At 41.0% G+C, this 50867-nt stretch overlaps 3 protein-coding genes across 3 annotated transcripts; 1 reads left to right on the top strand and 2 right to left on the bottom strand.

The window, feature by feature from the left end:
* Positions 1–9806: 9806 nt before the first annotated feature.
* Positions 9807–11653, bottom strand: LOC146671351 (uncharacterized). Its single transcript, XM_085405337.1, has 2 exons — positions 10907–11653; positions 9807–10142 (listed from the first exon to the last, which is right to left on the bottom strand). Exons 1-2 carry the CDS (start codon positions 11651–11653, stop codon positions 9807–9809), a joined length of 1083 nt encoding a protein of 360 aa, XP_085261463.1.
* A 20451-nt stretch (positions 11654–32104) lies between these two features.
* Positions 32105–34463, top strand: LOC146671350 (uncharacterized). Its single transcript, XM_085403573.1, has 3 exons — positions 32105–32321; positions 32431–32712; positions 33208–34463. Exons 1-3 carry the CDS (start codon positions 32105–32107, stop codon positions 34236–34238), a joined length of 1530 nt encoding a protein of 509 aa, XP_085259699.1. The 3' UTR covers positions 34239–34463.
* A 241-nt stretch (positions 34464–34704) lies between these two features.
* LOC146671349 (uncharacterized) lies at positions 34705–37362 on the bottom strand. The gene is made up of 4 exons (XM_085403572.1): positions 37006–37362; positions 35766–36313; positions 35333–35516; positions 34705–35068 (listed from the first exon to the last, which is right to left on the bottom strand). The coding sequence occupies exons 1-4, from the start codon at positions 37237–37239 to the stop codon at positions 34754–34756; spliced, it is 1281 nt and encodes a 426-aa protein (XP_085259698.1). The 5' UTR covers positions 37240–37362; the 3' UTR covers positions 34705–34753.
* Positions 37363–50867: the final 13505 nt, after the last annotated feature.

Here is a 50867-nt window from a genome sequence, read left to right as displayed (position 1 = left end):
GATTCATGCCAGCAGGGTTAAGACCAGCCCAATCGGACCATCTCAGGCGTCGGATCAAGCAGATGACATCTCCGGCGAGCCAGCGCCCGGAACTAGAGCAAATAAACACACACGGGTAGATGACATCTCAGGCGAGCCAGCGCCCGGATCCAAAAGTTACATACACACACACAATCACTGATTAACACACAACGCCTGAAAGAACAACAACAAGGTACTCAAACATCCAGCAGGAACAGAAAGCCAAAAGTACCACATGATGTCTAACCTGATAAAGCCAGACTCATTCCATCCTGATAATGGAGAAAATGAAATGCCCATTGTCATCATACGACGCTTATTCAATGTCTCTCGAACCTGGGACCAGGCCAGAAGACGACTGAAGAACTGTCTTTCTTATATATTTAGGTTATTTATCACATCTATCGCAGTAACCTTAGGATTTCTCTTTGCTATTTTGTATTGTAAACTGCAACCATGTTCACATTTCTGCAGGTCATATTTTGCTGACTATACCTCATGCTCCATTTTGCAAGACACCTACTTAATGCACTCCTCACGCTCCCTAAAATCAGTATATAGCAACATAGACGCCACTAATAAACCATCTTATGCGCCCTCTAGAACAGGAGCTAACGCCTGGTATGAAAATGCCAGAACAGCCGCTCGTGATTTAGGAAACAGTAACTGTTATGTCTGTTCAAAGGCTAATCCAGAACAGGTAATAGTAGGATACCCCATATCCGGTTTCCCCCTCACTGAGGGACTAGAGAAAATCGGCGGAGATAATGCTCTCATTAAAGACACTTTACAGTTGACTCTGAGCCCTCTCGACTGCCTACTTAGACACACACACACACCAACTAACCCTGAGACTCCATTAGGCGAATTATTGAAGTTATCTAATGACACCGCAGGGACCTGCGCCCCAATGAAACGCCCTAAGAATAGGTTAAAGCCCTCACTGCCCTTAGGACAGATCCCTCTCCATTTTAATACTAGTATGATATGTCTGCGCAGACTAAAGTTAACTGGCCCAGACACACACATAGATTATACAAAGGATAACTATACGTTCTTCTCTGACTCCCCAGGTGCACGCTGTAATGAGACATGGCTAGCTGTCTCTGTAGCTGAAGTTTTATCATATCTGGAGGAACACACACACAGTTCAAGTTCGAGCAGAGACTCGATCATTGTTCCCCCAGACGGTGTATTAAATGACACTGACTGGGGGGAGTTAGTTAAATCACACATGGTCACGCGCCTAACTAGACCAATCCCACATGCTTATTGGATGTGCAATAATACCCTTAGATTAGCTTTACCTGTTAATTGGACCGGTACCTGTGGTCTAGTAACCGTTGATGTATGCTGTACTTTCATTCCCAATAATACCGCCCCTAACGGTTCATTCACACAAGCTATGAATAAACTTGAAGCATTGCAGATAGAACTAATTGCCGATACAGGCCACGGTCAGTGGCTACATAAGTGGCTACAGGACACGTTTGGAAGATGGAAGGAACTAATTGTAGCCTTTGTAACCGTTGCAGCATGTTTTTGATGATTATTGTCTGTTGTGTGATACCATGTATACGCTCTCAGAATTTTTGATATTAAGCTTGCTCGAAGGACCAGTTACAGTTATGATTTGTCTTTATATTATGTTATTACATTCTGTCTTTATACTATGTTATCATTTCATGATAAAAGGGGAGAACTGTTATGATATTTTGATACCACGGTTAGCATTTACAGAAGATTGTTTTATACAGGAAAACTGTTACTCAATATGGCCCATCTACTAGTTGTTTTTCTCTTTCTCTCTGACCCAAGAATTAAGGTGTAAGACTCACAAGCTGGTACCCCAAGGTCGAAAACACCACAGAGATGAGACCACTTCCTTACTCCCATCCTCCCTTTTTCTTTATCTCCTGGAAAAGGCTCGTTAAAGGCTAGGTGGTTCGTTTCAGAATTCACTAATGAAAGAACTCTGTATTCTATGTCTAGGAGTGTATTTTGCTGGGATGATCATAAATTATAGCTGAACTGATAAACTACACACAGGATACTTCTTTGCTCACAAGGCAGGAAGACGTTTCCTTATTTAGTCTGTACCGGTTTGAACTGGGAAAGCTGACACACGAACCTTTTTTTTCATCTATATAAACTGCTGTGTATCAAATAAACCTTTGAGTCGATTGGGAAGGCAACCTAAAGCAGTCTCTGTTTTCTTGTTCTCCCAAGCTGCTCCCGAGCTCGTACTAACACGCTGAATGGCATACCTGAGTGTTACTTTAAATAATTAGGAATCTTAGAAGGAAAGGACAAAACTCTGCTTATCGCTCACGCCACGGAGGAAACCCGGGACGGCAATTTCCTTCATAAACCAGTGTACAATATTAAAATATTGAAAAGGTAAAACACAGCAAAACATGCATAGTAAAAAACCCTAGATAACTTGTCCCTTTCCACCCCGTGACACGTGACACACACCTTGACTTTGGGAACAGATTGATGTGATTGCTGTGATTGATGCGATATTTGGCCACATTGCTATAACGACACCACTCGATTACTTCACACGCATGCTACCAATAATCCATAAATTGCTGCTTAAGGAACTAAGGACAATACATTTAAATGCAAGTTCTTTTTTCTAATGTGTTGTACAACTATCAAATTCATTTTTTTATGTTACATAGTAATATGGTCCTTACCGATTGTGAAACTAAATTAATTCGTTTCATAGATCTAATCCATACTGCTCCTTTAAGGCAGCAAACTCGCTATATTCTATTCATTATACCAATTAATAACACCAGTGGTAAACAAAAACACTACTTTAAAACAACTCAGTGCAAATAGGCATGGATGTTCATTTGCTTTCAACTCACAACAACAACTCAACTTCCAAACCAAAACACCAACACAAAGGAGTGTGAGTTTAGACAGCACCAGTTAGCTAATCACATAGAACTGTAATCTTTGACATTTGTTTACCAAGTGAACAGCTTTAACATTTAAGCAGCTGTAACTGTTAGTGCAAACACTGTGTATTTATAAGGAAAGAGCTTCAAGTCTCCAGATCTACTAGCTAACAAAAGACACATTACGCTTTCACCTGCTTCTCTGCTTCAACAGCAACAATGTTCCTCTTACGTCAGAGGCACAGCTACAGCAAGTGTAGAGCCAAGCAGCCTCACCAGCGTAACCAGTGTTGCTCTTTTAGCTTTGAATGTTTTAACTTAAATGCATTAACAACTTGTGTAATAATTCTAAAAAAAGGTTTCTAACTTTTATCTGTTTGTAACCCTGGGCTACACAACATCCATAAACAACATGTATCCATTCAATATCAATCCAACCAACAAACCTGCATTAACCCAACTATCCATAAAGCCAGCAACCATCCAGCCAACATGCATCAACCCAAAACTCCAACCAGACAGCATGCATCATAGTAAGACTAGGTGGACTGCTGTGGATTCATTTGAATCTTACTCTGCACAGCTGCAGAACACTGTTGATGTAGCTCTCGTCCTTTTCGACCTTATTCCTGAAAAGGCTGGTTTGTTTCTTGTCAGCAGGGTCGATGTCCTTGGGCCACCCCCCTCCACTTGGTTTACTCCACAGCTTCTTGTCTTGTGAAGTTTTGTGTTCACCTGAAAACAACAAGTAGCACCTGAGATTCACACAGACAGGCAATTCACACAGTGCACTGTTAATCAGGAGGTAGAGCAGGTCACTAATCAGAAGGTTGGTGGTTCAGTCCTTGGCTGCATCCCTTGGGCAAGATACTGAACCCTGAATTGCTTTCTGATGCATTCATCAGAGTGTGATAAAAAACACAGAAAAGTTGCTTTTATGAATGGGTGAATGAGGCATGTTCTGTATATAAGAACCACTCTCTTTACTCTGTATGTAATTTCAACCCTTTTGGCAATCCAGTTCAAGCTGTGTGTAGGTGATCAGTTACTGCAGGAGCGTCACACTCATTTTAGCTCATGGACTGCTTCTAGCTTGATTTATCCTAGCCCAATACTAATAAGATAATAATAATAATGAATACTGTATTGATCCCCGAGGGAAAATCCCTCTCTGCATTTAACCCATTCACTCAGAGAAGGAGTGGGAAGACACTGGGCACCCAAAGAGCAGTGCGTAGAGACAGCACCTTGCTCAGGGGTACCTCGGGGGAGCCGTTCAGTGGATTCGAACCCCCAACCTTCCAATCATAGGGCCACCACTGTACCTACTGAGCTATCCCTGCCCATAACTCTAGAGCATTCACATTTCTCTGTGTAAAGGCAGCTGATCTGTACGGAGCCCCTCTGATGACATGGTACAAAAAATAAATAAATTGTGGCCACGAAATACCATTTCAAGGCCACGAAATAGGTATAACGTGCCCACGAAACACTTGATGATATATATATATATATATCATCCCAGGGCACATTCACTAGAGCCTGCGTCAGCCATAGTACGGAGTCCTTGCTGTTGGTGATGTCCTTAAGGTGAGTGTATTATATTTTATATTTATTTCATATTGTTATCCCGCAATTCGGCAGTTATTTATTCAGACCTATATTGTTACTATGTTCTAAATTGTATCTGCTGACGTTTCAAATGTTGTATCCTCATGTTGCTACTACACGTTGTTTTGTTGTGCTAATATGTAGCCGTAAACTCATTTTTAACTGTAGGACGTTTCAAAGTAGAGCAAGGCTGAAGGCTACTAATAAACGAGGTATGTTCAACATAAAACCTTAGTTCTCTGTGTCACGAAGTTGTCTCTCTTTTACCCTGGCCACATCACCATACTAGCTGGTGCAACTAATCTGGTCTGGACAATAATAACAGTTTTAGACGGAAAGCATCTTAAAATTGCCTCTTTTTTTCGCTGAACATCTCCTTTGAAAGTAGCATCATGTGAGTCACACTTGTCAAGGTAATGCATGCTAAATGAGCCGTAGCTTTCAATGCATCACCGGATGAAGCCTTGCAGTTACAGTAGCTCACTGCAGGTATCACGTTGCCAAGGGAACTAATAAAGCATACAGTGATCAGAATGATTTTGTATTGATGCAGGTTGCCATTGCTAATACTGAACTACTTAAACTCCAAGTAGACAATCGCTCCATTCCTCATTACCATAGATAATATCTAAGTAATAAAACAATCATTATCAAATTCTGATTTGCCATATATAAAGTGATTTTATAGGTAGGCTATCATGTAAAAATCTGCTACATAAAATTTATAACCGAGTGTAAAAATACTAATTTCATTTTCATGTGGTTTGGAGGTCAGCTATGGATACTCGGCTGCGAGAATTTTTAACAGAGCGTAAAGTTGAAGAAGATGTGATCAAGAAACTTGAAGATGAGAATGTAAGCCACTGCAGCTGTTGCTGTGTGCGTGTGTCTGTGTGTTTGTTTTTGAACGGAGAGCCGCAATCCACAATTTACTATGCACATTCTAAAATAAATTATTGAATTTCATATTTTGGTTTAATCAATGACATTAATTAATGACATGATATGTTTAAAGAGTAATTTAAAAAGTAATTTTTGTTCATCTTATGTTGGACAAATGTGTACCACATTACCAAAAGTATCTGTTATCAAAAGTAGATAGCAAAAAACAACTCTAAAATATGCAGTTGTATGTATTCATTGTTTTTTTAATATTGACACTTTTATTAATTTGTTATTTATATTTTTCAGATTGATGAAACTCTCATTCCCTTAATGACAGACAGTGACCTGGCAAAGTACATCCCCAAAGTTGGCGATAGAGTCTCCACTGTGGCCTTCTGCAGACAAGCAACACGTCACCATCCAGGAAAGAATCTATACTCTCAAGGCTACGACAAAGACTGACAGGAGCTGAGGGAATGCCTCCTAAAAAGAAATTGTCTCAGTGGGCAGAAAATACAAATGCAAAACGAACAGTGAGACGAATTGAGGTTGGCTGGATGGATTTTGATGAGGAGAAGGGTGGGTTCAAACAGGTGACGTGTGTAAGTGGTGGTGGAACAATAATGGATTGGATTTATATAGTGCTTTTCAAGGCACCCAAAGTGCTTTACAATGCCACTATTCATTCACTCTCACATTCACACACACTGGTGGAGGCAGCTACAGTTGTAGCCACAGCTGCCCTGGGGCAGACTGACAGAAGCGAGGCTGCCATATCGCGCCATCGGCCCCTCTGGCCAACACCAGTAGGCAGTAGGGTAAAGTGTCTTGCCCAAGGACACAACGACCAGGACAGAGAGCCCAGGGATCGAACCGGCGACCTTCTGGTATCCCAGATACGCTTCCCAACCCCCTGAGCCATGGTCGCCCCAACAAGGCATTTATCTGTAGATAAAAATGAAACAGTGTCAAATATCAAACTTATGGCTGAAAATCAGTTTTTCCCCAATGGCACCTCAAAAAAAACCAAAAGTCTTTCACACTATTCAACTCATATTGAGAGCTCACAGATGCATGTGGATGCTTCCAGTACAGTTGATGAGTTGTATAAGCAAAGTAAGGTCAAAATTCTGCGACTTTATCTGTGTACCAGAAAGAAAACACAACAGCAGCCTCAAGACGTAGAGGCCGATCATGCAATAACCCAGCCCTCTGTGGTAGATCTCACTGACAATGAACCTAATCAGGCCGCTGATGATCTGTTGGTGGAAAACGTGAATTCAGAACCATCAAACTTTGTAATTAATGATGGAGCTTCCATAAGTGGATATTTGGAACTGAATGACACATTACCATGGGATGGTCTGCCAAATGTAGGTGAAAGTGAAGATTCTGATGCAGTTGTTATTATTAGTGGGGATAACAGGGTGGATATTAGTGTGGTTGAACTAAACCCTGAAACACTGTTTACAGAAAAAGAGTCTGATCCACCTCATCACACATTGTCTCTCTCACCGGGGCTGACAGGAGAGGCCAATATTCCTGACCAAGCACCCCCTGAACCACGATCTTGTCCCGTAATACTAACTGTTAGAAGAGGTCATTGTCTTACTGATTTGATCAGTGCCTTTGAGGACTCAAACATTATTTCATCTGAGGTCAATATCACAGATAGGACACAAAGTACTTATTCAGGCCCCAATGTTTGTAATCAAGTGCTGGCGTCCCGTTGTGGGTTCTGTAGCTGGTTTACTCCCACCAGAAGGACTGCATCATTTCATTGCAGAAAAAAAACCAACTGTAAAAACAGTGAAGGAGCTTCTAATCTTTCCAGAGGAGATGACAGCTGCCCAGTCAACAGTTTCTCGTTACCTGAAAAGGTACATTGGAGAAATTGATATCTTCAGCTTTTCCTGCGGTTCTGTACAGGATCCAATCTGTTCGATAAAGCCATACTAATTGAGTTCATAGAAACTACAGATTTCCTCTGCAGACCACAATCCCACACATGTGGATGTGTGCTAAAGCTGCCCCTTGGTTATCACAGCTAACCAGACTTTCGCAGTGAATTTAACAGCATTCTCGCAAGCTCTATGTGGGTGATGGATGTGGTGTAGGTCAGTGTTACCCAACCATGGTCCTCAAGGCACTCTGCCCTACACGTTTTAGGTTTTCCACCCTAACAGTTCATAGAAACACGGGTGTAGTTAACAGTAACATGAAGGAATGAATGTGAATGTTCAATAGACTGGGCCGTTAAGTTCTCTTAACGGTGTAGCCCGTTGTGCCTTTTTCATGTGCAGCCTTTTTTTTCATCTGGTCAGTAAGTGCTTTCTTAGTTTCTCCCGCTAATTAAAATAGTAAGCTAAAGGGAATGTTCAGGTTATTTGAAGTGGAGTTGCCTGTAGTAGACAGCACTTAGCACTCTGACTTTGCAGAAGCAGCAGTTAGATATTGGGGACAAAATAAGGCAACAAATTGCTTGGGGAATGAGACCACAAAACAACACCAGTTGAAAATACATATACATATTTAAATGATTTTAATTTTCAGTGCTTCACCTGGCAGGAATCCGTACACTAAACATAGAAGTGCATCTGTTCCTGCTGCACACATTGTTACTGTGTTTTTGGCTAGTGCCAAAATAAATGACTAATTTTAACATTCTAATACTTTTTTACTACAGGAAGAGTAACAAATATTTCCAATATAGCATACAGTAACAGTTCTACAAACTGGAAGATTGCTGAGTGCTGTCTACTGTATATACAAACATAAGTACAACACCATTACAAATACCATATTCCAACTGATTAAGCATGTTCTATATTAAAGTATTTCAGATGTTTGCAGAAATCTTAATAGAAACAAGAATGTGAACCTTTATGTTCCTAATGGGTTTAGAAGAAAAGTTGTCAATTACAGAGATTGGTTACATTGTGAAGAGGTTTGTATAACCTCTTCACAATGTAACTGTTATTTTAGCCTGTTATTATATGCAAAATACAACCTGTTTTTGAGTATGGTGTATTTTGAAAGACACCAGTAAACCATTCTCATTTGTACAAAACATTGTCCTCTCTGTTACATTCTATACATCTTTAAACATGAACATGTCTAATGACACCGCTGAAAGTTATTTAATTACTCATTCTATAATGTCATACACGTGCTGTGATTTTTAAGAAAAGAAGCCGTTCTTTATCAAACATGGGATTGCTTTAATCTATTCCACAATAACAAAAATATAGGCTCAAGAAACATTTGGAGCATTGGTGACACAACTATGATTCTACACTTTAGCCTACTTGGTCTTCTTGTCTAATTGATCACAACATTAGCTATATTGCCAGTCTATGTGGTTGTTATCCAAGGTGCTCTTGTTTTTGTTAGAAATGAACACATTTTTGCTACCAAAAACTATTATGAACAACTTTTGATGCTTTAACAGTTTGATAAGTTTAACTCAATCCCAAAAGGATTTATTTTTTTCTAACCTGTATCATATTTTAGTTTAATACTCCACGCTTTGTAGCTACTGTGAGATTATTCTGTTATCATATGTTATCTTATATCTGTAGTTAAAGTAGTTGAATTATGTTAACAGCTGTAGAACATATATGTATCCCTTAGTCTAGATTGTGTGCAAAGTATGTAGCTTAGTTTCCCTTATATTTTTAGGTTAAAAGAATGTGACCATTTTTGGATTTGTTAGACAGGTGTGGATTACCCTGTACCCTTGATCTGCTGTGAATGTGTTACACTGTTTCTTGACATTTCATACTGCTGAATCATGAAGAGAATGTTGTGTGCAGAGGACCTTGTGCCGATAATAGAAGAGACAGACCACATTCCATACCCCCACCTTTACAGAGAGCAGAAAGACAGGGAGCCGAGGTCATAACTTAGGCGCCGTAACAGAGAAAGAATGTGAATGTTTAGGCTTTTACGACTAGGTGGGGGCCACTAGAGGCTATAAGAAGCGGAGTAGCCCGTCACCATTTTGAGATTTGCTGTGATCCTCTTCATGCATGTCTCCCCATCATGATGGCTTATGCTCATAAAGTGTTGGATTGTATGGAAATAAAAGATTGTTGATTGAGCATTTATACACCGAGTATTGTCCTTCCTTCAGCCCAAAGATTCAAAGAATTGGGAGATTTTAACACTACCAAGAGCAAGCAACACTTCATGATGAGTTAATTTACTGACATGGATAAAATGAAAATTATGTTATACAGTCTTTTCTGATAATTTTGATACAAAGACAAGATAAGTACACACTGGAGAAAAATAATTACTTAATAATAAGTACATTAAGCTGTAGGAATACGTACTGAAGTACAAAATGTACTACATTTGTATGTTTGTGTCCATTTAAGTAGCCTCAAATAACTGTGAACGAACTGTATCCCTGAGATGAAAATATAAATCAAGGGCCTGGGACATGGTAGATGGGAATTCCAAGCTTGATTCCTCCATTATTATTGTGCACAAATCAAACACTTGCACATCACATGGGCCTGAACTAACAAAAGTGCAACTATTTTTACACAAGGTCAAATCTTCTGTCAGTGGAACGAGACAGTCTTCTGCACCCCAAAGGTGAGGGGCCATGTACATGACATCAGGTATCCCACAGGGCACGTTGTTATTCTTTGAGGGCCTTATACGGTGAGCATTCCAAACACTCCGGATGTCATTCAATACCTCCTGATGAAGAAACAAGAATTAGGTCAGAGCTGTAATACAAGGCATTTTTAAAATGGTCGACAATAAGTGTGGTGCATCCTTAAATGAATTGAAAAGCAGCAATGTTTGGATGCAGTTTAATGAAAACCAAAGGAAGAGGGAGTGATTGCAAAAAAAGAAAAGAAAGAACCACACCAGGCAAACCACTGAGTTGTGGGATCTGGGCTTTATACTAATACTAATACTAATCTTGGTCCGGATGCGCAAAGCTTTTCAACTTTATGCGCATAATACAGGTGACAAAATCAATATTTTTCAATCCCATGAGGGGATCCAATATCATCTGAGTCCTGAATGTACCAATGATAGAGCGCTGAAGAGTTACTGATGCGTGAAGCCTCTGACTGCTTTTGACAGACTGGCAGTGACAGATCGGTAGCTGCAGCATAACTGCTGATGCAGAATGAGCGCAGACAAGGATAATGTCCTCCGATCAGAAAAAAACAACATTTAAGTCGTGCTGACTTCTGATCAGTTCAATTGGCAAAGTGTTCCCTGATTTAAAAACTTTGGCTGGGTCGATGCTTCAGCCTCCATTACGCACATACAGAGTGCAGTTGACCTACTTCAACAACGTTAGGAATACATTGCATTTACCGTTCGGTAAAGGTAATGTCGTTTTAACTACGGTATGTAAACGATTATTTTGTTACCCTTACTGCTAAAACAGCGTAATTTAATGTAATTAATTACCACCACTGGTTATCATAATATGGGTCATTTACCTGAATGATTGACATGAAGCAGAACTGTGACAGAGCTTTGTCAATGAAATCCCCAAAGAAGAATCCTTCGTCCTTCAGTTCTCCTAGAAGCTTGATCCATGACTCGACTCCTTCTTTTCTCATCACTGCCCACCAGCTCTCAATTCTCTGGTTTGCCGTACTTGCTCCTGTGACATAGCTTCTGTCTCCTGCTCTATCATCCCCGTCATCTCTCTGTAAATAACGCTGGAGGTCTCTGACCAACACGTTCTCAGTGCCCATGTCAGTTCGTACGAGCCTGGGGAAACCCCCACGACTCTCCACTGCTTCCACAAAGTAAGCTCCGATAACCTTTGGGTCACTGTTAGTGTGTGCGGCCCGCAGCCAAATGATGTTGCGTGAGAAACCGTCGATGCATCCATTAATACATATCCCATATGGCTTTAGTTTGTCATAAGAGTCTATGTGCCACACAAAGTTAGGCCCCTGAGCAAAATATTGCCTCCTTCTGAGACGTGTGGTCTGGCGAACCTGGGAACCTAATGGGTCCAGTAAAGAGATGAGGATCCTGACGTCTTCTTTCCTGATCGCAGTGCCGTGTTGTTTGCACTTTGTAAACATCCACCGATAACCGTGATCCTTCCCAGGCCCTTGCAGTTGGTTCACAATAAAATCTATCCCGGCGTCCAGGTCGTACTTACGTCTGTAAAGCGACTTGGCTCTCAATATCCGGTTTAAATGTCTCTCCGTAATGATGGTTCCTTGCATTGCCAGGCTTTTCAAAATGCGTTTGTAGCTCATTCCCAGCCTAAAATAAAACTCAATCAGACTGTCTCTGTCCATGGTGTATAGGTTTAGCTTCTTTTAGCTTGGGGTAGGCCTCAGTTTATGTTTTAAATTAAAACGCTTGAAGACAAAGTGAACTCTGGACAAGCGTGCGGCCTACCTGAAGCCCAGGTGGGCTTGTTGATAATCACATTTTCACACTCATCTCGGGGCACATCCGTGGTGTTCTGGTGCCAGCCTGTCCCCTCTGTTTTTGTGGGGGTTTTCCCCACATACGAAAATGGCCGCTTCTGCCTGGAGGGAGTTTTTTATTTTTGCTTTGCAGCTGCACAGGATCTGTATAGAAGTTTTAAACACTTCTATTTTGGGCAAATTTATAATATTTTAGACGACAGAACATAAAACACTGTTTGCTTGCGTGCGTGTGTTTGTGTGTAAAAAGTGAGATGTTCAGAGGTCTTGCTTCATGGTATCGAACAGCCCACACAAAACAGGTTCTTTATGATTTAATTTAAGTGCTGATGTAAACCACAATGTTCAGCAAACATCTATCAGGTCATTGGACTGTATTTTTTTAAAGCTTAAGTATGCGCACATGGGATATATTAAAAACTGACAAGCCGTTTGAACACATGATGTGAAATCACTTAATCAACCTGCTGGATTTGCCAAAAGTTAAAATATTTATACTACTTTGGCACATTGCTCTTAACTTATTAAGGTGGCTATTAGTGAGGGTCATGATAATCAATTCAATTGAGCAGAAGTGACGTTCTTACTTCGATTCGTCCAAATTCATGTGAGTTCCAGTCTGTTCAGCCTGTTTCTGTGTAGCACCAAGCAGTAGACCTAAACCTGGATGTGCTTCTGGGTTCTGCCTCTAATGAAAACGGATGAGTGTAAAATGCAACCATTGTTTGTAGTTTGCTGCCACCTACTGAGTGAAAAAAGAACTGAAGTTGTAAAAAGTCAGTATTCCTAATGATAGGCTTCGTTTTTTTTCAGTTTCAGTTCACTATACAGCTCATCAAACTGTTTTCCCTTTACGTTTTGATATAATAGCTTTTTAGTACTACTGAGACACATACTGCCTTTTTCTTCCGTTAGAGTAATATTTTCTTGAGCTGTGTAACTGGATTTGTTCAAACATAGAGGTAGTTTGGATTCACTGACACAGGAGCCATACGCCCTTTCTGCAGTTTCTATGCTTCCTTAGCTCGTTTATGTCGCCATTGTTAATCCTGTCCTGTGCAAAGAAAAGCCCAAGCTACACTTGTCTGACTGACAGAAGGTTCAAGAGAAGGACATTTGCTCTCAACTCTTTCCCTGTTGAAATGTTATTCCAAGCAAGTTAGTTTCCTACAGGGTATGGAGGGTTAGTATGTGTTAATGATTTCAGTGTCATGCAGGGGAAAGTAGCATTCAGTGGAAGCTTCTCGGTGATTGTTTTAAATCCAAATATGACCCTTATTTGTGGCGCATGTTAGCATACAGTCAGCTCAGGAGTTAGTATCAGTCATGTGGTTGTCACGAGGTTGCGCACAGCATCACCGGCAAGAGGGCTTGGTTTGAGAGGTTTTTGGCATCTGTGATGTGATTTACAACCATCCACCCATGTACTGTAAGAAGCTGCACTCACAACCGTGGGCATCAGCAAGTTGGTGAAATTTAAACAAAACAAAACAGCATTACATCTGAAACTCTTATTGTACCCAAAATACAAATTTTAGTGATTACATGTGGCTTCATTAATTATGTTCAAAAGGATGAATACATAACGCAAGTAATAACTTTATAATCAGTCAGTGAATGAAGGAGCTCAAGAGTGCAAATATAGTTGCAATAAAGTGACAAATATGCCCTTTTATGTCAAACAAAGACCGAAATAAGTGGCATCAGTGTGAGGATGAAAATGAGCGATCCAACCTCACACTGCAGATATCAGGGCAACGCACAGTGGGGGGGCGGGGGAGGGGGGTTGCAGTCTGCGCGCACAAGAGGGCTAACAACGCTGTGAGTGACAGAATCCACCCAAACTGAGGAACAGCTTCTTCCCCAGAGCTGAAGCCTGCACTGTTTGCACTATAATATAATATAATATAATATGTTGCTATTTAATGTTTTTTGTTCGTGTTGCAGCTGCTCTGTGAGCCAAGCTTTCGTTGTCTAAATTCAATGGAAATATATCTCTGCACCACACGATGGCGATAGATTCTCACAGTCTGTGCTCTGCTTCCGCCACCAGTCATCTTTAAATCTTTTTTTTTATTCAATGAAACCTTTAACTCGCAGCATTACTTTAAAAAAATCATATTTAAATACAAAAAAAAAATAAATACATGAACGACAGTAGTAGAAAATTGATAAAATAACACCAAATAAATATATTTACAAATGATAGCAACATCAATGGAATAAAACCATGAACACCAGCAGAAGGAGAAAGAGGCCTGTATCTACATTATTACTCTGGCAGCTCTCAGGCTCCATACAGACAGGACACGTTGCAGCGTAATTGCAGACAGGTGCGTGGGCCTGAGCTCCGCCCAGGCAGAATGACGAGTGGAAGAAAGCAGCAACACAATAAACATATGTAACCTTGCGGAGCCGGCCGGGCAGACATCGAGACCGTGACAGAGTGCAAAACTTTTATACTTGACAACACACACAAAAACCCCCACACACAACAAAAATCTGAATTTTTGTGATTTGGATTTTTATTTAAAGGTGAAACCTTTTTTCTTTTCTTTTTTTTGCCAGATTAGACATTTTGATTAATTTCATTGAAGTATACTTTAGTTTTTTTGTTTTACTTTGATGCTATAATAGATGTTTTTAAAATTTAGTAATATTTAATACTATATTGCATCATGGCAAAACAACAGTCTCCTCAAGCTGCTTTATACTGTAAGGTGAAAACACTACAGAAAAAGCCAGAAAACCCCAACAATCCAAAGATCCCCTTTGAGCAAGCACTGGGCGACAGTGGGGAGGAAAAACTCCCTTTAGGAAGAAACCTCCGGCAGAACCAGGCTCAAGAAGGGGCGGCCATCTGCTGCGACCGGTTGGGGGTGATGGAAAGAGAATAGAGGGAGACAAGATGAAGTATACTTCTAATGGCCTATTCCAATTGGTGGTAATACATCATAAGAATTGAGGAAAGGTGGTGTTGATGGAGACTCTGGGGAAGGCCTTCGTCTGCCAGGGTGTTTTGGAGCCACTTGAATAAATTTAGTTTGCACTGGAGGTGGACGAGGTTTAATCTGTGGAAAGATCTGAGACGGAGTCGGAGTCTCCCCATAACATCTCCCCATCACGCCTCTATGGACCAACGGTGCGAGCTTTTGTCCTTTCTGTTTTTCTAATTTAAGCTGGAGTTGAACGTCTTTCACTCTAGATTTTAGATGACCCATCTCTTTTTCTTCATTGCCAGCCTTTCTGATCATCTGGTTCACTGGTCCAATGAGCTCCTGTTTTTGTTTGAATAAAGCGTATTCGGAAGACTTTACCATATCATTGTACTGCTTTTTAAATGATTCCAGCTCCCGTGTTTTATCTAGTAAAGCTGCATCTAGATCCTTGCATCTGGTACGTAGACAGTTCAGCTGTTTTTCAAGAAACTCGGTCGTTCCAACAAAGGGGATGCCTTCCACACCGTCTGTCACGGCTGCCGAGGCGAGCCGTGTGGAGTTGGAAAAAGGACCCAAGAGCAAGCAGTGTATGAAAAGATTAGTGGAGTTTATTTACAAGGTGTCAGTGGCAGGAACAGAAAACGAATAATGAGACAAACTAACGGAAACCTAAACTAAAGAGCAACTAGAAATCCACAGGACACGGGGAGAAAGGCAGAGAGACGCAGACTGACGGAGGATACAGAGACGCAGAGAGACACAGATGAATGCAGAAAAGCGCGGACTTACATGGAGTAATACAGACGAACCGGCAACAGGCAGGAGAACACACAGGGCTTAAATACACACACCAGTAATCAGGGGATAAGAGACAGGAGGGCAACACAGCTGGGAGAAATCAGAGCTGACGGGACAGGGGAAATGTAAACTGAACACACTCACATCAGACATGAACCTTCAGAATAAAACAGGAAATTAACAGACAGAGAACCAGACAGGACACTGAACTTGACAGGCAGACTCATGAGCAGACACAAAAACACCATGGACAGACAGAGGGAACACAGAGAAGTGGGAGCAGGCAGGCAAAGAACAGAAACCTAACAAATGGCAAAATAACAACAGAATACACACTCGGAATGAACAAAAGCATAAGGAAACACAAAACACTGAGTCCTCAGACTCAGGACCATGACACCGTCTACGTATTTCTTTTTCAAGTTGTGGAATATATCCCCAAATTCCACCTTTTCTTTTTCTCTCAAGTGACCTGCATGTGGAAATGCCTTTTCAAAGGACAAAACGCACTGGTACAATTCCTCTTGGAAGTGGCGCTTTTTCTTTTCCAGGCAATTCGTTTTTTGTGTGAATATTTCTGTTTGCTTTTTTGTGGCGCGCAGTTGCTCTTCCAGTGAGATCTTTTCAGCCAGTGCCTTCGTTTTCTTTTCAAAGACCAGAGCCCTAATATTTCTCTGACATTTTTGTTTCATCTCCATTTGCTGGGCCGTTTTTTCGTTGATGGTCTTCCCCATTTGAGCTTTCTCATCTGTTAAATCTTTCACCGTTTTGCCTATTAATTTGTTTTGGTCCTGCAGCTTTGCATTATGCGTCAAAATGCCCTCGATCCACGCGTGTGATCATTAAAATCATCGTTTGACTTAACCCGGCCGGACCAGTGTTGTTATTGTGGTTTTTCCTCTTGTCTCCATCCCCAATTTTTGAACTCGTAACAGTGCTGTCGTCTAAAATATTATAAATTTGCCTAAAATAGAAGTGTTTAAAACTTCTATACAGATCCTGTGCAGCTGCAAAGCAAAAATAAAAAACTCCCTCCAGGCAGAAGCGGCCATTTTCGTATGTGGGGAAGACCCCCACAAAAACAGAGGGGACAGGCTGGCACCAGAACACCACGGATGTGCCCCGAGATGAGTGTGAAAATGTGATTATCAACAAGCCCACCTGGGCTTCAGGTAGGCCGCACGCTTGTCCAGAGTTCACTTTGTCTTCAAGCGTTTTAATTTAAAACATAAACTGAGGCCTACCCCAAGCTAAAAGAAGCTAAACCTATACACCATGGACAGAGACAGTCTGATTGAGTTTTATTTTAGGCTGGGAATGAGCTACAAACGCATTTTGAAAAGCCTGGCAATGCAAGGAACCATCATTACGGAGAGACATTTAAACCGGATATTGAGAGCCAAGTCGCTTTACAGACGTAAGTACGACCTGGACGCCGGGATAGATTTTATTGTGAACCAACTGCAAGGGCCTGGGAAGGATCACGGTTATCGGTGGATGTTTACAAAGTGCAAACAACACGGCACTGCGATCAGGAAAGAAGACGTCAGGATCCTCATCTCTTTACTGGACCCATTAGGTTCCCAGGTTCGCCAGACCACACGTCTCAGAAGGAGGCAATATTTTGCTCAGGGGCCTAACTTTGTGTGGCACATAGACTCTTATGACAAACTAAAGCCATATGGGATATGTATTAATGGATGCATCGACGGTTTCTCACGCAACATCATTTGGCTGCGGGCCGCACACACTAACAGTGACCCAAAGGTTATCGGAGCTTACTTTGTGGAAGCAGTGGAGAGTCGTGGGGTTGGCCTACCCCAAGCTAAAAGAAGGCAGATTATGTTCTCAGATAAAGCAAGCAATGAGGGCGAAGCAGAGAAAGTACCTGCACAATACATTCACATAAATCTAAATGGAATTTCTTTGAGGACACAAACATCTGGGGAGTAAACAGCTGTTTCAATACCTAATCACAGATGATGAGGACGAAGTCGAAGTCCTGCAAGGACTGCTGGAAACAGCAAAAGAAAAGGTGGTACGTCAGGAATTTCACAACAGCCAAGTTGTTGAATTATTATTGAAACGCCACAAAGAGGAAAAAAATAAGATGCAGCAATTTTACGAGGAAAATACTAAAAAAAACTCGAAGACAAAGCCAATGCTGCAGACAGAAAGTTAGAAGAGGTCATGGAAATGTATGATTCCAAAATAGAAAAGCTTGAGAGAACAGTAAAAAATAGTAGAGGTGTGGCCGTCAATGCGGTTAAAGAACGCGAGGAACAACATCAATCCTCGCAGTGTTGGATTGAGGGTCTTCTGACACGTAATACAAAGTTACAGGACGAAAATGAATTGATGGATAAAACCGTGAAAGAATTAACAGACGAGAAAGATCAAATGGGCAAAGTAATAGACAACCAAAAGGCCCAGAATATGGAGATCAAACAGAAATGTCAGAGAAATATTAGGGCTCTGGCCTTTGAAAAGAAAATGAAGGCTATGGTCGAAGATGAAGTTGATTCTTTGAAAAAGAAAAATGAAGACCTAAAAAAGGCCCTAAGCACAGAGCAGGAAAACCACAGAAAGACAGCAGTGGACAGGTATAAAGTAAAAACGGCACACAATCAGGCACTGGCTGAAAAGATCTCACTGGAAGAGCAACTGCGCGCCACAAAAAAGCAAACAGAAATATTCACACAAAAAACGAATTGCCTGGAAAAGAAAAAGCGCCACTTCCAAGAGGAATTGTACCAGTGCGTTTTGTCCTTTGAAAAGGCATTTCCACATGCAGGTCACTTGAGAGAAAAAGAAAAGGTGGAATTTAGGGATATATTCCACAACTTGAAAAAGAAATACGTAGACGGTGTGGAAGGCATCCCCTTTGTTGGAACAACGAAGGAGTTTCTTGAAAAACAGCTGAACTGTCTACGTACCAGATGCAAGGATCTAGATGCAGCTTTACTAGATAAAACACGGGAGCTGGAATCATTTAAAAAGCAGTACAATGATATGGTAAAGTCTTCCGAATACGCTTTATTCAAACAAAAACAGGAGCTCATTGGACCAGTGAACCAGATGATCAGAAAAGCTGGCAATGAAGAAAAAGAGATAGGTCATCTAAAATCTAGAGTGAAAGACGTTCAACTCCAGCTTAAATTAGAAAAACAGAAAGGACAAAAGCTCGCACCGTTGGTCCATAGAGGCGTGATGGGGAGATGTTATGGGGAGACTCCGACTCCGTCTCAGATCTTTCCACAGATTAAACCTCGTCCACCTCCAGTGCAAACTAAATTTATTCAAGTGGCTCCAAAACACCCTGGCAGACGAAGGCCTTCCCCAGAGTCTCCATCAACACCACCTTTCCTCAATTCTTATGATGTATTACCACCAATTGGAATAGGCCATTAGAAGTATACTTCATCTTGTCTCCCTCTATTCTCTTTCCATCACCCCCAACCGGTCGCAGCAGATGGCCGCCCCTTCTTGAGCCTGGTTCTGCTGGAGGTTTCTTCCTAAAGGGAGTTTTTCCTCCCCACTGTCGCCCAGTGCTTGCTCAAAGGGGATCTTTGGATTGTTGGGGTTTTCTGGCTTTTTCTGTAGTGTTTTCACCTTACAGTATAAAGCAGCTTGAGGAGACTGTTGTTTTGCCATGATGCTATATAATCTTAAATATAACTGAATTTTCTAAACATCTATTATAGCATCAAAGTAAAACAATAAAACTAAAGTATACTTCAATGAAATTAATCAAAATCTCTAACCCTACGGTGGCCCTGAGAGGCCAAACGGACACCAGCAGTAAGAAAAATGCTGCAAAAGCACACAAAACACAACGGAAATAGGAAAAACAAAACAGCATTTTTCTTATCGCTGGTGTTTTCTAAAGTTGCAGTCCGTTTGGCCTCTGAGGGCCACCGTACTAACCTGACCAAAAAAGAAGAGAAAAAATGAATAAATAAATAAAAATCCAAATCACAAAAACCTTCTGATTTCTGTTGTGTTTTATTGTGTTGTATGAAAGGACTTATATTGCAAGGTAAAATCCCCAATATATAAACCAGAAATCCCAACAATAGCAAGTCATTTCACACTTGCTAGAATTCCAAAAACGTCCAAATCTTTTGCATCTGTGTGAGTTTTTGATACAATTTTATATCAGCTTCAAAAGAAACAGAGCGATAAAGTTTTTCTCTTGAGTTCTGCATCTCCCTGCCCTTTTACAACATTTTTGTTTTGGTGGCTGAGTGGCAATTTAGAAAGCTAGCATGTGATTGACAGTTTCCAATTGGCTGAAAGAAGAGATTTAAATTAAGTTTGATAAAACCTTATCTGGTTTCATAATTTATGCTGCTAGTTTGGTGAGTTAAAGTTTATGACGCACTCATCTGATAATTCATCGAGATAACTTTTGACTTCTTTCCTTCTTTATTATTATTATTATTATTATTATTATTATTTAAAGGAACCTATTAAATCTTTTTTGTAATGAAAATCAATCAATAGTAATTGTCGATAGAATGAAAGTCAAAATGGAATTTCTTTACAGATTTGTCGTCAGCTCTTAAGGATTTACGTATTACATGATTTATGACTCATTACATTTTTGTTATTGTTGGAGCTATTTGTTCTTTATTTATTTTTTTTGAAATTAGTTAAAGTTTGTTGTTAGTTTACTTATATTTTGGGGTTTATTTGTCGGTTAATATTTTGTTTTAACCCTTGTATGGTGTTCGGGTCTGTGAGACCCGTTTTCAGGCTGGCACCAGAACACCACGGATGTGCCCCGAGATGAGTGTGAAAATGTGATTATCAACAAGCCCACCTGGGCTTCAGGTAGGCCGCACGCTTGTCCAGAGTTCACTTTGTCTTCAAGCGTTTTAATTTAAAACATAAACTGAGGCCTACCCCAAGCTAAAAGAAGCTAAACCTATACACCATGGACAGAGACAGTCTGATTGAGTTTTATTTTAGGCTGGGAATGAGCTACAAACGCATTTTGAAAAGCCTGGCAATGCAAGGAACCATCATTACGGAGAGACATTTAAACCGGATATTGAGAGCCAAGTCGCTTTACAGACGTAAGTACGACCTGGACGCCGGGATAGATTTTATTGTGAACCAACTGCAAGGGCCTGGGAAGGATCACGGTTATCGGTGGATGTTTACAAAGTGCAAACAACACGGCACTGCGATCAGGAAAGAAGACGTCAGGATCCTCATCTCTTTACTGGACCCATTAGGTTCCCAGGTTCGCCAGACCACACGTCTCAGAAGGAGGCAATATTTTGCTCAGGGGCCTAACTTTGTGTGGCACATAGACTCTTATGACAAACTAAAGCCATATGGGATATGTATTAATGGATGCATCGACGGTTTCTCACGCAACATCATTTGGCTGCGGGCCGCACACACTAACAGTGACCCAAAGGTTATCGGAGCTTACTTTGTGGAAGCAGTGGAGAGTCGTGGGGTTGGCCTACCCCAAGCTAAAAGAAGGCAGATTATGTTCTCAGATAAAGCAAGCAATGAGGGCGAAGCAGAGAAAGTACCTGCACAATACATTCACATAAATCAAAATGGAATTTCTTTGAGGACACAAACATCTGGGGAGTAAACAGCTGTTTCAATACCTAATCACAGATGATGAGGACGAAGTCGAAGTCCTGCAAGGACTGCTGGAAACAGCAAAAGAAAAGGTGGTACGTCAGGAATTTCACAACAGCCAAGTTGTTGAATTATTATTGAAACGCCACAAAGAGGAAAAAAATAAGATGCAGCAATTTTACGAGGAAAATACTAAAAAAAACTCGAAGACAAAGCCAATGCTGCAGACAGAAAGTTAGAAGAGGTCATGGAAATGTATGATTCCAAAATAGAAAAGCTTGAGAGAACAGTAAAAAATAGTAGAGGTGTGGCCGTCAATGCGGTTAAAGAACGCGAGGAACAACATCAATCCTCGCAGTGTTGGATTGAGGGTCTTCTGACACGTAATACAAAGTTACAGGACGAAAATGAATTGATGGATAAAACCGTGAAAGAATTAACAGACGAGAAAGATCAAATGGGCAAAGTAATAGACAACCAAAAGGCCCAGAATATGGAGATCAAACAGAAATGTCAGAGAAATATTAGGGCTCTGGCCTTTGAAAAGAAAATGAAGGCTATGGTCGAAGATGAAGTTGATTCTTTGAAAAAGAAAAATGAAGACCTAAAAAAGGCCCTAAGCACAGAGCAGGAAAACCACAGAAAGACAGCAGTGGACAGGTATAAAGTAAAAACGGCACACAATCAGGCACTGGCTGAAAAGATCTCACTGGAAGAGCAACTGCGCGCCACAAAAAAGCAAACAGAAATATTCACACAAAAAACGAATTGCCTGGAAAAGAAAAAGCGCCACTTCCAAGAGGAATTGTACCAGTGCGTTTTGTCCTTTGAAAAGGCATTTCCACATGCAGGTCACTTGAGAGAAAAAGAAAAGGTGGAATTTAGGGATATATTCCACAACTTGAAAAAGAAATACGTAGACGGTGTGGAAGGCATCCCCTTTGTTGGAACAACGAAGGAGTTTCTTGAAAAACAGCTGAACTGTCTACGTACCAGATGCAAGGATCTAGATGCAGCTTTACTAGATAAAACACGGGAGCTGGAATCATTTAAAAAGCAGTACAATGATATGGTAAAGTCTTCCGAATACGCTTTATTCAAACAAAAACAGGAGCTCATTGGACCAGTGAACCAGATGATCAGAAAAGCTGGCAATGAAGAAAAAGAGATAGGTCATCTAAAATCTAGAGTGAAAGACGTTCAACTCCAGCTTAAATTAGAAAAACAGAAAGGACAAAAGCTCGCACCGTTGGTCCATAGAGGCGTGATGGGGAGATGTTATGGGGAGACTCCGACTCCGTCTCAGATCTTTCCACAGATTAAACCTCGTCCACCTCCAGTGCAAACTAAATTTATTCAAGTGGCTCCAAAACACCCTGGCAGACGAAGGCCTTCCCCAGAGTCTCCATCAACACCACCTTTCCTCAATTCTTATGATGTATTACCACCAATTGGAATAGGCCATTAGAAGTATACTTCATCTTGTCTCCCTCTATTCTCTTTCCATCACCCCCAACCGGTCGCAGCAGATGGCCGCCCCTTCTTGAGCCTGGTTCTGCTGGAGGTTTCTTCCTAAAGGGAGTTTTTCCTCCCCACTGTCGCCCAGTGCTTGCTCAAAGGGGATCTTTGGATTGTTGGGGTTTTCTGGCTTTTTCTGTAGTGTTTTCACCTTACAGTATAAAGCAGCTTGAGGAGACTGTTGTTTTGCCATGATGCTATATAATCTTAAATATAACTGAATTTTCTAAACATCTATTATAGCATCAAAGTAAAACAATAAAACTAAAGTATACTTCAATGAAATTAATCAAAATCTCTAACCCTACGGTGGCCCTGAGAGGCCAAACGGACACCAGCAGTAAGAAAAATGCTGCAAAAGCACACAAAACACAACGGAAATAGGAAAAACAAAACAGCATTTTTCTTATCGCTGGTGTTTTCTAAAGTTGCAGTCCGTTTGGCCTCTGAGGGCCACCGTACTAACCTGACCAAAAAAGAAGAGAAAAAATGAATAAATAAATAAAAATCCAAATCACAAAAACCTTCTGATTTCTGTTGTGTTTTATTGTGTTGTATGAAAGGACTTATATTGCAAGGTAAAATCCCCAATATATAAACCAGAAATCCCAACAATAGCAAGTCATTTCACACTTGCTAGAATTCCAAAAACGTCCAAATCTTTTGCATCTGTGTGAGTTTTTGATACAATTTTATATCAGCTTCAAAAGAAACAGAGCGATAAAGTTTTTCTCTTGAGTTCTGCATCTCCCTGCCCTTTTACAACATTTTTGTTTTGGTGGCTGAGTGGCAATTTAGAAAGCTAGCATGTGATTGACAGTTTCCAATTGGCTGAAAGAAGAGATTTAAATTAAGTTTGATAAAACCTTATCTGGTTTCATAATTTATGCTGCTAGTTTGGTGAGTTAAAGTTTATGACGCACTCATCTGATAATTCATCGAGATAACTTTTGACTTCTTTCCTTCTTTATTATTATTATTATTATTATTATTATTATTTAAAGGAACCTATTAAATCTTTTTTGTAATGAAAATCAATCAATAGTAATTGTCGATAGAATGAAAGTCAAAATGGAATTTCTTTACAGATTTGTCGTCAGCTCTTAAGGATTTACGTATTACATGATTTATGACTCATTACATTTTTGTTATTGTTGGAGCTATTTGTTCTTTATTTATTTTTTTTGAAATTAGTTAAAGTTTGTTGTTAGTTTACTTATATTTTGGGGTTTATTTGTCGGTTAATATTTTGTTTTAACCCTTGTATGGTGTTCGGGTCTGTGAGACCCGTTTTCAGGCTGGCACCAGAACACCACGGATGTGCCCCGAGATGAGTGTGAAAATGTGATTATCAACAAGCCCACCTGGGCTTCAGGTAGGCCGCACGCTTGTCCAGAGTTCACTTTGTCTTCAAGCGTTTTAATTTAAAACATAAACTGAGGCCTACCCCAAGCTAAAAGAAGCTAAACCTATACACCATGGACAGAGACAGTCTGATTGAGTTTTATTTTAGGCTGGGAATGAGCTACAAACGCATTTTGAAAAGCCTGGCAATGCAAGGAACCATCATTACGGAGAGACATTTAAACCGGATATTGAGAGCCAAGTCGCTTTACAGACGTAAGTACGACCTGGACGCCGGGATAGATTTTATTGTGAACCAACTGCAAGGGCCTGGGAAGGATCACGGTTATCGGTGGATGTTTACAAAGTGCAAACAACACGGCACTGCGATCAGGAAAGAAGACGTCAGGATCCTCATCTCTTTACTGGACCCATTAGGTTCCCAGGTTCGCCAGACCACACGTCTCAGAAGGAGGCAATATTTTGCTCAGGGGCCTAACTTTGTGTGGCACATAGACTCTTATGACAAACTAAAGCCATATGGGATATGTATTAATGGATGCATCGACGGTTTCTCACGCAACATCATTTGGCTGCGGGCCGCACACACTAACAGTGACCCAAAGGTTATCGGAGCTTACTTTGTGGAAGCAGTGGAGAGTCGTGGGGTTGGCCTACCCCAAGCTAAAAGAAGGCAGATTATGTTCTCAGATAAAGCAAGCAATGAGGGCGAAGCAGAGAAAGTACCTGCACAATACATTCACATAAATCAAAATGGAATTTCTTTGAGGACACAAACATCTGGGGAGTAAACAGCTGTTTCAATACCTAATCACAGATGATGAGGACGAAGTCGAAGTCCTGCAAGGACTGCTGGAAACAGCAAAAGAAAAGGTGGTACGTCAGGAATTTCACAACAGCCAAGTTGTTGAATTATTATTGAAACGCCACAAAGAGGAAAAAAATAAGATGCAGCAATTTTACGAGGAAAATACTAAAAAAAACTCGAAGACAAAGCCAATGCTGCAGACAGAAAGTTAGAAGAGGTCATGGAAATGTATGATTCCAAAATAGAAAAGCTTGAGAGAACAGTAAAAAATAGTAGAGGTGTGGCCGTCAATGCGGTTAAAGAACGCGAGGAACAACATCAATCCTCGCAGTGTTGGATTGAGGGTCTTCTGACACGTAATACAAAGTTACAGGACGAAAATGAATTGATGGATAAAACCGTGAAAGAATTAACAGACGAGAAAGATCAAATGGGCAAAGTAATAGACAACCAAAAGGCCCAGAATATGGAGATCAAACAGAAATGTCAGAGAAATATTAGGGCTCTGGCCTTTGAAAAGAAAATGAAGGCTATGGTCGAAGATGAAGTTGATTCTTTGAAAAAGAAAAATGAAGACCTAAAAAAGGCCCTAAGCACAGAGCAGGAAAACCACAGAAAGACAGCAGTGGACAGGTATAAAGTAAAAACGGCACACAATCAGGCACTGGCTGAAAAGATCTCACTGGAAGAGCAACTGCGCGCCACAAAAAAGCAAACAGAAATATTCACACAAAAAACGAATTGCCTGGAAAAGAAAAAGCGCCACTTCCAAGAGGAATTGTACCAGTGCGTTTTGTCCTTTGAAAAGGCATTTCCACATGCAGGTCACTTGAGAGAAAAAGAAAAGGTGGAATTTAGGGATATATTCCACAACTTGAAAAAGAAATACGTAGACGGTGTGGAAGGCATCCCCTTTGTTGGAACAACGAAGGAGTTTCTTGAAAAACAGCTGAACTGTCTACGTACCAGATGCAAGGATCTAGATGCAGCTTTACTAGATAAAACACGGGAGCTGGAATCATTTAAAAAGCAGTACAATGATATGGTAAAGTCTTCCGAATACGCTTTATTCAAACAAAAACAGGAGCTCATTGGACCAGTGAACCAGATGATCAGAAAAGCTGGCAATGAAGAAAAAGAGATAGGTCATCTAAAATCTAGAGTGAAAGACGTTCAACTCCAGCTTAAATTAGAAAAACAGAAAGGACAAAAGCTCGCACCGTTGGTCCATAGAGGCGTGATGGGGAGATGTTATGGGGAGACTCCGACTCCGTCTCAGGTCTTTCCACAGATTAAACCTCGTCCACCTCCAGTGCAAACTAAATTTATTCAAGTGGCTCCAAAACACCCTGGCAGACGAAGGCCTTCCCCAGAGTCTCCATCAACACCACCTTTCCTCAATTCTTATGATGTATTACCACCAATTGGAATAGGCCATTAGAAGTATACTTCATCTTGTCTCCCTCTATTCTCTTTCCATCACCCCCAACCGGTCGCAGCAGATGGCCGCCCCTTCTTGAGCCTGGTTCTGCTGGAGGTTTCTTCCTAAAGGGAGTTTTTCCTCCCCACTGTCGCCCAGTGCTTGCTCAAAGGGGATCTTTGGATTGTTGGGGTTTTCTGGCTTTTTCTGTAGTGTTTTCACCTTACAGTATAAAGCAGCTTGAGGAGACTGTTGTTTTGCCATGATGCTATATAATCTTAAATATAACTGAATTTCCTAAACATCTATTATAGCATCAAAGTAAAACAATAAAACTAAAGTATACTTCAATGAAATTAATCAAAATCTCTAACCCTACGGTGGCCCTGAGAGGCCAAACGGACACCAGCAGTAAGAAAAATGCTGCAAAAGCACACAAAACACAACGGAAATAGGAAAAACAAAACAGCATTTTTCTTATCGCTGGTGTTTTCTAAAGTTGCAGTCCGTTTGGCCTCTGAGGGCCACCGTACTAACCTGACCAAAAAAGAAGAGAAAAAATGAATAAATAAATAAAAATCCAAATCACAAAAACCTTCTGATTTCTGTTGTGTTTTATTGTGTTGTATGAAAGGACTTATATTGCAAGGTAAAATCCCCAATATATAAACCAGAAATCCCAACAATAGCAAGTCATTTCACACTTGCTAGAATTCCAAAAACGTCCAAATCTTTTGCATCTGTGTGAGTTTTTGATACAATTTTATATCAGCTTCAAAAGAAACAGAGCGATAAAGTTTTTCTCTTGAGTTCTGCATCTCCCTGCCCTTTTACAACATTTTTGTTTTGGTGGCTGAGTGGCAATTTAGAAAGCTAGCATGTGATTGACAGTTTCCAATTGGCTGAAAGAAGAGATTTAAATTAAGTTTGATAAAACCTTATCTGGTTTCATAATTTATGCTGCTAGTTTGGTGAGTTAAAGTTTATGACGCACTCATCTGATAATTCATCGAGATAACTTTTGACTTCTTTCCTTCTTTATTATTATTATTATTATTATTTAAAGGAACCTATTAAATCTTTTTTGTAATGAAAATCAATCAATAGTAATTGTCGATAGAATGAAAGTCAAAATGGAATTTCTTTACAGATTTGTCGTCAGCTCTTAAGGATTTACGTATTACATGATTTATGACTCATTACATTTTTGTTATTGTTGGAGCTATTTGTTCTTTATTTATTTTTTTTGAAATTAGTTAAAGTTTGTTGTTAGTTTACTTATATTTTGGGGTTTATTTGTCGGTTAATATTTTGTTTTAACCCTTGTATGGTGTTCGGGTCTGTGAGACCCGTTTTCAGGCTGGCACCAGAACACCACGGATGTGCCCCGAGATGAGTGTGAAAATGTGATTATCAACAAGCCCACCTGGGCTTCAGGTAGGCCGCACGCTTGTCCAGAGTTCACTTTGTCTTCAAGCGTTTTAATTTAAAACATAAACTGAGGCCTACCCCAAGCTAAAAGAAGCTAAACCTATACACCATGGACAGAGACAGTCTGATTGAGTTTTATTTTAGGCTGGGAATGAGCTACAAACGCATTTTGAAAAGCCTGGCAATGCAAGGAACCATCATTACGGAGAGACATTTAAACCGGATATTGAGAGCCAAGTCGCTTTACAGACGTAAGTACGACCTGGACGCCGGGATAGATTTTATTGTGAACCAACTGCAAGGGCCTGGGAAGGATCACGGTTATCGGTGGATGTTTACAAAGTGCAAACAACACGGCACTGCGATCAGGAAAGAAGACGTCAGGATCCTCATCTCTTTACTGGACCCATTAGGTTCCCAGGTTCGCCAGACCACACGTCTCAGAAGGAGGCAATATTTTGCTCAGGGGCCTAACTTTGTGTGGCACATAGACTCTTATGACAAACTAAAGCCATATGGGATATGTATTAATGGATGCATCGACGGTTTCTCACGCAACATCATTTGGCTGCAGGCCGCACACACTAACAATGACCCAAAGGTTATCGGAGCTTACTTTGTGGAAGCAGTGGAGAGTCGTGGGGTTGGCCTACCCCAAGCTAAAAGAAGGCAGATTATGTTCTCAGATAAAGCAAGCAATGAGGGCGAAGCAGAGAAAGTACCTGCACAATACATTCACATAAATCTAAATGGAATTTCTTTGAGGACACAAACATCTGGGGAGTAAACAGCTGTTTCAATACCTAATCACAGATGATGAGGACGAAGTCGAAGTCCTGCAAGGACTGCTGGAAACAGCAAAAGAAAAGGTGGTACGTCAGGAATTTCACAACAGCCAAGTTGTTGAATTATTATTGAAACGCCACAAAGAGGAAAAAAATAAGATGCAGCAATTTTACGAGGAAAATACTAAAAAAAACTCGAAGACAAAGCCAATGCTGCAGACAGAAAGTTAGAAGAGGTCATGGAAATGTATGATTCCAAAATAGAAAAGCTTGAGAGAACAGTAAAAAATAGTAGAGGTGTGGCCGTCAATGCGGTTAAAGAACGCGAGGAACAACATCAATCCTCGCAGTGTTGGATTGAGGGTCTTCTGACACGTAATACAAAGTTACAGGACGAAAATGAATTGATGGATAAAACCGTGAAAGAATTAACAGACGAGAAAGATCAAATGGGCAAAGTAATAGACAACCAAAAGGCCCAGAATATGGAGATCAAACGGAAATGTCAGAGTAATACTAGAGCTCTGGCCTTGGAAAAGAAAATGAAGGCTATGGTCGAAGATGAAGTTGATTCTTTGAAAAAGAAAAATGAAGACCTAAAAAAGGCCCTAAGCACAGAGCAGGAAAACCACAGAAAGACAGCAGAATATGCATCTTCTTTTTGTTTTCATATTTTAATCTATATTTAATTGTTTTGTGGTTTGCAGTGTTTTGTGTTGTTTCACTTTAAATTTGTAAAAGGAAAAAGCTGAAAATTTAAATAGTTAAAAGTTGAAATGTGAATATTTGATTTTTGTATTATATGATTTATTTATTACATTTTATGTGAAGTGAATAAAAAGTATATTTACGGTTGCCCCTACAGACAAAGCACATAGAAACTTCAAATCACGTATGAACTCTGAAGCACATACAAACTCCAAAACACGTAAAAACTCTGAAGCACGTAAAAACTCTGAAGCACGTAAAAACTCAAAACACGTACAAAAGACAACAGAAGTGCTCCAGGATGCTGGGCGCAGTGTTGAGCTTTTGTTACCTAGTGGCTACACAAGCCAGCAAGTACCAACGACCGGATTTGGTGTGTGGTAGTAACAGGTAAATGAACTTTTTTTTTAAATTATTTGGATATATATGAGTGCGTGTGTATAAATACACAAACAATACACACATGCTTTTAATTGTGTAATTTAAGTGATCTAGTAGCTCTGCTTTGGAAGTTCAGTTCATGCTAGAAATGTGTTTTGAAGTTTTTACGTGTTTTGTCTCTAGGGGCCACCGCATATATTTATATATAAACATATATGAATAAAACCACTTTTTTTACGCTAGTAATTCCTTTTGTGCATAATTTTATATTATTGTTAATAATAAATTAATTAAAGCAACAAAACAACCCGAAGAGCCGGTTTGGAGCCGAAAGAGCCGGCTCTTTTTAGTGAGCCCAACCAAAAGAGCCGGATCTCTAAAAAGAGCCGGAAATCCCATCACTATTAGGGTGGGTTAGGTTAGGGGAATGGAAATTCCTCTCTGCACAAGGAGGGCAGGAGTAGGTGCACGCTCCGCACCATGACCCTTCCCGAGACCCACCATCCCATCTACCGTATCCGGCAATCCCCAGGTCCGAATTGAGGTAAGTACCGTCCTTTTCTTTTTCAGGTTCAGGTAAGTACCAAATTATGTTTAATTTTACCAAAGTTGTGTTTTATTTGTCCTGTTTTTTTAGGTTTCTAACTGTGTTTTAATAAAATTTGATTTCTCAATGAATTTAGTCTGTGTCATTTTTAATTCCAATTTTTAGGCTTTTAAACTGTTTTTATCCATAAATTATCCAATTTTTAGGTTATAAATTTATGATATTCCAATTTTTAGGCCAGTAAATCAATATGTAAATGAAAAAAACATCAAAAGAACCCCCCCCCCCCCAAAAAAAAAATAACAAACTAAAACAACAAGCAAAAACACTTTTTAGCGCTGACGCATGGCTGTAGCTACATTTCGGCTGGGCTGTGCCTTCTTCAGGGTGTGCACATGCGTCGCTGGCCAAATTAAAATGAAGAAACTCTTCTCTGCCCCTCCTTTTATAGTGTGCTGTGTCTCCTCCCACTCGATTTCTGTTTTATTGGGGGTTTTTTTGTTCAGTATCTTTAATGTTTGTCCTGTGTTAGCTTAGGCTTTTTTTGTTTTTATTATTTTTCTGGCACCTCCTTCTGTAATGTCTTTTCCATTATCCATCCTTATTTTTCTATTGTTATGGCACCCCCTTCTTATTTGTCCTTTCCGTTAATTTTTTCGTGATTTTGTTCCTTTCCTGTGATTATCCTATTCATCCTGCTCTGTCCTTGTTATGAGATCCTCCGTGACCTTTTGTGCTATGTTGCGTTTTATTGTGTTGTCAAGTGGAATTTGTGCACACTTTCCCGAGGTTTCTTCCCATCATCTGGCACCTGGGAGTTTTTCCTTGTCTTCCTAGAGAGCCAGCTTGGCCTGGGTCAGGAGCTCTATCACAGCAAAACAACAAAAAAAAGACTTTTATGAAAGAACGACTTGAATTTTGTGTTATTTAAAAACACGTATTTAATTATTATTCAGTGTTGTGTGTGATAGCAAACTGCCAGCCTTAAACCTGAAAAAAACTCACGATTTTATAGAACTAGACAATGCATTTCCTGAAGAAAATTTCAATGTAATGATTATTTATTAATACGTTTTGTATTCAGTATTTAGTTTTATAAAGTAAATGCTGACCACACAAGTTTCCTTCTGGATTAATAAAGTTTTAAAAAATATCTGTAAAGTGTTATGAAATATAAAAATGTTTTTGTTGAGAATATGTCCACACAAAATAATTAAATAGGGCATTTTCTGTTATTTAACAGAGGTTTTCTGTTTTATAATTACACTGCAGTTTGGACGACGAGCTTCTGGAACGTTTTTAGGCATTTGTTCACATTTTGCAATTTAAGCCCCAAGAAACATAAAGATTTTATTATTTTATTCCAGCAGCACTCCATTATCATGTACACTGTAAAATCTAACATTGTGTTTAATTAAAAAATGTAAGGATATACTAAACTCAATTTTTATCAGTTTGTTTAAATAAGTTACCAGTAGTTTTTATTCAAAAAGCTGATCAACCCAGTTTATTTGAGTTGTCTTGAATTGGAAAAACTAAGTAAGCTAGAAATTTTGCTTCTCAGTGCAGGCTTTTAAAAGATATGGTTTGAAAATGCCATGTCACTGCTATCCTCCTCACTTTGCACAGATCAGTCTGCATGTTCATGGCACCCACATTTTTTTATTGCATTAGTTTGAGCAAACCTGGGTTCAGATGGAGCAGCTTGAGCTCAAGAGATAATTTCTGTGATTTTTTGCGTGATACTCTGGCTTGGAAGTAAACTGTTTTTGTACCTTCTTTCAGTTTAGAACCAGGTTTTGAACTTGCTAGCTAGCCAGCTTGTTAGCCTAGCATTAGCCTAGCGTTGCTGCTGCTTCTCAGCTCATGTTACGTAGAAAATTAACCCCAAGTGAAAAAGATAAGCGCAAAATCACAGACAGACAGTACGCAAAATGCCTATGTCCTGTTGTGTTTACGGATGCTCCAGTAGGTCGACCAGAGAAACTGATAAACGGTATTTTAGGGTACCAAAAATAGCCCAACGAAGAGGAGAAAAATGGAAAATTCTAACCGAAAAACGTAGGAAAAAATGGATTTTAAATTTACGTTTACAGTTGGGAGGAGCAGAGTCTGCCAATGCCCGTGTCTGCAGCGACCACTTCGTCAGAGGTAATGTTATGTTTGCAAACGAACTTATTAGCATTAGGTTGTCGTTAAATTCTCGTTTACTTAGTGCTTTTAAGTTAGTAGTCTAATATTGACTTGATTGGGACTATAGGCTGCCCAAGTGCTTTGGATGACGACGAGTCGGAGGACTGGGCTCCGACGGTCAATCTCGGCTACGAACGAAAACCCAGATCGGAATCAGTTCTCAAACGAGAGAAAAGAATGAAGCTTAAGGCAGAACAGCATCGATGTGCAGAGGCGATTTTGGATATGCAACAGACGGCTGAGAGCCCGGATTTGAGCCTAGTGACAGTGGAGAACCCCGAACTGCAGCTTCCAGCTGAGAATCCACAACCAGAAGACTTCAGTGTGAATGAGACATTCACTTATCCAGGTAAGATATTGTGCTGAGATGTAAAACAAACAAGAATCATGTCAAAGAGAAAAAGATGCCATTATCTGTAATGATTATGGTCCAAGTTACATATTACATGTTTGTGATTTTTTTTAATCACAGAGTAAATCCATACCATTTTATTCAGAAAAAAAGAAAAAGTGGCACTTATTACCGTCAGGCACACACCACAGGTTTTTGTACACTGCTATGGTTCTTATATTGCCAGATTCCAGACAGTCTCCTTTCACAGATAAGTAAAGATATCCGTAATGTAAGGTTTCTGTGGTGAGAAACATATAAATATATTTTTTGTTTAGACGCAACATGTTTTTTTGTTGATTAAAAAAAATAATTACATTAAATTAACATAGTGAATTAAACACATTACACCAGATTCTAATAGCCCACTAAAAAAACTCCTACAGTGAAAATGAGTAAAAATTGAGGTTGCCTCTATTATGCTGATTATGCTCCCCCACTGTTATATTGCAGGCTGTGCGGATGCTGGATGCCAGACAGAGCTGACGATGGATGACATCGAGAAGATGGAGGATGTTTTGAGACAGAACACAGCAGAGCTGGTTGATCTTCGGAGCAAGGCTCTGGACACACAGTTCAGCCAGGAGGCTTTTGAAAAAAATGAAGACAAGACAAAGTTCTACACAGGGCTCCCCAACTTCTTAGTTTTAATTCAGATTTTTGAACTGTGCGAGCCCTATATCACCTCGGGACCTATGTCTTTGTTGTCCAAATTTGAACAATTCATACTAGTTTTGCTGAGGCTGAGACTAAATCTGCCCCTGAAAGATTTAGCTTTCAGGTTCAATATTTCTCTGTCCACTGCTTCTAGAGTTTGGCATAAAGTAATTGACATACTTCATAAAAGGTTAGAGTTCCTAATTGAGTGGCCAGAGCGACATGTTCTTCAAGCTACGATGCCACTGAGTTTCAGACAGGCATTTGGATGTAAAGTGGCTGTGATTGTTGATTGCTTTGAAGTCTTTATTGAGAGACCATCTAATCTTCTTGCACAAGCTCAAACTTGGTCCAACTACAAGCACCATCACACTGTAAAATTTTTGATTGGTGTTGCCCCCCAAGGCTACGTCACTTACATATCTTCTGCCTGGGGAGGGAGAGTTAGCGATAAGCAGATCACAATAGAGAGTGGCCTCCTAAATAACTTGTTACCTGGAGATATTGTCCTTGCAGATCGTGGGTTCAATATTGGCGATAATGTGGGGTTTTACTGTGCTTCACTACAGACACCGGCATTCACTAAAGGGAGAAAACAGCTGTCAGCCTATGAAGTGGCAGAGACAAGGAAAATAGCCAATTTGCGTATCCATGTTGAGCGAGTCATAGGTTTAGTCAGGAGGAAATATCAAATTCTGCAGAGCAGGGCTATGCCAATAGAGAACATGTCCACAAAGCCAGGTGAGACACATGCATTGATCGACAAGATTGGGGTAATTTGTTGTGCCTTATCAAATCTCTCCGAGTCTGTTGTCCCACTGGAGTAAGGGGGGTGGGTGGTAATCAATCAGTTAAAAAAAATTAAATGTCTTGTCACTGTCACGGCTCACAGAAGGGGGTGGAGAGGAAGAGTAGTGTCCAGTATCTGCTGCTTGGCTCTGGTGATAAGTAGAACAGGGTAGAGTAATAGTAGTACCTAAGTCCTGACTCCTGATTAGTCTGTAAATGTTTTCAAATGAAATATTTTTCTCCAACTGTCAAATTGTGCTGGCAGTTTGTACAGTATTATACTGTGAGATGGATTGCAATCTATTTTGTTTATTTGTTTAAAAGTCTAATCTTGTAAATAAACCACCAATGTATTATTATGCTGCCTCAATAGCATTTAATCATTGTGTAGTGTTACACAACACTTAAATGACACAATTAAATGTACAATAAAATTAAATGACAATTTGTGCTCTAATGCTACGTCAGAGCAAATACAATAGCCAGAACTCATGACTACCATCAGGTCATAACAATATTCAAAATGTCATTATGTTGTCGTCCTTTTATCACATTACACATGTATGTTTGTAACTTGCTGTCCCAGTATTTCTGGGAGTATACTGTTTCTAAAAAAACACTCAACTTTAGGAATCGCATCATCCCAAAACTCAAGGTCAGGCAAAATCCTTTCAACAAATATGTCATTGCGGTTCCACACAACAAAGTCACAGTACTCTGCATTTGCAATGTGAAGCTGTGCCTGAATTTGGTAATAGTAGTCATGAGTTGGGTCCAGTGTGACATTATCCCCGTCACTGATGAAGCAGAAGCCCTTCTCCCCAGCACGCATGTGCAGGTTGACCGCATCTTTCTGAGAGTGTGGGCACTAAAATCACAGTGATGAGAACAACAATCAAGATTTATCTGATGAAACAGTGAAGAAGCAAAGATGATGGGTGTGGTCTGTGTTATCATAATCTCTCATTGCCCAAAACAAATGTCTATTTGACACAGACAATAAAGCCTCATCTTATCTTAATTGAACAATAGATTAGAAATTAGAAAAGGTATTTCCTGCATTTTTACTCAGTTCACTGATTCTTATGGAAAGATGTCACACCTATGGCCTTGACTACAACAGAGTCAATACCTTAATCTCGCAGATGCCAGTTCCATGACAGTCACAAGTGACTATCCCATCAGGGGAGGACCCCATGTATGGCCACTTGGGGTTCAGCCAGAGACCGCTGTCCATACATGAGAAGCCTGCATGCTCCTGGCTCATAAGCTTCTCATATGCTCCTCTGGCTTGTGCTTCATGTTTGCATCCATAACTATAAACAGAACACATGCCAAACATGAAAAGGAAATTATTACTTAGTATTGGATGTGTAAAACAGTAAAGTGATGTATTATACAATATGCCATTACCCTAAACTATACTTAGTTCTTACCCTGTATAACCCTAGCCGTATAAGCCTATAACTAACCTCCATCTTCATAACACTTTTTTAGTTACAGTTATGGACAGTTTCATACCCCAAATCTTAACTCTGCCTTACCCTACATCAAACCCTAAATACCTTGTAGCAGCTGTGGTGAACCTATATGCCTCTGGATAGCATATGGCCTTGATCAAGCTCTTTGATGGTTGCTGGGGGTTGGTCTTAAGAACTTGTTTCAGCTTAGAGGCAGTTACGCGTCCAGCTCTTTGCCTAAACCAAATACTGCTTGCACTCTGACTTCGAGTCGCCCTCTCTACAGCCTGGACTTGGGACAGGGTGAGCTCTTCAAGCTGGAAGTCCAGGCATAGCTCTTCAAGGTCTTTGGGGGGGAGCTGCAGTGTCTCTGGTGTTCTGTACTCAGGCACAGTTTTAGGAAGCATGCTAGACTGGGGGACAAATTCTTTGTGGTAAGGTTCCCTAGACATCAGTGCTGCACTCCTTGGACAGTTTTTGCTTAAACTCTCAAAAAACCTACAGTATGTCTCTGAATCTCTCTGCACTCTTGGGCATGGAAGTGATTTCCCAACCTTTTGTGTACTTGTGCAGCCATCAATGGAACACTCAAGCTTTCGTTTTTTTGACTTTGCTGAAGAGAAGTCAATCAGAGTTACTGGGCAAGCAGGAATCTGGAAAAATTAAGCCAAAGAAGATCATTAAAATTTAAAAAGCTCTTTTCCAAAACGCTATATATTCGTTTCCAAAAATATTCGAAATTGAACAGTGATGGCAGTGGAGTGAGTATGTGTGTTTTAGGCTGGGTATAGTGGTTGGTTGGCAGTGAAGTGTGTGTGTGTATGTTGGGTGGGGATGGAGGTGCCATGTGCTGGGTATAAAAGGAGTGGAAAGTAAGCAGTTCCATGTTGATGAAAATGTGGTGTGAGGAGTTGTGAGTATTGAGGAATGCATGAGAAATGTGAATATATAAAGTGCTGCAGTCAGGTGTGTGTGTGCGCAGAAAACAAGTGCTAGGGTGTTGAGGCATGCATGAGAAGGGTGTGATATACAGTATACGGTTCTGCAGTCATGGTTATGTTAGTCATGAAAAAGGAAATGGCTTTTAAATGCTGTTATAGCGTTTTGGAATAGAACTCTTCATTTATTAAAGTACTGCCTTTTGTCTGACCCCTCACCTGCAACCTGCCCGGCTTGATTAGATCTACCAGCTTGAAGCCCCCGCCGGTATAGCCTACAGGGTCATTGAGGCACTCAAGCTTCCCCACCACGACAAGGTAGCAGTATAGGGGAAGATATTTTATCCTACTGTCACATGAAGTCCCAATATAACATTCTTTATCCTACATTTTGCTTTTTGGCTTACCTTTTTAACATGAGATGGCATCAGCCACTTGCACTGCTCTGATGTGCATGTCGCTCTCATTTTCACCCCAGCTTCAACTGCAAAAAGAACAGCTCCAACGTGCGAGCATGATTCTGATAGTCTGGAAATAGAGCACATAATCTTTTTAACATGAAATGCAATATTTACAGTACATTTTGATGATGCATAGCTTACTAATACTAATGTGCAATGGCACTTTATTTGAAGTAACATGTTTATTCATTAACTCTTTCTCAACAGCCTATAGAGAAATCATTATCTAGGTGATGACATGACTGAATAGTTCTACCCTCTATCTGAAAAATGCATCTGAGTGTCATGAGGGATCTAAGGCAATCACACAAATTCTTAGCTGATGAATTCTTAGCTAAACGAAAACACTCTCTCCCCACTACTACTGAAGTACACCTGCAAAATGCTAGCAGTGCCCTATGCGTATATGTGTGTGTGTGTGTGTGTGTGTGTTCTCATTGCAATAACATCCTACTTAATTAGGCTACTAACCCTGCCATACAATTGCAATGAGCTGCAATCACCTCTCCATCCTCCTTTGCAATTACCCAAGTCTTCAGAGGTGTCTCGTTAGACCGCTGAGAATGGTTTACCTTGAAACAAACAACTGTCACTCTAACGAAGTCCTAAGGATGTGGCATGTTTGTTGACGTTAAAGCCGCTACCGCTAACTGTTAGCGTGTTTAAGATAAAGCAATATAAGAACAAACACTCACCCTTGCAAACACCAAACTGTATCCATCACGGAGACGTTTTGTTCCAAGGTTGTGGACCCACCCGCTGACAAAAAAATTGTACGCCTCCAGACTCTTGAAAGCTTTCATTTGCTGCCTAGTGTAGTAAGAAGTCTGGAGGACCAAGTAGTTGGTGATATCCACAGCCTCGATAGTAGGCAAATCCTTTACTTCTGTGGTGTATTCGGACATTTTCAAAGAATACGGATCACGTCCGATATATTTTTTTAACTATCTGTTTATATCTCTCCCGAGAAACGGGGTCTAAAGTTGCACAATAGCTGCTCTCCTGACTCTCCACAGTGTCCTCCATGTTTACTTCCGCCCTCCACTCAAAAATCGCGCTGCCTCCGCACGTCATCAGAACCACGTGACCGCAACCCAACTATTCATTAAAAAATTGATATATATATTCGCTTCCGTGACTTTTTGATGGGTGAAGCAATGTAAGGGAAATTATGTCTTTTCTGTTTTTCTAATTTAAGCTTGAGTTGAATGTCTTTCACTCTAGGTTTTAGATGACCTATCTCTTATACTTCATTGCCAGCCTTTTCGATAATTTGGTTCACTGGTCCAATGAGCTCCTGTCTTTACCATACCATTGTACTTCTTTTGAAACTATTCCAGCTCCCGTTTTTTATCTAGTAAAGCTGTCTCTAGATATTTGCATCTGGTACATAGACAGTTCAGCTGTTTTTCAAGAAACTCCTTTGTTATTCCAACAAAGGGGATGCCTTCCACACCGTCTATGCATTTCTTTTTCAAGTTGAGGAACATATCCCTAAATTTCACCTTTTCTTTTCCCTGAAGTGAACTGCATTTGGAAATGCCTTTCCAAAGGACAAAATGCACTTTACAGTTCTTCTTGGAAGTAGTGCTCTTTCTTCTCCAGCCAATTAGCTTTGTGTATAAATTTTTCTCTTTGCTTTATTGTGGAGCACAGTTTCTCTTCGAGACCCACCTTTTCAGCCAGTGCTTGATTATGTGCCGTTTTTACTTTATACCTGTCCACTGCTGTCTTTCTGTGGTTTTCCTGCTCTGTGCTTAGGGCCTTTTTTAGGTCTTCATTTTTCTTTTTCAAAGAATCAACTTCATCTTCGACCATAGCCTTCATTTTCTTTTCCAAGGCCAGAGCTCTAATATTACTCTGACATTTCCGTTTGATCTCCATATTCTGGGCCTTTTGGTTGTCTATTACTTTGCCCATTTGATCTTTCTCGTCTGTTAATTCTTTCACGGTTTTACCCATTAATTCATTTTCGTCCTGTAACTTTGTATTATGTGTCAAAAGACCCTCAATCCAATACTGCGAGGATTGATGTTCCTCCTCGCGTTCTTTAACCGCATTGGCGGTCACACCTGTACTAATTTTTACTGTTCTCTCAAGCTTTTCTATTTGGTTATCATACATTTCTATGAGCTTTTCTAACTTTCTTTCTGCAGCATTAGCTTTGTCTTCGAGTTTTTTTAGTATTTTCCTCGTAAAATTGCTGCATCTTATTTTTTTCCTCTTTGTGGCGTTTCAATAATAATTCAACAACTTGGCTGTTGCGAAATTCCTGACGTGCCACCTTTTCTTTTTCTGTTTCCAGCAAATGTCAAGGCTCGGCTGTGTGGCAGGCAGGAGGAGGACCCAAAATGCAAAACTCACACACACGGGGATGAACTCAAAAAGCAGCTTTATTGCTGACCAAAGATAATAGGAGATACAAAACTAAACTGGGAAAAACTAACATAAAGCTCACCAGGAAACACGGGGGAATCACACACAGCATGAGGGACGACGTCACGCTGAACAGAGGGAGACGCAGACAGAAATACACAGAGGGTTAACGAGGAAAGTGGGAACACACGGGGAACACAGGTGACACTGATAATCATAACGAGACAGGGCGGGGTGAACTGAACATGACATGTACGGGCGTGAGAGTCACAAAGTAAACAGGAAGTGCACAGAGGTTCAGACAGGAGGAGAGAGAGAGCACGGGGAAAACACAGACATAACGGGCTGGGAAAACATGAAACAACCACAAAGGGAGACGAGGGCTCATAAATACATAGAGGGCACACAGACCGAACCCAGCATCTTATTATTCTGCAAAAGTTCATTGTTTTCTTTTGTTAGATCCTCGATCCATTTCTTATTGACTGTATGGAGTTTTTTGAAGCAGTCAAGCTCAGTTTTAAGCTTTTCAACCTCATCGATCATTGGATGCAGTCTGTGGTCGAACTGTCTGGCATATGTTTCTTTTTCACTTTTGTTAACCATTGTTTTCAAGAAATTAACATCTTTTTCTTTGTTAGGTTTCAAACTCATTTCTGCTTTTTATGTGCTGTATCACTCCAACAAAACGATAGCTCAATAATCAATCCACTTTGACAGGTTTCGTCTATTTAAGGACTTGAACATCAAAGGATGAAAGGACTGTCACTATGACATCACCACGTTCTGTGACGTAATGTCATTAAACGTCACCACGTTCTGTGGTATGTGATGGGCAGTAATTAGTAACAGTCTTAGTTGTGCAGGCGGAGGCGAGACGTAGATGGGAAAGGAGAGGGGTCCGGGTGAGGTGTGAATGGAGTCCGAAAACACAAAAACTGTTGCAAGCTGGGTAGAGAGGCAGGTGCGTGGAACAAAGAAGCTGCGAGCAGACCGGCGTCGGACTGAGGTCAGGAATATGGAGGTGAAGAGCTGGCATCCAGCGGGCTGCTGAGAGCACAGGGGAAAACAATTAAAACAGAGTTTAACTATGACGAGGTTCTATGACTGAAGCCTTCACTAACGAGGGTTAGTCGACATCCTGGCACTGAATGTTTGAGAACACCGGCACTAGTGATGTGCGATACCACTGATTTCCTTTCCGATCCGATACAAAGTATCGTCGATACCATTCAGGGTGGTATCGACGATACTGATCCGATACCGATACTTTGTACAAAAACTTATTTTATTGATTGTATCTCAAATTATAGCATCATAATGACTACAGGACATCAGAGTACTTGTTTCCAACAATGCTTAGTTTTAATATTACTCTTATTTCTCTTTCTGGGTCGCAAAAAAACTTTTAACATATTTTCAGGTGAGAATGTAAACTTCAAAATATCTGAGCCCATCGACACATTGTTTTCAAACCCCTGTGGTCTTTCACTACTCGGGTTAAACATGATATATAAGTCACTTAGATAACTTAAAAATGTTATTGTTTGGCTTTTTCAGTGTTTTATTTGTTTGTGAGTAAATCAGTTTGGCTGAGATTAAAGTTATTAGATTAGATTAAATAAAATTTAACTTTATTAATCCCTCAGGAGGGTTTTCACACAGCTAAATAAACGTCAAACAGAAAACTGATTAAACAGAAGTGTGAGACGGTCGAGAGTTTACACCAGTGTCCGGTTATATTTTAGATAGCAAGGAGCTGACGGCAGTTTCACTCCACCGAGGGAGCTCGTGCCGTACTACCCAGCTTTCTTTAGACCACGAAGGCCGGGCCCTCAGGTGGAACCAGCCTCTGAATTTGGACACCCCCGCTGTTTCCGGACATTTAATGTATTTTATCCGATAAATAAACACTGTAAAATGTATTTATCCCCCCAACAGCCTTTGTCTCCCTAGTGTGGCCACGACACCTCACGTTTTTGCCACATGTATCGCAAACCACGTGTCAGTTTTTGTGGAGGTAAAATAGGTTTGCACATGACTCCAATTACGCTCAGCCATTGTTGTGAGTGCGCACGCCAAGGGGCTGCAAGACAGACAGCCTATTTCGCAAATGACTATGAAAGGCGGAAGAGGAAGTAGTTCCTTTGAGTGTAGACAATCCGAATGTTATCCGGTTGTTCAGTGATGACGCGACGAATCCTACTTCCGGGTCTAAAGTAGTCTGCGTTTAATATGGCTTTTGTGTTGTTAACATGTTTAATGTTATGTATTTTCTTCTATTTAGTCTCAAAAAGCTCCTAAAACAGTCAGTGATCACTGTTGACCTCCCTCGGCTTTTATTACCACTAATCATTTATTTAAGCTCAGTTTTTAAAACTAGCTACAGCCCAGCCCATGCAGCAGTATATGAATGACTAACCTCGTATTGTGGATGGATTATCTCAGTTGTTCTCCTGGCTGAAGTCTGGTCCTTTTACAGCATCCTGCCATGCGATTACATTTCTTCCTGACCACCGAGAACACTCACGTTAACTTTTATCGAGTGGAAAAAAAGTTAGCTTGTTTATATTATGCTAACATAGCTGTGTCGCTAGCGGTCACGTAGCACATCATTATATACCAGCTAGCCAAACTTCAGTAACCCAACAATCGTCACTGCTGTTTAGTTTTCTGTCTTCATTTATGTTGGAAGTGATAACAGAGCTGTATGTTTGAATTTGTTTCCAAAACCCCGCAGTCAGGACATGCTATATTGTATTTAGATAGAAGCTAGCGAGCTAACTCCCTGCTAACTTCTAACTCCGTTAAATGTCATAAATTCCGTTTTCATGGATGCCTGGATGTTAAACTCAATTGTTACACCCGGTAGAGCAGAACACTGATCATTTTATTAAAGATGAAAGACTTTAGACAGTTTTTCAACTCTCAGTAATGCCATAGTGATCGTTTGATATATGGACCTGCAGCGAAGTTTAGACCCAGACACGGCTAGTGACGTCAGACTGAACAACCGGATAGTTTCTTTCCACTGTGTTCCTGTTAATGATAAACTACAAATTTACCCTAAATTACTAAAATATCGATATTTTAATGTGAGAATCGATTCTAGAACATAAATGACTGGTATCGGAGGAATCGATATTTCAGGATCGATCCGCACATCACTAACCGGCACGCTGGAAAAATCCAGAACTCACCCGACCATGACAAAATCTGAATTAGTCAGTCTACACATGCTCCAACACATTGTGAGGTGATTGTATTGGAGCGAGAATCCCCAAGAGAGGCAGGTGCGTCTTCACAGATCGGCCAGTGTAGGTAAAAATGACAATCTCGTTGACTCACGAAGCAAACCCTGAGCTGTGGCTCCTCCTCCCGATCCAGCGATAAAGCAATTTAAACTAGAGGTGGCCCTACCCTTTACCATTAAAAAAAAAAAACAACAGTGATCAATAGAGCAATTTCAGGTAGGCAGACTCTTGCTTTGACCAATCAGAGAGATTGGGTCTAACCTGAACTGGAAGTTATCGCCTGTCAGAGTTTGAGGTCATAGAATAGAATAGAATAGAATAGAATAGAATAGAATAGAATTCAACTTTATTGTCATTGCACATGCACAGGTACAGGGCAACGAAATGCAGTTTGCATCCATCCAGAAGTGCTTTAGTGATATAGATATATTACAATATATATTAGCAATAATATAGATATGTGAGTATATTACAGAAATGGGTCTATTATGGTATGTTATAATGTACACGGTATGAACTATGTTGTGAATATTCTATAACTATAAGTATGTACAGGCTGTAGTGAGTACAAGCTATGTACAGGATATGAACAGGATATAAATATGAAAAACTATACAGAATATGAAATAAATAACTTTACAGAAATCTGAGATATACAGCTATACAGAAATGGGAACTATGCAAGTTGTAAACAGTTGTAGGGTTAAAAATTATCGAATGTACAGAATGATTATTTACACAGAACTATACAGTAGTGCAGTTAAGATAAGTGAGATATAATTCCTACAGAGGCTATATAAAGTGCTAGTGGTTGTGAGTGGTGGTTCAGTCCATGTTATTATTGTGTGTTTGAGGGTACAGTTGTCCATTGTGTGTGTGTGTGTGTGTTCAGTCCATGAGTTTAACGTGGGTCAGATGTCAGGAGGCAGAGTTCAGGAGTCTGACAGCTGTGGGGAAGAAGCTGTTCCGGTACCTGGTGGTCTTAGTCCGGAGGCTCCTGTAGCGCCTCCCAGAGGGCAGGAGGGTGAAGAGTCCATGTGATGGGTGACTGGGGTCTTTGATGATTTTCCCAGCCCTTTTCAGACACCGCTTCCTGTAGATGTCTTTCATGGCAGGAAGTGGTGCTCCGGCGATGCGCTGGGCAGTTTTCACGACCCTCTGCAACGCCTTCCGGTCCGAGGCAGAGCAGTTCCCGTACCAGACTGTTATACAGTTGGTCAGGATGCTCTCGATGGTGCAGCGATAGAAGTTCACCAGGATGTCTGAGGACAGGTGGTTCTTCCTCAGAGTCCTCAAGAAGAGGAGGCACTGGTGAGCCTTCTTGACCAGCTTGGAGCAGTTGGTCGTCCAGGTGAGATCCTCGGAGATGTGGACTCCCAGGAACTTGAAGCTGCTCACACGCTCCACAGCCGTCCCCTTAATGTGGATGGGTGGATGTGGGTCAGCATTCCTCCTGTAGTCCACGATGAGCTCCTTGGTCTTCTCGGTGTTAAGCAGCAGGTTGTTTCTGTCGCACCACTCAGCCAGACGATCCACCTCCTCCCTGTAGGCAGCCTCATCGTTGTCACTGATGAGGCCAATCACCGTGGTGTCATCTGCAAACTTAATGATGGTGTTGGAACCATCAGCAGGTCTGCAGTCATGGGTGAAGAGGGAATAGAGGAAAGGGCTCATCACACAGCCTTGTGGTACACCGGTGTTCATTGTGATGGTAGATGAGCAGTGGTTATCCAGCCGGACATGTTGGGGGCGGTTGGTCAGGAAGTCCAGTAACCATTTGCAGATGGGGGAACTGATGCCCAGGTCTGTCAGTTTCCTGATGAGTTGTGAGGGGTGGATTGTATTGAATGCTGAGCTGAAGTCTATTAACAGCATTCTGGCGTAGGTGTTGTTGTTGTCCAGGTGTGAGAGGACAGAGTGCAGTGCAATGGAGACTGCATCCTCTGTGCTCCTGTTCTGGCGGTATGTGAATTGGTGGGGGTCCAGGGTGGGGGGGAGACAGGATTTGAAGTGTGCTAGGACCAGCTGCTCTAAGCACTTAGTGATGATGGGGGTGAGTGCTACTGGGCGGTAGTCATTGAGGCAAGATGGGTTGGAGTTTTTGGGTATCGGGACGATGGAGGTGGATTTGAAGCAGGCCGGTACCACAGCGAGGGCCATGGACAGGTTGAATATGTCTGTCAGCACTCCTGCAAGCTCCCCAGAACACACTCTGAGAACACGCCCGGGGATGCCATCAGGACCTGCAGCCTTGTGGACATTGATCCTGCTCAGCACCGCTCCTACATCGGTAGGGGAGAGAGTCAGAGGTTGGTGGTCTGGCGTCACGTCTGCTTTGGTTGTGGTTGTGGGGTTCCCTCGCTCAAAACGAGCATAAAAGTTGTTGAGCTCGTTGAGGAAGGAGACATCAGAGGATGCGGGGGAGGGTTTGGTGGTCCTGTAGTCTGTAATGGTCTGGAGTCCTTGCCACATGCGTCGGGGGTTGGAGTTGGAGAAGTGTTCTTCTACCTTCTTTTTGTAATGGTGTTTGGCTTTTTTGATGCCCTTCTTTAGATTAGTCCTGGCTGTACTGTAGGCGTGTGCATCTCCTGACCTAAAGGCGGTGTTGCGGGCCTTCAGGAGGAGACGAACATCCCGGTTCATCCAAGGCTTCTGGTTGGGGTACATGGTGATCCGTTTCTGGGTGGTGACACTGTCTGTGGTTTCGGAGATGTAATCCAGTACAGATGAGGCGTACTGGTCCAGGTCTGTGTGGGTAAACATATTCCAGTCTGTGTTTTTAAATCTGTCCTGGAGCACTTCGTCTGTCCCCTCTGGCCACACTTTAATTGTCCTCACAGCAGGTTTCACACGTTGGATGAGTGGTGAATACCTAGGTGTGAGGAACAGGGAGAGATGGTCCGATTGTCCAATGTGGGGGAGGGGTGTGGCTTTGTAGGCTCCAGCCAGGTTGGAATACACATGGTCTAAAGCAGGGGTGCCCAATCCCGGTCCTCGAGAGCTACCGTCCTGCAGCTTTTAGATGCATCCTTGTTCCCACACAGCTGAATCAAATGAATGGCTTGTTATCAGGCCTTTGCCAAACATGATGGCATGCTGAAGAGGTAATCAAACCATTTGATTCAGCTGTGTTGGAGTAGGGATGCATCTAAAAGCTGCAGGATAGTAGCTCTCGAGGACCGGGATTGGGCAGCCCTGGTCTAAAGTCTTGTCTCCTCTGGTGTGGCAGGAGACATGTTGGTGGAATCTGGGGAGGACTGTCTTTAAGTTGGTGTGGTTGAAGTCGCCAGCAACCATGTCAGACCAGTAGAAAAAAAGTTACGTTTTTACTGTAACACCACAAACATTTTTAACAAAATATCTTCATAACTTGAAATGCAAATAGAAATTTTTAATTTAAAAATGTATCCACAAGTTTTGCAAACAACAAAGTTACATGCAATCTTTTACCTAAAAATGCAGCAAAGGCTAAAACCGGTGTTTGTGAAACCACGTTAATGACACCGTGTACAACCATTGGAGATGTGAGCAGGACAGACAGATCAATTGATGGAAAAGTGTGGACTTTATACTAGTTTTTAAATTGTGTTGATAGGCCACGTAAAACCAGAGTTATGCTAAAAATATATGCAATGTTTGTTTTTCTTCCTGAATACTATCGCTGTTTATATTTACTGCAAAAAGAAACAGTAAAAACTGCGTTTTATAAGGAAAACGTTCAAAAGCCTGTGAGCAAAAATCAAACCATTGAAATGTGAGAGATTTGAGACATTTAGCGCAAAACTTGTGTAGTGTAGTCAATAGTTTTGTTGTGTGTGTCAGAACAATGAGGCGACTGTTGAATGTTACAGGTGTTACAGGAGTGATACATCTCCTGTTGTTCTCCTTTATCTCATAGTGGACAGAAATTCCTCAAGTCATGCACGGCTCAGCTGGCTGCAGTGTTCACGCACATCTTCAACCTTTCCCTCTCTCTGTCTGTAGTCCCAGCCTGCTTCAAAATGGCCACCATCGTCCCTGTACCCAAATCCTCCACCATCTCCTCATTGAACGACTGGCGACCTGTAGCCCTGACCCCCATCGTAAGCAAATGCTTCGAGAAGCTGGTCAGGGACTTCATCTGTTCTGCACTACCCGACTCACTGGACCCTCTACAGTTCGCATACCGCCACAACAGGTCCACTGATGATGCCATAGCCCTGACACTACATACTGCCCTGTCACACCTGGAGAAGAGAGACACGTATGTGAGAATGCTGTTTGTAGATTACAGCTCAGCATTCAATACCATCGTTCCCTCGAAGCTGGACAGGAAACTGCAGGATCTAGGACTGAGCAGCTCCCTCTGCAGCTGGATCCTTAGCTTCCTGTCTGACAGACGCCAAGTGGTCAGAATGGGCAGCATCACCTCATCCCCCATCACACTGAACACTGGTGCTCCACAGGGGTGTGTACTGAGCCCTCTCCTGTACTCACTCTACACCTACGACTGCACAGCCACTAACAACTCCAACATCATTGTGAAGTTTGCGGACGACACTACAGTGGTGGGTCTTATCACCAACAGTGATGAGACGGCTTACAGGGAGGAGGTCAGCGCCCTGACCCACTGGTGTCAAGACAACCATCTCACACTCAACGTCGCAAAGACAAAGGAGTTGATAGTGGACTTCTGGAGGTGCAGAGAAGTACACACCCCCATCACCATCAACAGCGCTGCTGTGGAGAGAGTGAGCAGCTTCCGGTTCCTTGGTGTACATCTGGCTGAGGATCTTACGTGGTCAGTACACACAAACAAAACAGTGAAGAAGGCGCAGCAGCGCCTCTTCTTTCTCAGGAGACTGAAAAGATTCGGCATGAGCCCCCGCATCCTCAGGACCTTCTATCACTGTGCCATTGAGAGCATCCTCACTGGATGCATCACCACCTGGTATGGCAACAGCACCGCCTACAACTGCAAAGCTCTCCAGCGAGTAGTGCGGTGCTCTGAACGGATAATTGGAGGTGAGCTTCCCTCCCTCCAAGACATCTACAGGAAGCAGTGCCTGAGGAAAGCGGGGAGGATCATCAAGGACTCCAGTCACCCCAGCCATAAACTGTTCAGACTGCTTCCATCAGGAAGGAGGTTCTGCAGCATCCGGTCCCGTACCAGCAGACTGAGAGACAGCTTCTTCCATCAGGCCATCAGACTGCTGAACACTTCATAGACACCTCACCTTCACTACTGGAACTTTAACATTATGCACTCCATACTGTACAGTAACGCCACTGTTTTGCACATGTCTCAACTCTGTATATTTTTATATATTTTATTTATTGTTGACTCTATTTAATTTGTAAAATATGTGTACACACACACACACACACACACACACACACACACACACACACACACACACACACACACACACACACACACACACACACGTAGAAAAATATTTAGTATACACATCCAGAAATGCATATACTATTATATATTGTACATATATTTATTAGTTTCAGATGTAGCCATTCTTGTATTTTGCTTGTTTACATTATTGTATTTTGCACAACTCTGTTGCTTGTGAAGCTCGCACACAAGAATTTCACTCACATGTGCTGTACCAATGTACCTGCACATGTGATGTGACAATAAAAGTGATTTGATTTGATCTTGATTTGAAATTATTTTTGGAGTGGCACAAATAATTTGTGTGGCATCAAATTTGATGCAGAACAGCTGATTGTTCTGTAAATAGTTTGAAATGTTTATTTAAAAAAACGCCTTGGCTGCATTTTAAGTAAACAGCTGCAAAAAACTTTGTTTGCATAGATCAGTTACTTTTTTGAAGACGTAATTATATAATTAATTGCCCAACATTGGTCATTATATACTGTATTTTGCAGACAGAGAGTTACAGGACTCTCTCCCAGACCACAGACTCATACTCATAATACAAGTCAGAGCTTTTTTTTTTTTTTTTTTTTTTTTTTAAAAAGAAAGTTGCGTTTTCAAAATTGGAGTTCAAGTTATTTTTACTTCCAATAGTGTTAACATACTACACAGGTCATGAACAAGATTTTTTTTTGAATTTTTGTTGTAAGTGGGCTAAAGGAGTTAATTAAAAAAAAGTCTAACATAAATTTAAATGTTGTAATTTGATTATTTTAATAAACCATGTAACTTGGATGGATTCAATGCTGACGTGACCACAGTGCACACGCCTGCTGTTGCTCACAGTGGTCCAAGGGACCGCTCAGAGAGTTTGTGTGTTCGCTCAGACACATGAAAAATTAGAGGGAACATTGGACCCAAGCTTCGCCCCCACAACAGGGTCCTCAACCGTCCTGGAAGAAAGTCTAGTGTGGTATTCTACTGATCAACTGAGCATGCCACCTTTCCCAGTTTGTGTCCATAAACCTCTTTGTGTTCTCCCCTGTTGATCTTCTCTCATTCCTACACTGCTCTTTTGATGGTCATGTGATCTGTACACCTAAATACAGCCCAGTTATTGTTGTTGTTCACACCTGACGCCTGGGCTCATAAGTTGTCCTCAATATCTTGCATTTCCATCCCCCGTTTCTGACTCCCTGCCATCTGTCTTCTCCTTGATATTCTTCTATAATGAAACCTGCAATCATTGCAATCACCAATGAGTCAGCTGAATGGCTAGCTTATCACTTTAACTGAAACACTGTTCAGTCTCAACTTTGCAGTTACTATTTTCATCATTTATGTTACAAGCATTTGTAAGTGCAATTTGTTTGGAGGCACAATCGTCTGATTTTTGTGTGTGACAACATTTCTGCATCTCAAGAACGGTTTAGTTTGGACTACTTGCACAATTTTGCGCTTTAAACTGACCTGCAGTTTGGTTTGGCTAAAAACTTCAGAGCAGACATTTGCCCAAATTTCTGGGCGCTTTCTTGGGTCAGCACAGCTTCTCAGTTTAATATATGAAGTGCCAGATCTTTTTGCATGTCCACTTAATTTCAGAATTTAAGAAACAATCCATGTGACTGAGGCCTGGTATCAGCTTGGCATCCTTTCATCTCTCTAGCCTTTTAGTTAATTATGCCTTACTAAAAACATGTAAAACAGAGAGCACAATCTGTGATTAGGTATTGAAACAGCTGTTTACTCCCCAGATGTTTGTGTCCTCAAAGAAATTCCATTTAGATCTATGTGAATGTATTGTGCAGGTACTTTCTCTGCTTCGCCCTCATTGCTTGCTTTATCTGAGAACATAATCTGCCTTCTTTTAGCTTGGGGTAGGCCTCACTTTATGTTTTAAATTAAAACGCTTGAAGACAAAGTGAACTCTGGACAAGCGTGCGACCTAACTGAAGTCCAGGTGGGCTTGTTGATAATCACATTTTCACACTCATCTCGGGGCAGACCTGTGGTGTTCTGGTGCCAACCTGTCCCCTCCGTTTTTTGAGTGCCCCCCCCCCCCCCCCCCCCACATATAAAAAGAGACGGTTTATTTTATAATATTTTAGACAACAGCATATAAAACACCATTTGCTTGCACTTGTGTGTGTGTGTGTGTGTGTGTGTGTGTGTGTGTGTGTGTGTGTGTGTGTGTGTGTGTGTGTGTGTGTGTGTGTAAAAACTGAGATGTTCAGAGGTCTTGCTTCATGGTATCGAGCAGCTCACACAAAACAGGGTCTTTGTATTTTAATGTAGGTGCTGATGTAAACCACAATTTTCAGCAAACATCTATCAGGTCATTGCACTTTTCTTTATTTTTAAAGCTTAAGTATGCGTACATGGGATATATTAAAAACTGACAAGCTGTTTGAACATATGATGTGAAATCACTTAATTAACCTGCTGGATTTGCTAAAAGTTAAAATATTTATACTACTTTGGCTAATGGGTTTTGCACATTACTCTTAGCTTAGTAAGTGGCTATTAGTGAGGGTCATGATAATCAATTCAATTGCGTAATGGGCTGACTAAGTATTTCCAGACTAAGAGAAAAAGTCAGTGAACATATCCGTTGGTTTAGGTGTAGGCTTAATCCATTTCTGAGAAAACTGAAGAGCATAAGTGACGTTCTTACTTCGATTCGTCCAAATTCATGTGAGTTCCAGTCTGTTCAGCCTGTTTCTGTGTAGCACCAAGCAGTAGACCTAAACCTGGATGTGCTTCTGGGTTCTGCCTCTAATGAAAACAGACGAGTGTAAAATGCA

This window comes from Rhamphochromis longiceps, linkage group LG4 (genome assembly GCF_057381845.1).
Source record: "Rhamphochromis longiceps isolate RC_006_pf linkage group LG4, R_longiceps_female_GT1.1, whole genome shotgun sequence".
Lineage (NCBI taxonomy): Eukaryota > Metazoa > Chordata > Actinopteri > Cichliformes > Cichlidae > Rhamphochromis > Rhamphochromis longiceps.
This window is presented reverse-complemented; position numbering and strand designations above follow the sequence as displayed.

Coding starts and splice junctions, on each gene's coding strand:
- LOC146671351 (XM_085405337.1), bottom strand. CDS start 11,653: ATGCAAGGAACCATCATTACGGAGAGACATTTAAACCGGATATTGAGA. Junction 10,143..10,906: donor GCTTCATGTCAATCATTCAG/GTAAATGACCCA, acceptor TTTCTTCATCAG/GAGGTATTGAATGACATCCG.
- LOC146671350 (XM_085403573.1), top strand. CDS start 32,105: ATGCCTATGTCCTGTTGTGTTTACGGATGCTCCAGTAGGTCGACCAGA. Junction 32,322..32,430: donor CAGCGACCACTTCGTCAGAG/GTAATGTTATGT, acceptor TTGGGACTATAG/GCTGCCCAAGTGCTTTGGAT. Junction 32,713..33,207: donor TGAGACATTCACTTATCCAG/GTAAGATATTGT, acceptor GTTATATTGCAG/GCTGTGCGGATGCTGGATGC.
- LOC146671349 (XM_085403572.1), bottom strand. CDS start 37,239: ATGTTACTTCAAATAAAGTGCCATTGCACATTAGTATTAGTAAGCTAT. Junction 36,314..37,005: donor TGCCATCTCATGTTAAAAAG/GTAAGCCAAAAA, acceptor TAATTTTTCCAG/ATTCCTGCTTGCCCAGTAAC. Junction 35,069..35,332: donor CTGGCATCTGCGAGATTAAG/GTATTGACTCTG, acceptor CTGTGATTTTAG/TGCCCACACTCTCAGAAAGA.